This window comes from Megalobrama amblycephala, linkage group LG14, assembly GCF_018812025.1.
Source record: "Megalobrama amblycephala isolate DHTTF-2021 linkage group LG14, ASM1881202v1, whole genome shotgun sequence".
NCBI classification, from domain to species: Eukaryota; Metazoa; Chordata; class Actinopteri; order Cypriniformes; family Xenocyprididae; genus Megalobrama; species Megalobrama amblycephala.
Genome location: NC_063057.1, coordinates 45987726 through 46059814, shown reverse-complemented (window position 1 = coordinate 46059814; position 72089 = coordinate 45987726). Strand labels below are relative to the sequence as shown.

At 36.7% G+C, this 72089-nt stretch overlaps 3 protein-coding genes across 5 annotated transcripts in view; 1 reads left to right on the top strand and 2 right to left on the bottom strand.

Annotated features, from left to right (window-relative positions):
* The first annotated feature begins 15425 nt into the window (after positions 1-15425).
* On the top strand, positions 15426-29786 carry LOC125245794 (gastrula zinc finger protein XlCGF57.1-like). The gene is made up of 3 exons (XM_048156556.1): positions 15426-15521; positions 17170-17324; positions 27380-29786. Exons 2-3 carry the CDS (start codon positions 17240-17242, stop codon positions 29023-29025), a joined length of 1731 nt encoding a protein of 576 aa, XP_048012513.1. The 5' UTR covers positions 15426-15521; positions 17170-17239; the 3' UTR covers positions 29026-29786.
* Positions 29787-35861: 6075 nt separating this feature from the next.
* Positions 35862-55536, bottom strand: LOC125244519 (zinc finger protein 501-like). Its single transcript, XM_048154590.1, has 5 exons — positions 55480-55536; positions 52244-52393; positions 40875-41733; positions 38349-38598; positions 35862-36032 (listed from the first exon to the last, which is right to left on the bottom strand). Exons 2-5 carry the CDS (start codon positions 52323-52325, stop codon positions 35862-35864), a joined length of 1362 nt encoding a protein of 453 aa, XP_048010547.1. The 5' UTR covers positions 52326-52393; positions 55480-55536.
* A 14708-nt stretch (positions 55537-70244) lies between these two features.
* The window catches only part of LOC125245838 (C-type lectin domain family 4 member M-like), a 14062-nt gene continuing 12217 nt past the window's right edge, over positions 70245-72089 (bottom strand). For all 3 annotated transcript variants that reach the window (XM_048156623.1, XM_048156625.1, XM_048156624.1), the window contains exons 5-6: positions 71314-71417; positions 70245-71110 (exon numbers count right to left, since the gene is read on the bottom strand). In XM_048156623.1, coding sequence (XP_048012580.1) covers positions 70972-71110; positions 71314-71417 — 243 coding nt within the window. In that variant the 3' untranslated portion in view covers positions 70245-70971. The remainder of the gene's footprint in view (positions 71111-71313; positions 71418-72089) is intronic.

The window sequence follows — 72089 nt, the reverse complement described above, 5'->3', positions numbered from 1 at the left end:
CCTGACTTACACAACAGTACCACCTTTTTCAACCCAAGGCTGGATAAAGCCAAAATCTGATGTTCTTTCTGGGACTAAGACAAGTTACAGTTCATTTCAGCCAGACAAAAGAATGTCTGCGTATATTGGGTCTTTTGATTATGATCTGAAAAGTCCCCTTAATACAGTCTCCATGTGATGATCTCCTTCTGGTCAATGTGTGAGATTGTCTTGGCATAGCCTATATGTCACTAAAGACATAGGTGTCAGAGTAGCTGGTGTTGCATTGTTTTGCAGGTTGTTTTGTGAATGCTAATCAGACAAACATAATAACAAAAAGTTTTGCTTGGTTGTTTTTAATTTTCTTTACATCTTTTTTATTATTATTTGAAAATGGATTCATCTTTCCATGTGTCAACAAGGACTTCATTCTGCTTATCAGCAAAGCAAGTTTAAAATACTCTAGACATATTTTATTCAATATATACTGTACATATATTTATTGAAATTTGTTTATGTACCAATATATAAATATGATGAATGTAAATTAGAGGTCAACAGATATTTAATTTTCATGATATAACATGTTTTTAAAAAGGCAATAAACAGATTATAGTGCCAATAATAGTCAAATTTATTCACAATAGATTGAACGTTCATGCTCTTTTGTTATTTCCTGTCCTAGTGCTATGTTTGTTGGTCATTGTAGTTTTTTTCATGTTGATTAGTTCTCTGATTGCTCCCCAGGTGTATTTTGTTCCTCGTTACCTTGCAAACTTCGGACTCGCATCCTTGGTAGTTATGACTTGGCAAGTTCGACTCAGGAGAACGAGCTCCCGTGGACGGGAGAACACAAGTCCGGTGATTCTGCAAATGGAACAGCAGCGTTCTTGATAACGTCACTCAGCTCGCTCTGGCTTCTCCGGTTATCTCTTTATGTATATTTTAGCCAACAATAAAACGAAATTTGTTATAAAACACCACTCTGCCTCTTTTCGTTTTATTTAAAAAAACAAACAAAAACATATTAATAGTCTCAGGCAACGAGTGATTGATTATCTGCAATGTGCATATATTTATAACAAAATGAAATATTAAACAACCCTGCCTCTTTTCGTATATATTTCAAAAATATTAAATGTAATACTATTTGTGCTTACTCTGATTAACTTCACTGTAATAAAATGAAATAGGCTATAACATAAAACAAAACCATGTCTCTTTGTTTTATGTCAGTTTTAATGATCAATAATAGCATGGGCGTAGGTTTAGGGGGGGACGCTAGGTACTAGTCCCTATCAGGGTCAATGACGTGACGCTCATTTTTTTGTGTCCTTATAGTTTTAGTTAAATTTAAAAGGGTCAAAATTGCAAAATAAATTAGCAAATTACTTACATACATTCTCTTTTTTGAGGACCAAGTCTAAAATTTCTGGTTTTAATCAATTTTGAGAGAATATTTAGGGATTGATTGCAAAAATGTCAATGTGGTGTAACCATAAAAACTTAGTACCAAATAATTGATCTTGTTTAAAAAAGGTGAAATTCTCAATAAAACACCATATAAGGTAGTTTGGCATAATCTTACATTAGAACAATTTAATAGTAAATAAAAATAAATTTAACACCATTGTTCTGAATATTATAAATAATTTGGGGAATCACTGGAGTCAAGTCAAATTCCTGAAGTGTCAAGGTGGTGTAACCACCATTCAAGGAGCCATTTTGTTAATATTGTGCAAGAAAACCATGTGACAGGAAATTATATCACAACGAGGGACCCCTGGTGACACTAAATGCTGCATGCAAAGGTTAGTAACTGTCTTTAAAATATGAGAGATTTTGACATTTTTAGGGTATGGTTAGGTATTCTTAGGTATACATGTCAAATGGTATGACCCCATGAATACATTGATAATTCATCATTATTATAAAAATGTGTATTAACTTTAAAAATTACATTTGAAATATTTCCACCAAGGCCAAGTGCTTACATAGGTGTCCATGATAATACCCGTCAAATTTGATTTTAAATTGAAATGTCAAGTGGTGTAACCGGTTACACCATTTGACTTCTATTACAAGCCTTTCTGTTAGGGGCAAATTTAGTCAAAATCACTAGTTTATATTGCTGATTAAAGATGTAATATAAACTAAACTACTATTTGGAACTATTTTCAAATGTTCAATGTTTTATTTTTTTGAGAAAGTGGTGCTTTATCCACAACTTTATTATTAAAGATCTGTAATTCAGTAAAATAATATATAATTATGTTGCACAACATTAATGTTTAACATTGAAATGTTTAGCTTCAATATTTCTATTCCATTCACTTAAAAATGTAAGCAATATAAAATCATGGAGTGATTGCTAATGAAAGACAAGTGGGTCAAACGTATCGACAACAGCTTTTATTATGCCGCAGTCGCTGCTTCTGCTTCTTCAGGTCAAGCGTATGTGATGTAAAGCAGCTCTGTTTTAAAATATTACACACATTTGTGTGTTCAAATTTGTTATAATGCTACTCTGTGCATTTGCTCGGCAGCTGCTATGAGACACTTTGTTGCACACTGCAGTCAACTAGATCAATATTAGGCATGGTAAAACATGGTACTCACAGTAAATCAAGAAAACAAGATTTAAACAATAAGACTAAATGTGTTTAGCTATATAATATGATTAGATTTCTGTCGACAAATGTATCCAAACAGTTGCTCATTTGTCTAATAAAACACATAATATATTAAAGCATCTTTGGTGTTTCTGTGGTTTCGACAAAATAAAACCGGAAACCGAGATTAACGCGGGTATCATGTCATTGATAGGCAACGCATGGACACGGCTCATGTCCTGGTTATTATTTCTCTAGGTTTAAACATTCTAGGAAACATCTGGCAATAATATAAGTACACAAGTCAACAAAATATATAAAATTGTCCAAGTGGTTTTTTGATATTTGAATCCAAAAGTCTTACATATTGTGTATTTAACCAAAGACTACAATTTACATCTATAAAATACAATTCATTAAATTTCTAAGATTTTATAATTAAAACGACATAACAGAGCCCCTCTTGCCCCAATAGATAAATTGATATAGTTTCAAGCAAGAAAACAGTGGCTCATCACAGAGCACCAGTGAATTCTGATCCTGCTATCAGATATTGTTTTCTTAAGAAATCATCACTTTGATGATTTCTTGTTATCAGATATTGTTCCTTAAAGGGTTAGTTCACCCAAAAATGAAATTTCTGTCATTTATTACTCAATCTCATGTCGTTCCACACATGTAAGACCTTTGTTCATCTTCAGAACACAAATTAAGGTATTTTTTGATGAAATCTGGGAGCTTTTTTTAAAATCTCCCATAGAAAGCAACAAAATTACCACATTCAAGGTCCAGAAAGGTTGTCGAGCCATTGTTAAAACAGTCAACGTGACTGCAGTGTTTCAACCTTAATGTTATGAAGAGATGAGAATACTTTTTGTGCGCAAAAACAAAATGAAAATTATGACTATAAACAATCTCTTCTCTTCCTGTCATTATCCTCACGCAGGTGACACAGTAACACAGTGAAGCCTTCCTTCTTTATGTCTGAATGCCAGCTCAGTATTGGCCAAAACTGATCACGTGATCAGCACAGCGCATGCGTGTGAGACTGACGCAGGGCCCGGCCAATAATGAGCCGGTGTTCTGACGTAAAACCTGGAGTTTCTGCACTGTGTTTACCATGTCAACAGCATAGGAGAATGACAGGGAAGAGACAAAATAGTTTAATAAAGATGCTATTTTTGTTTTGTTTTTGCACAAAAAATGTATTCTCGTCTCTTCATAACATTAAGGTTGAACCACTGCAGTCATGTCGACTGTTTTAACGATGTCTTTAGTACCTTTCTGGACCTTGAAAGGGGTAATTTCGTTGCTTTCTATGGGAGATAAAATTATCTTAATTTGTGTTCTGAAGATGAACGAAGGTCTTATGGGTGTGAAATGACAAGAGGGTTAGTAATTAATAACAGAAATTTCATTTTTGGGTGAACTAACCCTTTAAATGTAAAATATATGAGACATGATTTCACTGTTCATTACTATGATTATTTCTTGTTGTCAGATGTTGTTTTTCATCACTGAAACCACTTAACTTAACTTGCTGACTGTCATGCTTGATTTTCAGTGTCAATTTGTTCAACAAACAATGGCCTTTGGCTGTAGAAGTAACATGGTCAGGTGGTGTAACTGGTTTGTGTCAATTGGCGTAACCAGTATTTTTCATAAAAAATATAATTATTTACAGAAAAATTAATGTGGAATAAAATGTAATCATCTAGTTTAGTGTAATAACATGATTTTAAACAATTTTAAAATAATTTGTCAAAGATTATTTAGAAAACAAATGTGTTTTCAGCATGTGTCCCACCAAATATTGCAAAAACACGTTAAAATTTACATTTAGAGATAACTCTAATAAAATAATTTTTCATTTGATATTTTAAATTGAAGTATATATTTCTATAAGTGAGCTTACATGCCATCTATGTGGATAACATATTTAATATTTCTCATTCTTTGGCGGTTACACCATTTGACATTTTTAGGTACATTCATTCTTAACTTTAGTAAAAAATTGTGCAAATGTCATTTTTATCAACATAAAATCAACTTAGACACAATATATACATTTTAACGTACCTGATGCATGCTTTTAAAACAGGTTTTTAAAAGATTTTTTAATTTCTCATCTTGCCGCACCATATTTGTCACTGACCCATCAATATTTTGAGATGACAAATTTGTCCCCACCAATATTTAGCAAGCTCCTTTGAACTGCTATTTGGAACTTTGCACTGGTTTTTGGATCGATTCTAACTGCCAGGACGACGACAGTACAAGAAACGCCGTAATTTGATTGGCGGCGGGGTATCTGACAGGCTACACGCGCGGGCCGGGACTACTTTTGTGCTTGCACTAGCAGCGAGCGGTTGGTGTGTGTGTGCGTGCGCGCGCGCATGTTGACGACGCCGACGGTAAGTTACCAGGGCTCTCTCTCTGCCACAAAGGCCAGAGTAAAAACATTTTAATATTCCGGGTTTTTTTGCCCCTTTTTGTACTTTGTAGATGCCACCCAAGAAGAAGAAAGGGGACATAAGAAGCAACCTATTGACTAAAGATGAAAATAAAGCATCCAACTGAAGCCCAAAAATGAAAGCAGAAGATCATAGAAAATAAAGTGCTAAATTACAAAAAGGGGAAAATTTTTCAGTCTTTGCCGAGACATTATTATTATTATTATTATTAGGCTATTATTATTATTATTATTATTATTATTATTATTATTATTATATATTGCCCAAGCGTATTTACCCCATCGCCAGCTCTGCTAATGGTCAGCTACCGGGACTTTTCCATGCCTATAGCCTAAGTCTAGAGTTGTTTCTTTATTTTTTTTTTTTACTATACATGAATTATCATGATGCACCGATCGAAATTACTGAAAATATATTGTTAGACCAGCTAAAATAGCCTATAGTATTGTTAGACCAAAAATATCTTATCGATTAATTAAGTAATAAAGACATGTAATAAAGTAATAAAGAAATTTATAAAAAAATAAATAAATAAAAAAAAAAAAAAGGAAAGAAAGACGTCTATTGCTTCAGCCTTATTCAAAGGCCGCGGAAACATGGGTTCGTTTGTTACGCACCTCAATCCATTCCACACCCGACGTTCTTGGTTTTCTTCCCATTTATTAAATATAGGCAATTGGTTGATGAAACATTGATTGAAATTAAGATACAATTTCTACAAAACGAAATTCACTTTAAAGAAAGACTTACTATAAAACAAAACTTAATGAAGTGGTCAAACTCAAGTCTGACCCGCTGCATGTCTCCCAACATTGCGCATCCGTCATGCTATTCAATTATCATAATCATCGAGATGAAATTAAATAATAATAATAATAATAATAATAATAATAGGCTATAGCCCACTATAAATGTTAAACTAAATTTGCTACATTTTATCCCTCTGGCCGACGAACGCGCCGGCGCTTTCTGATGGATTTTTTCCTCATGACAGCTGAAACAACTGAAAACAGGCCTTCCCTCATTTTTGGCGATAGCCTATAGACTAGTGCAAGACTACAAATGGTCTACTTTTATTTGTGTACGCTCACAATAACAACAAACCATTGTACTTTTGTAAAATAAAATAAATAAATGAAAAAACTGCGTGCGCTTTCAGCTGTCTCTCTGCTACAATTTTTCTGGAACGTCTCAGAAATTTTACTTAAACTCAGAGAATAATTGTACCTAAAAGAAAACAAAAAAAATTCTGGAACGTCTCAGAAATTTTACTTAAACTCAAAGAATAATTGTACCTAAAAGAAAAAAAAAATGTTCGATAAGAAATTCATAGGTCTGGTTTAAATAAGGCGATCAATCCGCTGGAACGTGTTGTTTCTGAAATCATGGCCAGTGCTCGTTGCTGCCGTTATCAGTTCTCTTGGCGCAGTTTTCACACAGACAATCGAGCGTTTCGTTCTGGTAAAAGCACAAAACAAAATGCACACAACGTGTCCTTGCTCTTGATGTACAATCACTGATGAACACCTTTGGTTTTAATGAGTAAATTAGCCTATAGTTATTCCTGCCTGCCGGTATTTAGTCTGCGATATCAAATCACTAAACATTATAGCATATATAGGCCTACTAGCCTAATATTATTCAATAATAACATCAAATGTTATTAACCTTTATTTTTCTAATCAAACCAGTTTCAGAACGTTTATAATACAGAAGGAACGCTGGAACAGAAACGTTAAAATACCGATTCTGCTCGGAGTGGAGTGATTTAATTTTTTTTTTTTTTTTTTTTTCGTTTTTAAGCCCTGGTATAAACTTTAGTAAAATGTTGATAAATTGTGCAGTCTTATACTGGTATCCCAGATTTCAATATTTGGTGGTTTAAATGCCTGCTTGAGGTCTCTGTGAAAGTTTTAAAGCAGTTTTAAAGCAGTCTTATGTGCCGCTTTCAGACCGGTCACATCCGTAACGGAAAACTGTCACATCCGTAATGTTGTTTTTTCCTCATTTATGCGAACACGAAAAATGAAATAAAATTATAATTTTTTGCTCTGTGGAGAGCCAACCCTTCTTCATTAGGTGGGCAGTATTACTTTTGATTTGCGCAATGTAATTCGCAGAATTCTTAAAAAATATGTTGTCACCCAAAACTTAGTGACTTTTTTTGTCACGTCCATAACGCTGTATATTTCCCTCATCTAAATATAAAACAATTGTATAGACTGACATTTTTCTAATGTCTGGGCTCCTTTAGTAAGGGATTATGAATATACAAATAGACGGTTTAATATGTTGCTATTAAATGCATTCTTTGAGCGTTTATATTTCAAGTTTTGACCCCAAATGTCACGTCCATAATGCTGGAATTGCCCACTAGCTCTTTAGGGACAGTATACAGGATGGTATATCGGGGTCAGGAATCCTGACTCAGGATACAATATAATGAGATGAAGTAGATTCACTTTTGTATTGTGATATTCTGTATTGCCAACAGTCTGAAATAAAAAAGGAAATTACCATTAAATCACTGGTATCTTACAACAAAAGAATTCCGGGGGGGGTGTCCCCACCAAAGCTGAGACCAAACCTACGCCCATGAATAATAGCCATTATAAAAGGTAAGAATATACAATAAGAAATAAAGCAAACAATTCAGTCAAGCGTACAAAATCAGCGCTTTAGTAGGATACAAAAGTTAAATAGCCATAAAGTTATGAACAAACGTCACGTTGCCCTCAGCCAAAACGGAGCCAGCGGCAAACGTCAGAAGGACAAGCCGAGATAAGGCTGCTCTCGGCTGGGTACATGAGCGCTGAGCGTCCGGTGATCGCCTGGATCTCACAACTCCGACAACGTCAGATCAAACTGTCAGAAAGGCGCAATCTGCATCAATAAAACACAAATTTGAGCTTTAAACCAACACATTCTCGCCTGAAAAACTCTTAAAACTACATATCATGACATAAAAACAGTAATATGTTTAAATTATGCGGGGTTTCTCCTTTACTATTGACGCTTGCTGGTTAGTGCGAGATGCATTCTGGGATACCTGGCTGTCTCAAGTCTGCACAAGTCACCTCTCGATGCATCCTCGATAAAAGGGGCGGATCAAGAACACATCCGGGAATTTGAACTGAACTTGGCTAGATGTGAACTTTGGATTGGAACAGTACTTGGACAGCGACTGATGACGTTTCACAAGTCCACGAGAGCACAAGTACAGACAAGTACGCATATTGAGAAACGGCCCTTGTTTAGCTTGTGTGTGTGTGTGTGTGTGTATATATATATATATATATATATATATATATATATATATAATATAATATATAGCTCTGTTTCTTTTGTTCTCTGTTCGTTGTTGAAATGTGATGATCCTTGTTTTCTGTTTGCTTTTGTTCTTATTTTTCTATGTTGCTTATTATTTGTTTCAACACTTAAATCCATGCCTCTCTGGACACTACATATATATAACACCATGAACTAAAGCTTGGCATTAACGAGTACTACTCATTGATTGTGAAACGCACTCAAACCGTCAGCTTACATGTGTAATTACTTAAAATCAATCCAATGTGCAAGTAGAGGCAACTTTTACAGCTTCCTTGTAAACCTCCATGCCAAAAGTGTTTCTGTCAGGACCACTATATTGTAATATTGTAATAATTATTTTACATACCCTACTTTTACACTTATTCCTTGGCATCCTCACGCACCAAACTGCATTTTTTAAATTGTTTGCGTGCCGGAGGCACGCTATTACATCGTTTGCAGAGTGATGTTAACATTTAAGCTAGCTGATGAGAGAAAATGGCACTATCAAAGAGCCTAAAGAGGAAAGTTGACAGCGAAAATAGGGCATACAAAGAAGAATGGAAAGACAACTATGCATTTTTACTTAGTTTTGTGCCTGCAAAGTCGGTGTGTCTTATCTGCAACAAAGTTGTCGCTGTTTTCAAAGAATATAACACCGTGTCTACACCGGACGTGCGCAACGTGATGCGTCAAATGATAATAAACTCATTGTAATCAGTGATATAGAGTGCCCCAGGGATGACGCGTTTTTGTAGGCCAACCCGGAAGTTAGCGGCACACAGGTTCCCTCGGTTGAAAGCCTATGCATTTTTCCCATAGACTTTTGGAAAATAGCAGAAAATAAGCTCTGTGTTTAACAAAGGGTTATGACACTTACACGTTTTGTCTATCAAGATAATCTTTACAAGTGAACACGACATTTATAGATTTTGAAGCCTAAATAAAGTTGTCAGATATAAAAGGCTAACAGTAGGCTATAAACGGACTACAGCACACCATGGTCGCGGATCAACGTCGTCACCACCAAGCGTCCTCAAACTGTATTTAAAAAACAACTCTATTTAAAAACATGCTCGCCGATTATGATCTGCGCTGTGTATGAATACTTATCCACTTTTTCATGAGAAATGCTGTCCAAATGTCCTGTTTATCATGATGACGTATAAAAGTCCACGCCAAAGGAAGTAGTCCCTTTTAGCAATTTGTTAGCAACCGCCGTTTTTAAGACACAGTAAAGGTTTAAAAAAATCACAAGCGGGTTATAACTGGTGTGTTTTATGTCATAGATCAAAACGTGAAAATATTTAGAGGCTTTGTTAACCACAGACCTTATTTCAGGCGATTTAGCAAAAACCCATTCAAAAAACCCATAGACTTTACGGCGTTGGAACCGGAAGTCCTAAAATGCTCGCTTCCAGGTTTTGCCTACAAAAGTGCGTCATCCCTGAGGTACTCTATTGTCTACACTGGATGTGGCACGACGTGACAACAAATTCCTAACAGTAAACGGATTCCTCGTTCTATTTCTGACGTAGTCCAATTGCTTTGCAATGGTCGGTTTGTCGAGTTGAGAGCAGACAGCTTTTAGTTGCGGCACGACGCGAAAAAAGGTTGTGTCTGGTGTAGACACGGTGCTAATATTAGATGGCACCACGAGATGAGGATCTATTTCAGAACCAGCCGCTATCAAAATAATCTGGCTGCGGGCGAGGGCCAGATTGTATTGCTGGCGAGCCAATTTTGGCCCGCGGGCCGCCTATTGCCGACCACTGATATAGGTAGACGTGGATCAGCTGAGAGTCAGCTGATGCCAGCTAGACTAACGTGACCTTCCTGAACTAACACTTTATTACTGTGCATGAAAGGGTCAATACTGTCTGGTAATTTGGCCACAACCACCTCCCTAGTAAGGAAGGAGGTTCCGGAACAGAAACTGTTGATTCTTCATCAATCTCGGTCACGACCGGTCCATCCCAATCAATGCTCAACTAATCAGCTTCCAGCTGAAGTAAGAGAAAAAAAAGGACAAGGATTTGGTGCAAAATATTTAATAAAATATCTGAATTAAATACAGAAATACACAGCTATCAAGTCTTGCTCCACCTGATCACACAATGTTTCTGTACTTAAAATTTGTCTTGAACTCCATAGATGCTGAGGAGATTTGTGGCCTTGTGTAGGAAGAGGGTGTCACTCCCATGTGCTTCGGAAAATATTAAGGTGAACATTTATCCTGGGGATCATGACAAACTGTAGACATAAAATGCACAGGTCATTGTTAGGATCTAGAAAGCCAGAGTCTTCAAGATGATGGAAGGCTGTGTAATAGTTGCTGTGAACTGAGCAGCACCATAAGTCACGCCATAATCGCTCAATTCGTTGGTTGTGTATACTTCTGCCTGTGATCATGCTCCTTTTTTCTGCCAAGTAAAAAGGAAGAATTCGAGGTACAATATTGGTTGTGTTAGTAATGTAAACATGTCAAAATCAAACATCATGAAAATCAGTATCTCATTGCATATCTTATAGCATGCATCTGTAATAAAGAAATATTGAAATATGGTGAAATACCATGGGCCTGTTTCAGAAAGGAGGTTAAGTGAGAATTCTGAGTATGTTAACCCTGAAATGAGGGTAACTTTGGGTTTTCCATTTCAGAATGGGAGGTATGTCAAACCCAAGAAAGCAGGGTAAGTCAAGCCCATTTCTGAAAGAGAGGTAATTATACTCAGAGTCAGTTACCATGGAAACTTACTCTGTGAACCTAACCTGGTCAGGAGCAGGTTTTCTTCAGTAAACCCAGAGTTTATTTCGGTCTCCTCCCCCTTTTTAAAGCTGCAGTCCGCAACTTTTTTGGTTAAAAATGATCCAAAATCAACTTTTGAACAAGTACATAACCAGCCAGTGTTCAAAACTATCAAATTATCTTGTCTCGATTCACTTGCTTGTAATAATGTTTTATAATAACAAGCTTGTAATAATGTTTTATAATAAGAGCGACATGACGGATTTCCGCGGGAAATTCAAGCATGCAGCAGTTCCTCTGTGCGTCATTACATCACGTCCGTAAACAAAGAAAGGAGTCCCGTCGAGAGGCTAGTCAGTTATATCATGTGAGGAAGCTGCCGGTAGCAGCACATTTATAGCCTTTCTCACAGCAGCTGAAATAATTAATCTTATCATTTTGATGGCGGATTGTAATCCAGAAAGGTCCAAATGACAATCATCAGTGACAACTGGAGATTCAGCCGTAGACAAAAAGCAAAAGACTTCAGACTGTGTAGTGGCTACAGAAATTGAAATCTACAAGTAACGCTAATACACATTAAATGCACATAGTCAGTAATAATTGCACGGTTTGGTGTGATCAGAGCTAAGCGATCATTAGATTTAATCATCATTGGCAGCACGATTTATTGTAGGCCTAATGCTATTTTCCTCAGTTGGTCAAAACAAAAGTGGCAGACATGTTACTTACTTGTTCAGATGATATTTTCCAGTGAAAATTCTTATATTGGCCATACTTTCAAGACGTAGAATCTGTGATTCTGAAGTTCAGTATCCACACCGGTGCGGTGACTGACAGCAAGCATTAGATTCATCCGCGCTGATGAGCTGTGCCAAGGCACAACGAATTTTTATACATTTTTATTATCTGTTAAAACAGTGAAGATCCACCCCTACAGTTCTTTTCCATGATCTCATTTACAGGTGCTCTCCTCCCTTTCTCTTCCTGGAGTCTCCCAAGTACTCCCCAACATTTTTACCACAGTCTCATCTCCAATTAAACTGCAGGTGTTGCTTAAGCAGGAGATCATTCTCTTTGTAAGGGTGGCCGACTGCCAACTAAGTCCACATCTTTTGACTTTATCTCTCGTGGTGGAATTCTGCTAATTGATGGTCAACACTTTCTCATAGGCAAAATGAAACATTGTATCAAAAACAATCAACACTCCCCAGAGGCAAGAAGCCTTCACTTGACACACTTAATAATGATCTTATTCATTTCACATCCTCCTGTTGTCTGGTGGAAAACTACCAGCAAAATATGCTTAGTGGCCAAGCAAACTTCTCAGACACATCTGACCCTTACAGTTACATAGGCCAAGAGGCCTCAAAACACTTCTAGTAAGCAAACTAATTCTACAATTGTAGATAGATAAAATACTAAATCACCTGTAAAACTGCTTGAATCAAAATCACACACTGTTCGTTGTTGGCCAGAGGAGAACTGGACCCCGACTGAGCCTGATTTCTCCCAAGGTTTTTTTTTTCCTCCATTTTGTCACCTGTATGAGTTTGGGTTCCTTGCTGCTGTCGCGTTATATAAATAAAGGTGAATTGACTTATATCTTCAGCTGTTCCTCTAATGTCAACCCTCCCAGTGAGGTGTTTGTATAGCATATCTGAGAGGAAGTGAGGACCTGGATCACCATGAACAACAGAAACTGCAATCTTCTGCCCAGCAAGGAAGTATTCATCTTCTCTGGCAGCTTTAGTAAATGGTTTGTTCTTCTCCAGTTAGTAAAAAAAAAAAAACAAGACAATTATGAACAGGACATATAAAAGGTAGGGTTAAGTAAATAATTTACTTACATTGTTGAAGGTGAGAAATATCCTATTTTCTAGACCATCAAAGATTATCCATGCTCTTAAACAGTGGGACCACCTGTGTCCACTCCATCTTTAGTTGTGCCTTCGCCATCTGTGAATTTAACAAGCCTGTTGTGAAATGGGTCATATGATGCAGGTTTAAAACCACAGACTGCTTCATCCCAAACATTAGCTTGGTTTATGTTGAATATGCTGCAAGACATCGTTATGATCTTCAATGAGAGATCTGACACAATGCAGCTGTTAATACATATGTGCTGTAAAACATAAAGAGGTTTTGACTGAGTTAAGCAAAATAATGATGAAATGGAAAAAAAAAAAATAATAATGAATACATTTAGGAACATGGTATTGAGAGTAACTTGAACATATTTTCTGCTCTCATCTTACTCTACTGAGCATTTTTGATTACTATTTGTGCATACAGATGTGTAATTGCTGTACAAAGAAAACGGGATTAACAGGAATTTACATCCATTGACATACAAAAGTAATTGTAGGCTAATTCTAAAGCAATTAATTTATTTTTATGAAACTATTTTTAAGGTAATGCAACAAGCTTACATGTAGAAGTTTTGTTGGCCATGTGCGTGTTCTTGGATATTTGTTCTGGTTTATCCTGCTTCCTAGATTTGTCAGATATACAACAATTATTAAAATAACATTATAACTGACCTTAAACAAACCCCATAAAACAGAATATATACCTTGTAACTTTGCAAGGTATGAACATAAAATATGAATTACTAGGTCCAAAAAAAGCAGAGAGAGATCAGGGATCTGATCTGCAGTTGTATAGCTGGTACAAGGGGACGTACATGTAAGCATTTCACTTTTTTAAATCTTCTCACTTGTGGTGATGGTGAGACTTTCCCAGACATGAACACTCATGTCCCATTGATTCAAATGAATAGGTATATAATTTATGCAAAATTTCAAAACCATGTAGTGACAAATATATGTGACTGCTGTACATTCTCACTATAAAAAATGTGCTTGTCAACTAGGAACCTTTTAATGAGACAAGTGAGACAAAACCAGAAAATGCTTTTAATAATTCAGTACAGTCTATACAAAAAAGACTTGTTGGAGCACCGGCGTTGCGCAGACCGATCGGCATATGACATCAAAGTACCACGAGAGCATTTGGAGAATAAAGGAAGTAAAGGGAAGTATCTTTTAAATTAGCCACAGTATGCTTAAAGGATTAGTTCACTTTCAAATTAAAATTTCCTGATAATTTACTCACCCCCATGTCATCCAAGATGTTCATGTCTTTCTTTCTTCAGTCGAAAAGAAATTAAGGTTTTTGATGAAAACATTCCAGGATTTTTCTCCATATAGTGGACTTCAATGGCCTCAAAGGTCAAAATTACAGTTTCAGTGCAGCTTCAAAGGGCTTTAAACGATACCAAAAACGAGGAATAAGGGTCTTATCTAGAGAAACGATCAATCATTTTCTTAAAAAAAAAAACATTTTAACCATAAATGCTCATCTTGAACTAGCTCTCTTCTTCTTCTCTATTAGAATTCTGGCAGTGTAGACACTGCTAAGTGTATTACTGCCCTCCTCAGGTCAAAGTTTGAACTAAATTGTCATATACAATATGCTAGTGCAAGTATATAACAATTAGTTATATACTTACTAATTAGAGAGAAGGACATGGACATCTTGGATGACATGGGGGTGAGCAAATTATCAGGAAATTTTAGTTTGAAAGTGAACTAATCCTTTAAAAATGTTTAAATGAGATATAGACAAGATGCTCTTTTTGAAACAGCACTTAAAATATTTGGGGATGGTCCTTATACACAATTATTCTGGATTGATTATGTTAAATGTATTAACCAAAGTTTGTCGTTTTAAATTGCTGCTTAAGGATGTGTTGGTTGGTTGGTTAAGGATGTGTTTGGTTTTTATAAAATAAATAAAAATATGTAATTAATTATTAATATTTTATTGCTGCTTACCAAAATTCACAGTCACCCTTGTTTTTAAAAAAGAATCCAAGCTATTTCACCTTCATATTTCTCTGAAGCTCTTAAGATGATAAACCTGTGCTTTTTAATTTATTTTGCCAAAGGTAAAGTTGTGGTATTCTAAGGCCCAGTTTCACAGACAGGGCTTAGCCTAAAGCCAGGATTAGACCTTAGTTCAATTAGGATATTTAAATAGCTTTTATAAATGCACACTAGAAAAAAACATTACTGATATGTCAGTACAAGTTGCTTTCAGTTAAAACAGCTCAAATATGCATTTTAGTCCAGGACTAGCTTAAGTCTTGTCTGTGAAACCAGGGGTAAATTTTGTAGTTTGTGTTTCTATTTCCTGTTTAAGTCTGTATGTTGGCAATAAAAAAAGCACAATTTCAATAATTAATATTTTAAAGAAACATTTTTATTATCTCTTTAAGCTGGTTTGCCAAGTACTATAAAACTTTAAAGAAAGACTTTTATTTTGGTCTGGTGATGTGACGTCATATGGATGCGACGCGACCCCACATCTGTTGTGATTCGACTGAAGAAGGTTTGTGTTTTTAAGCATTTAAAGTCTTTAACCCGATACAAAGGGTAATGTTCCTCCATGGATATTTCCAGTTCCTAATGTAGACTTAAAGAAAGAACTAAAGAAAGAATGGACTGAAAGGAATGCTGATAATATTGGATATTTGTTTCAAGAATATGTTAAGCAGAACTACTATCAGTATATACCAATATTCACTGATGGATCTAAAGATTTGAGGAATGATCATGTAGCAGTAGGAGTGTACATACCAGAGTTTGATGTAACCATATGCAAAAGAATTAATGACAATTTACCAGTATTTACAGCTTAAGTAGTAGCCATAATTTTAGGATTTCAATGGGAAGTAAGACCTCAAAGAGTTATTATCTGTTCGGACTCTGTTGCAGCTTTTAATAGTTTGAATTCAACTGAAACCATAAGAGAGGATTTACATAAAGAGATTTTCACGATAATGTTAAATATAGAGAGAATTTTTTGTTGGGTTCCAGCTCATACTGGCGTGGAGGGCAGTAAGATTGCAGATTTGACTGCAAAGAATGCACTGAAATTAAAGGACGAGGAAATAATGAAAGTCCCATTTGGTAAAGGTGAGGCCAAATCATTAATTAAAACAAAAGTGAGAGAAGCATGGCAGAAAAAGTGGGACATAGATAACAAAGAATGACATTATTATAATATTCAGAAGAGAAGTGATTTTATCAAAATTAAGACTTGGACATACTGGTTTAAAATCAACCCTGTTTTTAATGAGGAAATGCATATCAGATAATTGTGATGACTGTAACGTTCCAGAAAATGTGGAGCATATCATTATGAGGTGCAAAAAAATATAATGCAGAAAGGAGGATCTTGCAAGATAAGATATAGGAGTTGGAACAAGAATGGAGTTTGAAGGGGATTTTGGGGGAATGTAGTAAAGCTCTTTTTAATTTTCTTAAAGATACAGAGTTAGAGCAATAATAAATAATAATTATTCTAAGTACATGAGGCCCTGAAGTTGCACACCCCGGTACAGTAGGTGGCAGTATGCACCTGAAAAATTTGGTTGCGACCCGCCAATAAAATCAGAGAAAGAGAGGGAGAAACCGATACAGATATTTCAATCAAATGTATAGCTTTTCATAATGATGTAAAACATGTAATTTATTAATTGTAATATTGTATTGCTTACGTTAATGAACATTATTTTTTTGAGTAAAGCGCATCCACACATGAGTATCAGAAAATGTGCTTCTCATTTTGCTACCTATGAATCAGTTTATTGTAAACACGAATTTGGGAACTGGCAATTAATGATAAAGAAACGGAGTGTTTCGAAACTTAACGTCAAATGAACCAAATAAGATTTTACAAAATGATTCAGTGATTTGAAGTGCTCGAATCAGGGTACGCTGGTATACAGTACAAATGCAACGAGAACACAAACAATGACACCTTTTATTAATATGTAGCAATTTTTTTTTTTTTTTTTTTGTTTCTGGTGATGGCTTTGAATTTTTTGTTTGTTTGTTTGGCTAATCAGAGCATTCATGGCCATTATCACATTACCAGTGCACTGACTACTAAACTAGGGAGCTGACTGAGATGCACCCAGATGTTTAGTTTGGATTTATTTATTTTTTCTGCTTATTATTCTCATCTTAAACAGGACAGAGTGTGCAAACACAGAAAATCTCCTGGTGAAGCAACTGAGATCTACATGACACACTATTATAAAGATGGCGTTTATTAAAGAGGAGAGCGAAGACTTGAAGATTGAAGAAGTATTCAGTCTGAAACAAGAAGATACTGAGGAACAAGCAGGTTGGTTTCATTATCAAAGCTGAACTCAGTCATTTGATCCTTGTTAAAATTCCCACTTGTGCAGAAATTAATATTTTTGGAAGAAAGTCAGATGAGTGTCCTAATTAAAGTGATTTAATTTGACTTTGAGTGGTTCGCTCAAAGTTAAACATCCGTCATAAAGAAATGTTGCATGTTAAATTAGAAAAATATCAATGTAGTGAAAAAAAAAAAAAAAATTATCAAGCTATTATCAATAATTATCAGCTATTTTGGGCATCCAAGACCAACGATGAATCCGAAATTGATTACTTCACTTCCAAATAGCATGCGAAGTACAGTACGAGTATTATGTCAGAAAAATTTTTTTTTTTTATTATATATATATATATATATATATATATATATATTATTTGGAAAAACAATAGACCAAAAGTCCCCAAATGACCTACTACTTCCGGTGAGATTCTGATGTGCGCATATGATGGACACTTTACTATCCCATGAGGCCACGGGAGGGGATTTATGAATAGAAGTGAAGCTTGTAGGTCAGGGGCCGTATTCACAAAACATCTTAAGGCTAAAAGTAGCTCCTAACTTGCCAATTTAGGAGAAACTCTTAAAAATAATGGGCGTGTCAGTCCTAATTTTAGGACTCCTAAATTTTTGCTCTAAGAGTATTTCACAAAGCATTTTAGCGCTAAAACTAGCTCCTAAGTCTGTGAAACGTTAGGAGTAGTCAAGAGGACTCCTAAATCACTACCCCGCTAGAAATTTTACGTTCCCAGAACATTCTCAGGACGTCCCCACTGGTGTTGAGTAACGTTCCCATTATGTTCACAGACGGTCACGATGTGGAGTTCTTTTAAGTTTTGGGGGACATTATTTGGTGGACCTTCAGGGAACATTCAAGACATTCTCTGAACGTTTAGGGAACCATACTTTATTTGGAAATGTTCTCAGAACGTCCCTGCTGCCCTTGTCAAAAACTTGACTAATAAAAGTGGCTGTTCAAACAAAAACTATTTTCACTTAAAGCTCTATACAGGTATTTTCATAGTTAATATTTTGAAACCTTTTCTTTAAAATGCAAATCTCTTGCATTAAGTCATTAGCTGACAAAAACACACACATGAGCTAAATGTAACTGCTGTATCACTGCATCAGTAACTACACAGTTACTGTCTTTAAATAAAACAACATGCAGCAGAACATCAGTGTTTCTGGATCATCACTGACTGAAGCACAGGAGCTACCCTTCAGCACAATGGTGACACATAAAAAACAGATAACACAAACAACATTAAACAATAACAGGGGCTGTATTCACAAAACATTTTATCTTACCACTAAGAGTTCTCCTAAATAGCAGTAAAAGTTCTTAGCTAAGAGTTTTCTCTTAAAAGCTATTCACAAAGCTGCTGAGACAAACTTTTACTAAGGAATAGACTGAAGTCTTAAGCTAAGAGTAAGGGCGGGGTTGACCTCGTTGCTATGGACTATACACACAGTGATTGGCTGATGGGGAGGAGTCAGCGATTTAATCATAGAAATATTGTAGAATGAGGTGTCATGTTTCCATATTAAAATAAAGGTTTAAAAATACAAATGTTGCCCTATTCAAATAAATGTTTTTTTAATAAAAATGTTCCCACAGTTAAAATAAAATGTTGACATATTTTTGCCATAAAGGTTTAAAATGTAGGCTAAGTGTCACTAATTAAACTATCCAGTTAATTGTCCACCTCTTGGATGTCTTCATCTCAAGAGAATGCAGAATTCAACCGACAAATTATGTTTTATAAACAAAGTTTGGGAGAAACACATTCAAACGGTCTTTCTAATCAGCACGAGAAGAGGAATAAATACACAGATGAGATTATATATATATATATATTTTTTTTTTTACTCTATTCAATTATTTGTAAGTGTGAACCCATGTAAACCACTGCCACAGGTAATCAGACAATATTTATTTATTTATTTATTTGTTAAAGATTAATTTTTGGCATCTCATCATTGATTCAAATCTATAAATCATTTTTTTTTATTGCATTGCATTTTATTGCATTTATGAAGAAAATGTTCAGCACCTAAGGCTCTATCCTCTATTCCCTCAATGGTTTTCAGTGTCTTTGTGTGGATTAGGACTGTTTGTGATTTGGTCTTAGTGACTTAGGAGTCCTCTTGACTACTCCTAACGTTTCACAGATTTAGGAGCTAGTTTTACCGCTAAAATGCTTTGTGAAATACTCTTAGAGCAAAAATTTAGGACTCCTAAAATTAGGACTGACACGCCCATTATTTTTAAGAGTTTCTCCTAAATCGGCAATTTAGGAGCTACTTTTAGCCTTAAGATGTTTTGTGAATACGGCCCCAGATCTCTCTAGATCTCTGCATCTTCACTTATTACAAACCAAATTTTACAGAACATTTGGGACATAAAACGTCCTCTTTTGGTAATGAAAGAGCTGCAGTTCAAGGTTCATTATATGATTTTAGGGGGACGTTCCAATTTGGTTTATTTTATGGTCACATAAGAACGTTACAATGAGGATATTTAGGACATTAAACTGAACATTGCTACATGGTCATCTAATAACGTTCTTGATATGAGTTTAGGGGAACGTTCTATTTTGGTTATTTTATGGTCGCGCAAGAACGTTACAAAGAGGACATTTGGGAAGTTAACAGAACGTCCTATAGTGATAGTCCCCTAAACATTCCCAGAACATCCTGAATGTTCCCTGAAGATCCACCAAATAACGTTCCCCAAACCTTAAAAGAACTCCACATCGTGACCATCTCTAAACGTTCTGGGAACGTTACTAGACAATGTTCTTAATACCAGTGGACGTTCTGAGAATGTTCTGGGAACGTAAAATTTTTAGCAGGACAACCTCCCACATAGAAGGCAACGTTCTCAGGACCTTGCGCAACGTTCCCTAAAAGTTCTCAAAAGGTGATGAAAATTCTGAACCTTTACAGAACATTCGGGACGTTCCTTAAACGTCTTCTTTTGGTAATGAAAGTGCTGCAGTTCAAGGTTCCTTATATGACTTTAGGGGGACGTTCTCTTTTGGTTATTCTATGGTCAAAAAAGAACGTTACACTGTAAAATGTAATTAGTTGAGTTTACTTAGAAAGCTTAATTAAACTGTTGGGTTTACATAAAAAACTTAAGGAAACCGATTGCCTTAAATTTAGCAAGTAAGTTAACTCATCATTTTGAATTGATAAAACTAGCTACCACACAGTACAGAGTACTTAGAAATCTTGAGGATTGGTAATTCAATTTTACAAATTGAGTACTTAGTTCAGTCATGTTAAAAATCTTGTTCACATTATGTAGAAACTGCCTTAAATTTCTCAAGCATTTTTTACTCAAAGTTGCAACAATGGACCATACATTTATTTGTATTTATTAAACTGGAGATACTGTTGAAAATAATAAAGTTTGATGTCACCATCATGGTGGAAAGTGTTTGCTTTAGTTGGGCTCTTGACCTTGACTTTTAACATTAGTGTTTCTCTGGCTGTTGTAACTCAGTGTTTGTAAGACACAGCTGTTATGGTGAAAAAAGCCAAAAGAAATACTGGGATTGATCTATTGCATCTTTTCTGATGATATCATTGAATACCCACAGATTTAATCCTGAGGTTTATACTTAATCAAAAGTGTGGTTTGTCTTTAAAAACAAATAAGTATTTTTTTAATAACCAATAAAACTATAGCAAGAGACGGAGCACTGTTGAAATCATATTTTTAATATGTTAGTCAAAAAACATTTTGGACTGTATAGACACACAGAGACATCAAGAATCAGTGGTACAGATCAATCCCAGTATTTCTTTTGACTTTTTTCACCATAACAGCTGTGTCTTACAAACACTGAGTTACGACAGCCAGAGAAACACTAATGTTAAAAGTCAAGGTCAAGAGCCCAACTAAAGCAAACACTTTCCACCATGATGGTGACATCAAACTTTATTATTTTCAACAGTATCTCCAGTTTAATAAATACAAATAAATGTATGGTCCATTGTTGCAACTTTGAGTAAAAAATGCTTGAGAAATTTAAGGCAGTTTCTACATAATGTGAACAAGATTTTTAACATGACTGAACTAAGTACTCAATTTGTAAAATTGAATTACCAATCCTCAAGATTTCTAAGTACTCTGTACTGTGTGGTAGCTAGTTTTATCAATTCAAAATGATGAGTTAACTTACTTGCTAAATTTAAGGCAATCGGTTTCCGTAAGTTTTTTTATGTAAACCCAACAGTTTAATTAAGCTTTCTAAGTAAACTACACTAATTACAAAAAAATTACATTTTACAGTGTACAAATAGGAGATTTGGGACATTAACAGAATGTTCCCACATGGTCCTCTGTTGGTCATTTAATAACGTTCCCGATATGACTTCAGGGGGACGTTCTATTTTGGTTATTTTATGGTCATGCAAGAACGATGTGGAGTTCTTTTAAGGTTTGGGGAACGTTATTTGGTGGACCTTTAGGGAACATTCAGGACGTGTTTAGGGGACTATCACTATAGGACGTTCTGTTAACTTCCCAAATGTCCTCTTTGTAACGTTCTCGTGCGACCATAAAATAACCAAAATAAAACGTTCCCCTAAACTCATATCGGGAGCGTTATTAAATGACCAACAAAAAAACCATGTAGCAACGTTCAGTTAATGTCCTAAATATCCTCATTGTAACGTTCTTGTGTGAGCATAAAATTAACCAAATTGGAACGTCCCCCTAAAATCATATAAGGAACCTTAAACTGCAGCACTTTCATTACCAAAAGAGGACGTTTTATGTCCCAAATGTTCTGTAAAGTTTTAGAATTTTTGTCACTTTTAGACAAAGTTGCACAAGGTCAAGAGAATGTCGCCGGCTGTGTGGGTGTTTTATACAAAATAATAAAGTTTGAAGTCACCGTTATAGAGGAGAGCGTTTGCTTTAGATGGGCTCTTGATTCTTGACATTTTTAACATTTGATTTTCTTTGGCTGCTTTAACTGTGTTCTCAAAACACATTAGTTATAGCAAAAGAAAGAAGGAGAATGTCTGATAAGATGAATTTGGTTGTTTTGTGCTGGTGATGCAATCATCATGGAGTGTCCTGATTCATTGATCATCACCAAAATCTAAACTGAGTGTATTAAATTGGATTTTTGCATTAATTAAAGGTGTTTTTACCCCCTTTTTTATTAGTTTTTTTATACATTATGCAGAGTTTTGAGCAGTGTTTTTTAGACTCACACAGACATCATGAATCAGCGTATGATCCTCAGCAATGGTGACACTAAAATATCTTTTTTGTAGCTTGTTTTGTGATGTTCAGTGTTTATCTGAAAATTTTGTCACCATTGTTGAGGATCATATGCAGAATCTTGATGTCTGTGTGAATCTACATGATACTGTCTGAATAATTTCTGCATAAGGATAAAAACTTTCATAATTTCAAAGTAGGACAGGTTCTCCTGCATTATATCTAGATGAATGATAACACAATATTCAAAGATTTGTGAATAAGACCACTGTATGACTTTATATCATCAATAATCCAAACCAATTTGATCAGACTTTGATTTTCTCACAATTTTTTATTGTACCAAATGCTTTAGAAAAACACAGTTACAACAATTGGAGAAAAACTAAAGTCAAATTGTCAAGGGTCAGGAGCCCAACTAAAACAAGCGCTTACCTCCATAACGGTGACATTTATAAATTTTGATAAAACATCTACACCTCATTAAGAAGATGTGTATGAAAGAAACAAAAACTTTTATTAGTCAATTTAGCTCTAATTTTCAATTCATGTTTTTGAAAAGGGCAGCAGGGACGTTCTGAGAACATTTCTAAATAAAGTGTGGTTCCCTAAACGTTCAGAGAACGTCTTGAATGTTCCCTGAAGGTCCGCCAAATAACGTCCCCCAAACCTTTAAAGAACTCCACATCTTGACCGTCTGTGAACATAATGGGAACGTTACTCAACACCAGTGGGGACATTCTGAGAATGTTCTGGGAACGCAAAATTTCTAGCGGGGTAACCTGTCACCTAGTAACGTTCCCAGAACGTTCAGAGACGGTCACGATGTGGAGTTCTTTTAAGGTTTGGGGAAAGTTATTTGGTGGACCTTCAGGGAACATTCAGGATGTTCTGGGAATGTTTAGGGGACTATCACTATAGGACGTTCTGTTAACTTCCCAAATGTCCTCTTTGTAACATTCATGCATGACCATAAAATAACCAAAATGGAACGTTATTAAATGATCAACAGAGGACCGTGTGGGAACGTTCTGTTAATGTGCCAAATATTCTCTTTGTAACGTTCTTTTTTTGACCATAAAATAACCAAAATGGAACGTCCCCCTAAAGTCATATAAGGAACCTTGAACTGCAGCACTTTCATTACATTCATTATATGTATATACTAGTTTAATTAGTGACACTTAGCCTATATTTTAAAACCTTTATGGCAACAATATGGCAACATTTTATTTTGAATAGGGCAACATTTGTATTTTTAAACCTTTATTTTAATATGGAAACATGACACCTCATTCTACAATATTTCTGTGATTAAATCGCTGACTCCTCCCCCCATCAGCCAATCACTGTGTGTATAGTCCATAGCAACGAGGTCAACCCCGCCCTTACTCTTAGCTTAAGACTTCAGTCTATTCCTTAGTAAAAGTTGGTCTCAGCAGCTTTGTTAATAGGTTTTAAGAGAAAACTCTTAGCTAAGAACTTTTACTGCTATTTAGGAGAACTCTTAGTGGTAAGAAAATGTTTTGTGAATACGGCCCCTGATATGTAAAGGACATTTAACTCCTTTTTCTTTATCTTTTGTGTCTCATATTGAGTTCTTGTAAGAGTTCTTTTTGCCCCTCGTGCATTTTTTTTTTTCTTGGACAAGCAAACTTTGACTGTTACTCTCCTTCCAAAAAACATGTAGACTGGGACATGCTAGAATTAGTCAAATGTCCATGGTGTGGAGGTGACATTTTCATAATTTACTTTTGAAATGTGAAACCTTTTGGATTTACACATTTATATACTGTAGCCAGAGCTGTGTACTTATTAATTGTAATCAGTTACTGATTACAAATTACATGACAAAATGTTATTATATTTATTATAATATATTCTATTCACTAAAAAGAGCCTCAACAGATATTTTTTTTTTTTTTTTTTTAAGTGCAGTGTATGGACAGTTAATACTTCAAAATACTAACACTAATGTACCTGTTGAAAGTAAAACTGAATAAATCAAAATCACAACTTATGATTTTAAAACATTTACTTAAAATTAAGTACATTTAGAAAATGGCAACATTAGACAAAAAAAAAAATATTGAAAAACATGAAATTCACAGCAATATCGCTGCTACATCAAATATTTAATCTAAAAACACGACATGCATATGACAGTATAAATGAAAAACATCAAACAATAGTAACATTGCAAACATGAATTTTGAAAAAGATTAAATTCACAGCAATAACATTTATAGGTCAAATATTCATCTCAAAACGTTTTAAGTGCATAGTAACTGTGAAGAAAAAATAAACAATAGCAACATTACAAAAAATGAATATTAAAGAACATGAAACTCACAGCAATTACATTGCTAGGTCAAATTTTTCATCTCAATACTTGAATTTCATACTTGAATTGCATATGATAAAAACAATGACGAAAAATTAATAATAAAGAACATGAAATTCACAGCAATAACATGATGTCTGTACATTTAGTGGTTAAACGCTGTGTTCCCCTCTATTTTCCACAATTTCTTGTTGTTGCTGATGTCTGTACACAATTCCACACCCTCCCCCTCACTGCCAGAAAAATCTCTTAGAATCGTGGACATATATAAACGGCAGGTTTTTTATTAAAAATAATATAAACGTTAAAAAAAAGGAAAATCAATGAATTGTGAACAACTTACTGCCATTGTGTAAATAATGTAATCAAGTAATCCATAAAAAAGTAACTGTAGTCTGAGTATTTTAAAAAGTAGTTTACTCTAATTACAAGTACTTTTACAAGTAATTTTTGAAATCTGATTACATAATCCAGATTACATGTAATCTGTTACTACCCAGCTCTGACTGTAGCACAGGGCTATTCTAATACAATTTGAGAAGGTCCACTTGCACATATTTCCTTAGTGGGAAAGGTCCGGATAGATATCTTCATTTATGTAGTGCAGCACAGTGACAAACATACTTGTCCACACTAGGATTTGGGATCATGTTCATTGTGTAGAATGCAGCCTCGCAGAAGTATGTGGAACCAAACATGTTCAGGATGTGTAGTGCCTTTGTTTTTTTTAGAACAGGGAAATCAGCTGCAGGCACCATCTTTCTCCAGAAAGTGTCAGGGTCACAATTACCAACCACATTTTCTTGCAGTTCAGTCAACTCCATTTGTAGTGATGTAACATTTGGCCATCTGAAGATCTGTTTGCTTCCTCTAAAATCTAAGTGACATTTGTGACCAAGAATGGGTTCTGTATGGTCAGCAGTAGTTGTCTTCCAAGAACAAAATCATCAAAGCGAAGCTTAAAGTTGTCCATCAGCATGGTAGGTCATATCTTTTTCTCCCTGGGTTTGCTCCAAATGTTTGGGGAGGTGGATAAGTTCACCTTGAAAGGCGTCTTGAAAATCTCAATTCCTCTGGAAACAAATGTTATAATGTTATAAATGTTATAATGTTATATAGCCCACTGAATCATTCTCAGACTTAAGTCAACAATGGAAGCACTTGGGAGAGAACAGTCAGGAGACTTATTTCTTAGCACAAAAGAGGACAGTGGTACAAGAGGATTACCAAATCATTGTTTTAAGTGTGAAAATATAGCAAAAGTAACACAGAAATTCAAAAACAATGGACTTGTGACAAGGCGCCTGAAATAATCAGGCCTTCATTTTAAGCTTTCATTTAGTGATGAGGGATTTTTTTGCAAGACAAACAGCAGGAGAAATACCAAGCGAGTGTCTCAGAGCCAGCAAAAGCTATGAAAAGAGTGACTGTTTATCTCACAGAGTAAGATGCAGCCTGCAGAAATGACATGCATGGTTGTTGTTCTCACTGGAACTACCTACTGTGGCCAAAGCACAATAAAGTCAGTTAGCCATTTCCAAAGTCCATCTTTACAAAATATAGATTCTGGGAATCAATACTCTGGTCCAATGAGACCAAATCAATCATTTTGGATCTAACAGCATCCAAAATGTTATGGTGTTGCTAGAGGAAGAGTACAGTGAGAAGTGCCTGGTTCCCACAGTACAATTCAGTGATAGTAAATCTCTTATATAGGGATGTATGAGTGCTGAAGCTGTGAGAGAGTTGTGCTTTATCAATGCTGTCATGAATTCCCATACCACTGTGTAATACAATACACAAACTTGAAACATAAGATGTTACCCTTTCCTCATGCCCTGCATTGTTGGGCATTTTTTCAACATGACAATGACGATATGCATTCTCCCAAAAACCTTCAGTGGACATGTATTGCACTCAATCTTAACACTCTTGAGCACCTGTAGGGGATTCTGTAGAGACGAGTTGAACAACACTCGCCATTAAAGATCGGGGCATTTAAGGAGCTCATCATCCAGGAGTTAAACAGGACAGATGTGACAATTTGTCAGATAGATAGAACCTTGTCAACAAATTTCAATTCTCAAGTTGTCCAAAAGAATGTTGTGGTCTGTGTTGATGGAAGATGTAACTTTAGTAAGCTAGTTTCTATGCTTCAAAAGGGCTTAAATCTTGGCTGAATTTTTTTTTTTTTTTTTTTACACAGATACCATTACTCTGAGATAAGGGGTTTTGATAACTGCCAGTTTGAAGGTTTTTGGGATGTGTCCTAAATGAAGCAAATAATTGACAATACTGTGAGGAGGTTCTGATATTACAGAAATCACCTCTTAGTAGTTAGCATATGTTATTGGTTTTGATACTTTACATGTCTAAATGTTTTGATCTCTGTTGTTTTGTGCCATCAAACTGGGGTTAACTTAACTACTTTTGTTTTTTTCACCTTAGACCCAACGACACTGAACGAAGATGGTAAAATCCTAAATGAAACAGAAGAGAAGGATCAGTATGAGAATTGTCATGCTTTCATAACTCAAGCAAAATCATGTAGATGCTCACAGACTGAAAAGACTTCCTCACGAAAAACAATCCAGAAGACAGGATCTGGATTTTATTTCACCTGCTTTGATTGTGGAATGAGTTTCGATCAACCTGAAAAGCTAAAAGTCCACATGGAAATTCACAATGGAGATATGCCACTGAAAGAGGAGAGTACAGTCCTCAATGAAATGGAAGAGAAGGATCAGTATGAGAGACAGCATTCTTTCACAACTAAAGAAAAGTCATATAGATGCTCACAGACTGAAAATACTTCTGTCCACATAGGAATTCAAAATGGAGAGAGCCCTCACACCTGTCAACAGTGTGGAAAGAGTTTTACTCAAAAAGGAAACCTTAACAGGCACATGACAATTCACACTAGAGAGAAACCTCACACCTGTCAACAGTGTGGAAAGAGTTTCAGTCGAAAAGGACACCTTGACAAGCACATTAAAATTCACACTGCTGAAAAGCCTCACACCTGCCAACAGTGTGGAAAACGTTTCACTCAAAAAGGAAATCTTAATCTCCACATGAGAATTCACACTAGTGAGAAGCCTTTCGCCTGCCAACAGTGTGGAAAGAGATTCACCCAAAAAGGGCACCTTGACAAGCACATGAAAATTCACACTGGTGAAAAGCCTTTCACGGCAGCACCAAACCTTCGGTGTCATATGAACCATCACAATGGAGAGAAGCCGTTCATCTGTGATCAGTGTGGAAAGAGTTTCACTGAAAAAGGAAACCTTAAAATCCACATGAGAATTCACACTGGAGAGAAGCCTTTCTCCTGCACTCAGTGTGGACAGAGTTTCACATATAAAAAAACCCTAATCGCCCACATGAGAAATCACACTGGAGAGAGTCCTTTCACCTGCAAACTGTGCGGGAAGGGCTACACATCGGAAGAAAATCTCAGTTATCACATGAACCGTCACACTGGAGAGCGGCCATTCAAATGTGATAAGTGTGGAAAGAGTTTCATACGTCAAGCAACCCTGAGCGTTCACTCAAGAGAGAACTGTTTTATATGTCATAAGTGTGGAAGAAGTTGCCGTACCCTTAAAAGCCTTAACAAGCATGTTAAATTTGGACACAATGGAAGGAAGCCTTTCAAATGCCACCAGTGTGGAAAAAGTTACAGATTCAAAAAAACCCTCAAGAATCACATGAGTCTTCACACTGGAGAGAAGCTTTTCACATGTCCTCAGTGTAAGAGGAGTTTCCCTTATCAAAGAGATCTGAAATGTCATTTGCAATCTCATTCTGGAAAGAAAATGCAGTGTTTAGAGTGTGGAAAGAGGTTTAGAAAAAGCAGCAATTTCAAAAATCATCTGCTCATCCACTCCGAAGGAAGATCTTTTAATTGTGGTCAATGTTATAAAAAATTTATTTTGCCATCACACTTAAAGATTCACCTGAAAAGTCATGTGGATGTCAGACGCTATTTGTGTTCTTCATGTGGGAAATGTTTTAAGTGGTTGGGCAATTTAAAATGGCACCAGAAAATAAAGATATGTGTTAAATTACGGCTACGTTCACAGCGCAGCTGAATGTGGCCCAAAATTGATTTTCAGAACCCTAGCATGTGGCAGTCATTAGTGATTAGGTCATGTTTACTTCTATTGATTTTTATTTTTTTATTTATTTTTTTTTTTTTGTCATATACATATGATCACTTGTGGCCATGCCTAACCATCTCATTTGCTTTGTGTAACCCTCTGCTGGTGAGTTCATATTTGTGACCCTGGACCACAAAACCAGTCATAAATCACACAGGTATATTTGTAGCAATAGGTAACAATACATTGTATGGGTCAAAAATCATTAGGATATTAAGTAAAGATCATGTTTCATGAAGATATTGACTTCATTTGGACAACTTCTCTTTTTTTTTTCTCCAATTTTTTTTTTTTTGAACCCTCAGATTCCAGATTTTCAAATATTTGGGTCTCGGCTACATATTATCCTAACCTACCTAACAATACATCAATGGAAAGCTTATTTATTCAATATCTCGATTTAAAAACATTGACCCTTATGACTATGATATATGGTTTTGTGGTCCAGGGTCACATTTAAGGTTTTTGTTAAATCTGTTCAAAAACAAGTCTTTGTTCACATGAGGAAAAAAAAGAAAAAAGAAAACAAACTACACATGGGTTCAAGCATTACTTGCCTTCAGTGGACAATCTGTTACAGAAAGGTCCACAACCACCTTGATGTTTTGGTTTTGTTTGCCTGAATTCTGTCAATTTTCTGACCCTGCTTTTGTCTTAGCCAATAAACACTCTCCATATGGATCTTCACACAAGTCTTCTGAGTCATCTCTTTACTCTCTGTAGCTATTCATAAGATAATTTGTAGATAAATATTACTCAATTCAGTGTGGTGTTTAAAATATTGTGTTAAATCACAAATCAGTTTATGCAAGTAAACACTGCAACCAGGGGCCTGTACCATGAAGCTGGATTAGCTGGCTAGCCAGGTAAGTTTCAGTTTGCGCCAATCCTGGGTTTTAGGTACCATGAAAGTAACTTGACTTTTAGGGTGTTCATCACCATGGTAACTTGCGCTCCATGGCTAACCTGCTCCGGGACAGGTTATGTTCTGGGTTAGAGATCTCAAACTGAAATTGGATGTCAGCTAAGTGACACTGACACACCCAACACAAAGTCACTCCCTCAGTTTCTCTTCCTCCAAATTAAAGGTCATTATATAGTAAAAACAAATATTTAACTATGAAATTGTCTGGATTTAATTATTTTATTATTTATATATGATTTGTATATATGATCTATTTTTTTTTATTAATCCATTACACACACGTGTAACGAATGTAGCGGTTATTAATCAATTTATGGATGAAATATGAATATAATAATTCATAAGGTTATGAATAAATTATGATTCATATATCGACCCAACGGGGAATTAAACATATATTGTGAATCAATTACAACGAATTATATTCAATTACATATATGATTAGTTCTGGTTTAATAATTATTTAGAGAAACTGTTCGTTTGTCCAGCAAACTAAGTCCCTCACAGAATATTATAAACGGAGTTATTCTCTGGCCATGAAAATAACTTGCTATTAGCATAAAGCGATCGAAAAACGTTAAAGTGACTTGGTCTTCAGTTGAAAGAACGAACAGAACAATCGAGCATGAATTAAGTGTTTAATATATGCAAACTACGAATACTGAGGTTATACGTCTAAATATATATACAAGAATATACACACATATGTACAAGAGTGGAAGTAGAGAAGGAAAGAGAGAAGGCAAGTAGTAAACTCACAACCAGTCCTAAGCCAGCACGGAAATCAGTTTCATCATCTAAGATTGAGAAACGGCAGTATACTTGCATTGGTTGTGTGTGTCGAATTTCAGGTTAGCGCTGGTGCAGTTCGTTGGCTTCCTCCGTTCCGCGGGAAGGTTTGAACTGAGGACTTGAGAGAGTTTCGCTGGAAGATGGCGGTCCCGAAGCTGAACGCGATGGCAGCGCGTGGTCACCGGAGATGTCCGGGAAAAACGTGCACGAGATGCTCGTGAGACAATCGGGAGAGAGCACCAAGAAATTGTGCGTCTTTGCTTTTATGACAGATAAGCCGACACACCTCCTTGAGGTGGGGTAGCCAATAACATGGGTGCAAAGTTGGTGGGAAAGCTTTCCCTTTGTTTGGCCTCACGACTTAATCTGCATGATTTATGATTATCAGGTCAGATTTCGAAATGGAGTGCGTTCTTCACAGTATCATCAAACACATAGAAAAATGCATTTGTCAGCTGTGTGACATATCTCAGTGAATAGCTCGTGTCCGGAGCTTTACGGAGAGATCAAACTCGACAGATCAGAAAGGCATAGACAAGAAGTTATGGTTTACAGACAGAATTCCCCTATTAAAATGCACACTAGCACAAATACACTCATTTAAACACTAGGAAACATGCATAGGCTCTAAAATATATCATGTATATATTCCAGCATAGTGGTAGTTCACATATACAGTTAAAAATGTATGATTGTGTATTTCTGTATGTGTCTGTGTGTGTGTTTTTGTGTGTCCCTGTGTGTGTGGGGTGTTGGAATGTGGATCAGGTCAGTCTCTGGGGGGGGTGCTCCTTTTGAAGTCACCGAAGTGAGGAAGTTGCAGTTTTTCTGTTTACCCTCGCAGGTCCACAAACGTGTCAAGTGGGCTCATCTTATGGCAGACTGTTCGGAGCCGGGATGGTTTTACAACCCAGTCCAGCATGCTAAAAGCGTTCTGAACATTCCAAAGTTTATTGATTATCCTGATACGTGTGCATACGCTACAGACGCAAGTTTAGTTTAACAGTTGTTATTAAGCAGTTAGTTTCAATTAATATTAATATATATAGATCATATAAATAAGGTGTAAATATACTCTTTAAATATGACCACATGTGACCTTCTATGTTTAATCTCTATAGCTATATATTATCAACTATATAAACTAACTTCACAACTTTCACTTGCACTGACAGAGAAAGATAATTTCTTTTATTTGTCCTCTTTCACATACAAGTATTTTCCATTAGTGTAAATGCGTTTAAATTCTTCATTTTCAGCAAAAGAGTTTTGAATCGCGCTGGCTCTCTCGCGAGAAGTGAATCACAGTTTATTTCTTTTGCAAGGCATGTGATTGACTGTTTGCCACTAATGTCACAGATTCATGTGCATGCGCTCCAAAACTCAGAGAAAGTTGATGATCAGCATCGTGGTACCAACAAAGCCGGATTGGAGTGGTTTGATTTTGTCAACTCGAAACTAATCCTATAACCCTGAGTTTGTTCAACTACCATCATGGTACAGGCCCCAGGGGTGTAGCCAGATGTAAACATTTTTTCTTAACTAATTGTTTTTCGCCTATAATTCTGAAACAATAACACAACATTTTAATAATGTCAAATTTTCAATCCTGCCACCTAAAAAGAGACAAAAGTTCTCTGACATAATTCTTTTAAAGCTACATGAGATAGGTAGGAGTATGGCATAAAAATATCTAGGGGGTCCGGGGTCATGCTCCCCCAAATGTGTACAGTTTAAAGTTAAATTCATCAATCTGGTGCACTTTGAGAGCTCCAAACCAAATTCAACAAAAAACAGACACTCTGCATACAGAGTGTTCGCTGTTGATTGCCAAGGCAAAAAAGCCGCATAATATTGGAGAGGAGCTAATCAAACCGCCTGCATTAAAATAGTGGAGGGACTATGTGGCCTGCAAGCAGCTGAAAAAGTTAAATCTGTCCCACTTTCAAACAACACTGAAAGACAGAATTGATAAAATGGCAGAAAAATGCAAAAAACAGTTGCGCGAAAAGCTTAGAGAAGTCCAATTTGCTCTAACAGCTGGATGAAACGACCACAATGGCAAGAGAGTCTGTGCTTATCGTATATGTACAGTATGTTAACAGAGATGAGTTGAAACGGGACATACTTATGCATGTCGTTTCATCTTGTTGGTCTGCAGAAAAAGCCTACAACCTGCAACATGAAGACCTAGTGTAAATGAGCAGATAATTCTGTGTAGCGTGAGGAGGCCTGAAAAGGGGGGAAGGGGGCAGATGTTACTTAGCCTCCGGGATCCTAGAGTATTTGCTCTGGAACACTTCCCTCTTCTGCTGTTTCCTTCTCCCTCTTCTTCAATGCGGATGCTTCACCTATTAGCTTGCAAATGTCTGTTCAATTGGCGGCATTGAATCATAACCATATTCCTGCACCCCCTCAACATCAGCATAATTTTGCCTGTGAATGGTGGATGCGAGCAGAATATGGCTTTCCCGAATATCTCCACACCTCAGCGTGTAGATTTGGGAGAAAGGGAAAATTCATATAAGCTGGACAGTTATGTCCCAACAGGAAGCGTTCATCAAGGCAACTATCAGGGAGCTTGCGCCTCTTGCGCTTCCACAACAGATCTAATCTTTCAGTAGTGCGAGACAAGGTCCAACAGCTCGTCACATGCAGGGTTCGCTTTTGCCAGCCGCCAATGACAGAGAAAGATTCATAACACTTTCAAAATCATCGACAAGTTCATGACGAACCTGCAAACCCCACAAGTGGAGTTTCCTACTCGGCTTAGCTGCAGCAGGTCCTGAACCGCAAGGTGCAGATGGCTGTCCCGATTCCCTCGAAAAAAAGGGACAAAGGGAAGCGCTCAAAGGGAAGCGCTCGCAATGCATCCCAACAGCCCCCTCAAGGACTGAGCGTGCATGCTCCTCTCCCAAACACATAATGCACACAACGTGTGTCCTTAGGTGTTAGAAAACATTGACACACTTTAACACACTTTAAAACTCATAGTGCTAGTGCTGGCCATAGCTTGCCTATCTAGACACATGCTGAAACAGCTGGTCTCCTGAAGACAGAAAGAGGATTATGTATTTTACAGGTGCCCATTTATACCCTTGGCCGCACCTACCCGCCAATGTCGAGTTCATTGTCATTTTTAGACTCATGCTTCAGACACTGGTCTGGCATTCCCCATATCCACCCTCTAGGGGACACAGCGCAAGCTCCCATTCGAAAGGGAACTAAAAGTTGTTAAAATCAGTACTGTGGTTGCAGCAGTCAAAAACAGAAGTTCAAAAAACGTATCCGCATAGAGAGATGGTATCTCCTAGATGCAAGTGTGAAATTTCAAAAAAATCCACTACTAGAAAGGCATGGTTTTATCAGCTCTGGGTACAGTGGTTTGCCAGAGTTTCACAGAATAATGCACATTCTTGTGGACTGCAGCAAAGTATGTTTTCATGTGCCAGCAGCTGTCCACTTGGTATATTGAATACAACAGGTGTTATGAGATTGTTGAAACAACAGCTTTAACATCTTTTGAAACACTTGAGCCTCAAGATCTGAATGATCATTACCCTTTGACGCCATATATGGTTGGAGGAAAAATTCTGCTTCCTCTGAAGAGGCTTTTACTTAATTGAAAGCCATGAAAATATTGAAATTGTGTCATCTTTAATGCTCTCTGTTTTGCATCAATTTCCAAGAAATGTTGCTACGAGTTATACTGGCCCCTGATAACATTAGAAGCTCGCAGATTTCAGAAAACCTTGAGACAGTTCATCACCTTGGAATGATACGTTTCTATCTGCATTCTAAGTTAAGAGTCCCCCTGATAAATGTTCTTTGTCCCAATCCAAACAGTTAAATAAAACAAAGCATTTCCAAGGTCCTAAAAACATTATTTCTTTTCCAAACCTTTCTCAGTGTTCTGGTTGGCAATGTCTTGAACTCATAGAGTCCAAGCTTAATTTGAATTGGTTGAGTTATCACATTTCTGTGTCAGTGGGTGCGATTACATTGGCTTTTATTCCAGGTGTGGTTTCCACTTTGTGTGCACAGTTCCCTGGATGAATAAGGAGATGTATAGTACATGTTCCTTATATGGTGCTTTTCCACTGTGTGGTACGACTCGGCTCTGCTCGTTTTACTTTTTCACTGCGTGGTACGATTCGGCTCGGCACGCTTTGGCTCAGTTTACTCTTCCATTGCAGTTAGTTCCGCTTCAAAGTGGGTGGGATTACATTATAGTTGGCACCTCTACTGCCACGACATCATCGTAAATGTGACACAAAACAAACGCGCGAAACAGGAGCAATGGACCCTATCGAAGGAATGGTGTACTTGATTCTCGGCATGTGGATGTTTTTCACTGCAAGACGAAGAAGTTTGTTTCAAAGGAGACTGATGGCAGCAAAACAAAATACTGCTAAAAAAAACAAAGTCTGGGAACTCAAACAACAAAGCGCAGACGACTAGATCACTTGGTTTGCTCGACGGAGCACGAGGGTAAGCTAATTTTGCATTTAGCAATGTGTTTAGGGTCTTAATCACTATATCACTGCCACAAAGAATATAATGAACTGAGCGTATTAATGCATATTTTGTCTATTTCAGATGTATCGTATTTCAAAAAGTCGCTGCAACAGACCATCTGTTTGGACATTTAACCGAGTTTTTGAGTGGTGGGATGTGATTGTTCCCGGTTTTACAAACACTCAGTGGCTGGAGAACTTTAGAATGTCCAAAGAAAAGTTTACATACTTGTGCAATAAACTGCATCCGGTGATGGAGAGACAACACGCACACTTCTGCTTGTGTGTACCTCTAAAGAAGAGAGTAGCCATCGCCCTGAGGAAGCTTGCATCTGTCTCAGAATACAGAAGTGTTGGACATCTTTTTGGAGCATGCATAACTGTGTTGGTGTGTTCAAGAGTTCTGTGCTGTAGCAGAGATCTTGTTGGTACCAGAACAAATTCGTTTTCCAGATCAGAAGAAGTTTCAAGAAATGCCTGCCTATATTGAGAACAGGTGGGGGATCCCATAGTGTATTGGTACTATTGATGGATCACACGTACCCATCATAGCACCACAGGACTATCACTGTGACAATTTCAACCATAAAGGCTGGCACTCCACCATCCTTCAAGGTGTTGTGGATGGAAAGGGACTTTTCTGGAATGTTTTCACAGGACTCTCTGGAAGCCTGCATGATGATCAGGTTTTGAGATGGTCCACACTGTGGTAGTTGGCAAGCCGTGGAAACCACATACCAGCTTACACCAGACACATTGGTGGGGTGAATGTTGGCTACTACATCCTAGGAGGACTGCCTATCCCTTGCAGAACTGGCTCTTAAAACCATTTGTTAACACTGGACGGCTGACAACAGAACAGCAAGTGTACAACATGAAAATCTGCAGAGCACATGTAGTGATTAAAAATGCTTTTGGTAGACTGAAAGGACGATGGGGTTACCTTAGGAAAAGAAATGACTGTGCGATCAACATTGTGAAATCTATGGTGCTGACATGCTGTGCTCTACATAACCTTTGTAAAAGAGTCATGGAGAAGCCTATGAGAATGCATTAGATTTACCTTCACCCGCAGAGCCTGTGGTGTCACTGGCACAGGCTGTTGAGGAGGAGGGCAGGGATGTACGTGAGGATCTGATGCATTACTTGAATAGTTGACAATACACTTGACAGGGCAGACAACATGAATAATCAAGCTTTTTTTTTTTTTTTTTTTTTAAATCAATATTTTTTATTATTTTCACATCAACAATTTACAGAACCAGTATGAATTTACAAGTAAACATTCTTTTCTAACCACTCTTCCACCCCATCCCATCCTCACTAGACAGAGCACTTAATGAACCTCATTGCGAGGCATTGAGTTGGTGTGTAAAAAAAGAAAAAAAAAAAAAGAAAAATGAAACAAGAAACAAGAATAATAAAAAATAAATAAAATATAAAAATACATATATAACAATTCTGATAATAAAGAGATTAAAGTCAAGACGGGTTAAATTGTCACATCAGCATTTTCAATCAAAGTAACATCCAAATTCTTCACATATGCAATAAATTTGCCCCAAATCTTTCCAAACATTGATGACTTTTTTTTTTCAGATTAAACATTATTTTTTCAACAGGCACATAGGACGAAAGTTCTCTAAGCCATTCACTAGGCCTAGGAGGTTCTGATTTCCACTGTATAGCTATACATTTCTTTGCTGCTATCAGAGCCATCTTAACTAAACGTAAATTCTTCCTTTGATCAGTTTGAAGAATTGATTCATCCCCCAATAATATAAATCTCGGATCATATGAATAATCAAACTTTTGTACTATCTTTCAAAGTATAATATGTCTCCCTTGCATTTTTTTATTAAACAGGCTTTTATCATTAGGGTATTTTATCATTTACATGTATCAGTTGGTACATTACATGCTCATGAAATATTAAATCATTAAGAAAGTAAGAAAGTACCCGTTTGACCAGTGATTTTTTTTTACTGAAGAAAAACACAAATACAAATTTGTAAAGGTTAAAATGTAAACTGAGCAAACTTTAAACAATGTGCAAATTGTATGTAGTGCAAAAAAGATACATAAGAAATAAAATGTAAGAGTTAACCCTTAAATGCATAAAGACCTCGGGTCTTTATTGACCCAGGACATCATTCGCTACCTTCCCCCTCATTCATTTTTCAAAGTTAGACATCAACCTTCTTAGTATTCCTCAATCAATTCATTATAAAGAATATAACAAGAAAAAAAAAAAATCAAAATTATAAAAGAATGCATATTTTCCCATTAATTTTTTGTAAAAATTGTATAGGGTCGCTAACGACCCAAGGTGTGTATCAGTGTACGTATATTTTTTTGTTGCACAACAATAATTGAATCTTTGATGATGGATATAAGCACATTTCACCTTTATTCCACAAGGTAGCCATGTCTGATACACAATGATGAAGTGACTTTTCAATCAGACAGAAATGAAAGAACAGGCAAAACGTGAAATGGCTCAGCAATTTACTGCTGAGCAAGTACTGAATGTAATCAAATGAGTGTCACTATCACTTTGATGGAGGATCTGGTGAAGCTATCAGCGATCAAAATATTGATTTTGAAGATGTTGAAAATGATAATTTTGAGAATATTTTTTGAGATTGCGAATGGGCTCATGCTGAACTTGCGCTCAGAAAAGGAAATGAGACTTATGAAAAAGATGGGTGTTATTGTACTTCTTCATTTAAGTTATGGGTTTATTGCTCAAGTGTGAAGGGGTATTATGCATTTAAGTTTTTCAGTCTGTTTCTTTTGGATTTTATTAGTCTGTATCTTCTCCCAGAGGGTAGGAGGGAGAACTGATGTGGATCAAATCAGATCCACACTACACAGAATCAGTGAGAGAAAAGCAGCTGGTACAGATGGAGTAATGGGAAGAATCCTTAAGAACTGCGCAGACCAGTTAGCGGGGATATTCACTACCATCTTTCATCTCTCGCTATTACAATCTCTTACTTTTATTACAAGCTCTGTACCCTCTCTACCTCATTGTTGTGTATGCAGAGGACAGAGTACTCAGTGCACTTGGATTTTCTGAAGTCCACAATCAATTCCTTGGTTTTAGTCATATATAAGTCCTGATTATTTTGAGAGCACCATTCTGTGAAATGATGAATCTCCTCCCTGTAGCTTGTCTCGCTGTTGTCTGTTATCAGTCCTACTATGGTGGTATCATCAGCAAACTTGACAATGGTATTGCTAGGATGAATGGGGGAACAGTCATTGCTGAAGAGGGAGTAGAGGATGGGACTAAGGACACATCCCTGTGGCATGCCAGTGTTCAGGGTTAAAGTGGATGATGTTTGATCTCCCATCCTTACGTTCTGTGGTCTATTGCTCAGAAAATCCAGTATCCATGTACACAGTGATCTGCCTAATCCCAGGTTGTTTTTTGAACCAGTTTATGGGGAATGACTGTATTAAAAGCTGAACTGAAATCCACAAACATCATTCTTACATAGGTTTTTCTTTGGTCCAGGTCTGTGATGACTGCATTTTATGTCGATCTGTTCGCACGATAAGCAAACTGATATTGGTCAAGGTCGGCAGGGATAGAAGATTTAATATGAGAGAGGATGAGTCTTTCCAAACATTTGGTGTTGATGGGGGTTAAGGCAACTGGTCAATAGTCATTAAGCAGTTCACTGTGCTTTTCTTTGGTACTGGGATGATTGTTGCTGACTTGAGGTAGGTGGGAACTGTGGATTGTAATAGCAAGAGATTAAAGATGGTAGTGAATATCCCCCCTAACTGGTCTGTGCAGTTCTTAAGGATTCTTCCCATTACTCCACTGGACCAGCTGCTTTTCTCTCACTGATTCTGTGATTTCTCATGTGGGAGTGTAGCAAATTTTAATTCATAACTGTGTTGATTTGTTTTGTTTCCGGGTGCAAGAATTCAAAGAGTAAACATTTAGGGTGAGTAAGTTACTTTTGGTTTCCAGTGAAGCATCCAGACCATTGTAGGCAGTGGCTGATGCAAAGAACTGTAAATATGGAGGGAAAAAACAGTTTGTAGTTGACAGTTCAAACTGGATGACCAGGACCACAGCGTTTTGGGAAAAAGAGACAAGAAAACCTGAAAGAAACTACCGTTCTGTCAGTTCCCCCTGAAGCAAAACACGGTCACGTACAGGTAAGAAAGCTGTTGCCATAGTGTTCCATTTTTACCATAATGCTGTTTAAAGGGTAGACAGTAGGATACAATTTTCAGTGATAAACCTACCCTTACAATAACTTAAGTTAATAACCCTCTGTCTATCTGACTGTTTGTGGGTGAGGACAGAAATATGTAGAAGTATAATCTATAGTTTTCACCCAGAATTTTGCTGACAAATAAACATGTATAATCGTATTCAGGTATAATCGGTTCAGGTCAGAGTCCTGCAAGCGTGTATGTACCCGCCGCTAATATTTAATGTAACAAGTGGGATAATAAAAAATGTCTGCAGTTCGGACTCACGGTAGGCACAGGCGGACTGCGGGTGAAATAGCCAAGACTATTTCATCTGAATTCAGTGCATTTGACAGCTGTTTTCAAATGGTCCCATGCTTGTGTTCATGCTCTTGTCTGAAGATGTAAGGCTTCTCGCATTGTAGCCAATCACGCTTCATCTGATTGAAAGCTATAGTGATATTAAAGGTAGCATGGTCGCTTTATGCATTTAATATATTCTCAATTAGAATAAAAGTTTTAGCTTATTTTCCGTGCTGCTACAAAGAGGACCAGCAGCCAGGTAAACACTGCTGAGTTTCAGAAGAGACAACCGCATTTAAATGCCAAGTGAATCTGCTAAAATATTAACTAGCTTTAACCTTAAAGTTAAATAGGCCTACCAAAACATTCTTTGCTCTATTATTTTACTTGTGTTGTTTAATACAATGTTTGTAATTGCATCGACTCAGAATGTCTAATGTTGGTTTTATTGCTTGTGTTAGGCTTTATGTGAAAATGATTTTTGTCTACCTCATGTAGGAGATTTAATGCGGGTGCCGTTCAGGTTGCAGTTTTTACGGGTCAGTTCGGGACTTAAATGAGTGTTTCTGTTGGATAACGGGTCGGGTGTTCTGTTTATTACTGCGTGTGCAGGGCGGGTTCAGGTTTATCAAAAAGGACCCGTGCAGGACTCTGGTTCAAGTAACGGAGAACGGGTAAACCTTTTTGATTTACATATACTACAGACATTGTTACAATACAAAGCGAGTTGAAAATTGGCAAAGGTACACTTTAAGGTTTTCTTATATGTGAATCTCTTTTCACACTTATCAACTAAGCGTTTTTCTCCAGTGACAGTTCATGTGATAACCTAAGGTTTAGCTGTACCGTGAAACTCTTTCCACACAGCCTGCAGGTATATGGCTTCTCTCTGGTGTGAATTCTCATGTTTTTTAAGGTTTCCTTTTTGACTGAAACTCTTTCCACACTGTTGGCAGGTGAAAGGGTTCTCTCCAGTGTGAATTCTCATGTGCCTGTTAAGGGTTCCTTTTTGAGTGAAGCTCTTTCCACACTGTTGGCAGGAGTAAGAGCTCTCTCCAGTGTGAATTCCCATGTGGATTTTAAGGTTTCCTTTTTGAGTGAAGCTCTTTCCACACAGATGGCAGGTGAAAGGATTCTCTCCAGTATGATTTCTCATGTGGGCATCAAGGGATTTTTTATATGTGAAACTCTTTCTGCACTGAGGGCATGTGTAAGGCTTCTCTCCAGTATGAAGTCTCATGTGGATTTTAAGGTTTCCTTTTTCAGGGAAACTTTTTCCACATTGATGACATATAAAACAGTTCTCTTTTGAGTGAATCTTCATGTGGTTATTAAAGTGTACCTTACGGGTGAATCTCTTTTCACACTGATCACATCTGAATGGCTTTTCTCCACTGTGACGGTTCATGTGATACTTAAGGTTTAGTGCTGCTGTGAAACTCTTTGCACATAGTCTGCAGGAATAAGGCTTCTCTCCAGTGTGAATTCTCATGTGTTTTTTAAGGTTTCCTTTTTGAGTGAAACTCTTTCCACACTGTTGGCAGGTGAAAGTGCTCTCTCCAGTGTGAATTCTCATGTGCCTGTTAAGGGTTCCCTTTTGAGTAAAACATTTTCCACACTGTTGGCAGGTATAAGGGCTCTCTCCAGTGTGAATTCCCATATGGACTGTAAGGTTTTCATGTTGACTGAAACATTTTCCACATTTAAAGCAGGTGAAATAACTTCCATCTCCTGTCTTCTGAGCTGTTCTTCGTGACGAAGTCTTTTCATTATCTGAGCAACTAAATGATTTTTCTCGAGTAATGAAAGCATGACATTTCTCATACTGATCTTTCTCTTCCGTATCATTCAGGACTTCACTCTCCACTTTCAGTAGCATCAAGTCTAAGGTAAAAAAGAAATAAAAGTTAACCCGTTTGCTGGCACAAAGCAACAGGCATCAAAACCAAAAACATGTATGCTAGATCCCATAACTACTAAGGTACTAAAAAAGGTGTTACTTTTAATCTCAGAACCTCTTCTCAACATTGTCAAATTTTTGCTTTGTTTAGGACACATCCCAAAAACCTTAAAACTGGCAGTTATCAAACCCCTTATCCTAAAAACAACAAAAACCCACCCACCCACTCATACTGTATATACATAGTCTCACAAGGGAACTAGTTAATTACAGACGAATCTCAAATCTGAATATATTAGAAAAATATTGTCCTCTCAGAGTAATGTATCTATAAAAAAAATCATCCAGGATTTAAGCCCAATTGTAGCACAGAAAGTTACATGTTTCATCAACACAGACCACAACATTCTCTTGGACAGCTTGAGAATTATGTTGACATTTGTGGACAAGCATTAGCATGGTTCAGGTCCCATCTATCTGTCCGCTACAACTGCAGGACTCCGTATTAGATCCTCTGATTTTCTCCTTATGTTTCCTATGAGGGACATTATCATTAGACTTCACTATGTTATGCAGATGATACTCAGTTTTATATTTCCTCATAAACTAACAAAACTTCATAATTCTATAGCAGTGTGTATTATTTGTATAAAGGATGGGATGGCAAGTTATTTTTTTTCTTCTATCTGCTAAACTACGGAATAATGAATTAGTGGATCAAAACCCTCTGCACAAAAGATTTTAGGTCTCGAAGGATTTACTGTTATGTGGTTTTCTAAAGTAAAAAACCCAAGTGTTGTGTTGACAGTAAATTGTTGTTTGTTTTCTAATGTTTGTAGAACAGGGGGCGTATTACAGAAACTTTCTATCTTAGGTCTTAAGATACGAGTAGGATTTTTCACAAATTCGCATTACAGAAGCAAATCTTAAATTGATTTAGGATTCTTATCTTATCTTACAAAATCTCATCTTATCTGTAGTTAGGAAATATTAAACCGCCCCATCGAGTTCGGTAATCAACTGTCAGGTCTGCATACTGCTTCTGAGGTAAAAATAAAACCAAAATGGACAAACAACGGCGTGCTTTCAATTTCAGTGCAGCAGAAATTGAAATTTTGATAAGCTCCGTTGAAAAGGTGAAGCCTGTTTTATTAGGCAAGTTTTCACCTTCGCTCACTCACGAAGATAAGGAAAGAGAGTGGGCAAAAGTTGCTGAAAATGTGTCTGCGGTGTCTGGCGTTTCTCGTAGCGCAGTCTGTGAAGAAAAAAAATTCACCACTCTTGCAAGCAAAATGAAGAAGAAAGCTACTATACAGGCAAAAGAGGTAAAGAAAATGGGAGGGGGAACAAGCGATGCTTCATTGCTAACCTCTACGGAAAAAAGAATGCTAGCTGTCATCAACAAGGTGCACTATGAAGGTAACACAACACAGAGCCGGTTGTTTTGTAACGTTTGGTTTGAAGGTAGCAAAAAAACGTCAGTGCTAATATGAAATTTATACAGCTATGCTTTCATTATGGACCCAGGCATCCCTGCTGGTTACGAGGTAGGACTGGAGATGGAGCTGGACCAAAGTGAACTGTCAACAATACAGCTGTCAGATCTGGTGGAGAGAACATCAGTACCCCTTCAGCTACCCCCATGTACATTATGCAATAATTCTCACCATGTCTATATGTTGAATTCTGTGCATGTAATTTAGCTAAACACATAAATGAACGGCAAGAATACATTAAATGTCTTGTTTTCAGTTAAAAAGGTGTCATTTAAGCTGCCCCTAAGTTAACAATTTTTACAACAGAAGTGATTAAATCTATTTTAGCTCAATAACAACTTTTTCCTAGAACTGCTGTAAAGCCAAAACAATCTCTGTCTATTAATTTTCCTATTATCACTGTGAAGCTTCTTTGAAACAATCTGTATTGTGAAAAGCGCTATATCAATGAATGAAGATGACTTAGGCTTATGTTGTTTTACAGCAAAAATACAGAAAGTCTCCACTTCGAGCCATGCAACACAGTTGCTAGAGAGGGAGAAACTAGAGTTGTACAGAGGGAAGAGGTTGGAGTTAAAGAAAGACTGCAGATGGAAAGATCACAGAATTGTAGATTCTTAATGTGTTAGGCTTCTTTGATGTCATTTCTTTTTCTATGCATTGCAATGTTAATTTAAATAAATAAAATACATTATTCAAAAAGTGATTTCATTGCATTTATTACTTTCATTCTTCTCTGCAATGTTCATTTAACAAAAAATTTATATAAATTAAACTAGAATATTTTCATGCAATTATTTCATCCCATTTTGGGGCATTCTACACCGACGTCTATTTTGCAAAAAATCTTTGAATGAGCCGATTCCTCATGTAGAGCCTTTTGTCCTTCCGGCTGAGGTCTTGCTTCATTCTCCTCTGCTGCATCTACTTCTGGGTCTGGCAGTTTTGCTAGTCTGCATTTGTTGTGCAAGACAGCCGTTGCTTTGATGAGTAATGCAACATTCTTTGGGGAATACTAGAGGTAGCCTCCACTAGTGTCATGACATCTCCATCTAAAAGTTACAAGTAAGTCTTATTCACTGTAGCCATTGTGAGTTGTCTGTTTAGTTTAACCCTTAAGGCCTTTGCACACTGAGTCCACAATTTTTGTATGCGTTTTTTCGTATTCGTAATCCTAAAAATTCATCACGCACAGAGACCTTGCACACTGAATCCGATGTGTATTAATGAATGCGTTGCGGGGAAAAAAACGAACAAAAAAACTAGGGATGCATCGATACCGATACCGGTATCTGGTAACGGCCTCGATACCACATTTTCTAAAGCACTCGTACTCGTTAAAAGTCCCCCGATACCGGGGACCGATACCACGGTCTGAGAAATGTCTATGTTTGAGCGGCGTGTAAGGGGTTAATCAAAGGCGCCGAGTGCCCGCCCCCAGGCCCCGCCCCGGCTGCAGCTCAGAGCGGGGAGAAGGCGAGGCGAGACAACATGTCAGCTGTGTGGAACTATTTCAAAGTGAATGAAGACGACAAAACAAAGGCGGACTGCAAATTGTGCTCAGCGAAATTGTCCAGAGGAGGCTCAAAAGGTAGCGCATTTAACACAAGTAATTTAATCAAGCACCTAAAATCCCAACATGACAATGAGTACAAAGAGTTTACCCACGCTTCTAAACCAACACAACCCACGCTGCAGCAAACTCTTGCAAGACGAGAGAAAATGTCCAGAGACAATCCACGTGCTGTGAAAATAACACAGGCAATTATCGAGTACATTGCATTGAGTGACCAGCCACTCTCGGAGGTAGAAAATGTGGGATTCCTGCGTCTCCTCCATGTTTTGGAGCCCAGATATGATGTCCCAAGCCGCCGCTACATGACTGACACAGAGCTGCCTAAACTACACGACTCCGTGAAAAAACATATCCACAGCCTACTGCAAGCCTCCTCTGCGTTTAGTTTCACCACGGATATTTGGACAAGCAGTGTTAGCACTGTGTCGCTAATTAGCCTAACCTCCCAGTGGATAGACGAAAGTTTCACGCCGCAACGAGCCATATTACATGCGAAACAATTCCGCGGCTCGCACACCAGCCAGGCTATAGCACATGTGTTTGAGGAAATGCTCCAGACATGGGGTATACCTAAAACATCAGTACATGTTGTGCTTCGTGACAATGCCAAAAACATGATTAAAGCCATGAATGACGCAGGGCTCCCAAGTCTGCCGTGTGTCGCGCACATGCTCCAACTGGCTGTTCACGAGGGCTTATTAGCACAGAGGAGCATAGCTGATGCTATAGCAGTGGGGCGGAAAATAGTTGGGCATTTTAAACATTCCGCCTTAGCCTACTCCCGCCTCGAGGACATTCAGGGACAGCTCAACCAGCCAATAAAGAGACTGCAGCAGGACGTACAGACACGCTGGAACAGCACGTATTACATGCTCCAGTCCCTCATTGAGCAAAAGCGAGTGCTGGGGGTGTATGTGCCCGAGCATAAACTCCCTGGCTATCTCACCGCTCACCAATGGGCTCTTATGGAGAAGACTGTTGCCATCCTCGCCCCCTTTGAGAAACTAACTAAAAAAGTGAGCAGCTACGACGCACTAGCCTCTGATGTCATCCCAGCTGTGACTGTGCTAGTGAGACTTCTAAACAGAGAAACAGACGAGGACCACGGCGTCAAGACAATGAAAGCAACCTTACTGGAAGCTGTCAAGAAGCGCTTCAGTGACGTCGAGACCAATCCACTGTACTTCATCTCCACCATACTTGACCCAAGGTAAAGTCTGTGTGCTATTATGATAAACTACAGTACTAAATGTAAGATTAATTTCCATCTGAAATATTATATTATATTTTTGTACTAAATACACAATACAAAAAAAAAAATACAACTAAAATACACAAATACAAATGTATGCAATATATATAATATGAAATATATTTCCCTTATTACTACCAGAAAGCCAAATGGCTGGCATTTATGACAGTGGTTTAGGGGAAACTAAAATCTGTCCTATTTTTCCACATATTAATACATTCATGAATTTTGTTCAGGTATAAAGATCGCTTCTTCTCCAACAACACTGCTCCGGAGGCCAAGCTGCACCTGAAGCAGGAGCTGCAGATGATGTCCAGAGCTGAGGCAGAGGAGAGTCGGGCAGAAGCTGCAGAACCTCCTGCTAAACTGTTCCTCAAGGCCCAGGCCAGCACTAGCAGCAGTCTGGACACTGTATTTGAAGAAATCGCTAAGGAGCAGCCCCAGGCAGCACAGCCGCTGGCAGCAGGTGCTGCCATTGAGCTCGACACATACCTCGGAGAGGCCCCAAGCCCTCGTGAAGACAGTCCTCTGAAGTACTGGGGTGTCAACAAAATTAGGTTCCCCACTTTGGCTAAAATGGCCCAGAAATACCTCTCAGCCCCATGTAGAAGTGTGGAAAGTGAAAGGCTTTTTAGCTCAGTGTCACACATTATAGATGAAAACAGAAACAGGCTGACTGCTGATAATGCAGAAAAGCTACTTTTCTTAAAAAAAAACCTGCCACTCACTTTTTCTAAATAGGCTCCATTAAGTGAGTCGTCTTAGACTTGATGTTAATACCTACCTCAGTTGCACTATCTGCCGCAGTTCTATGTTGGTGGATGTTGTTAGTTTATTCAAATATTGTGCACTAAATAGCAAAGATGTTTATTAATGCCCCTTGTGTTGTCCAAAGCGGCAGAGTTTACAACAAACTGAAAAAAATACTTGAGTTGCACTGTCACTTTTTAATTTTTTTTTTTTTATAATTATTTATTCTGTAATATTTTGCATACAACATGCTTTTCATTTTAAATAAATGTTCTTAATTCCAAACTAGTCCCTTGTTTTTTTTGTTAAATTTATATGACTAAAGCTGTTACCTGTAAATTGAAATCATGTTTTTTTTTATTAAGTACTCGGTATCGGTAAGTACTGAAATGCAAGTACTCGTACTCGTACTCGTACTCCAAAAAAAGTGGTATCGGTGCATCCCTAAAAAAAACAATACAATATGAAGTCTTCAAGCAGTGAGCATGATTTAGTTGTCCTCTCTCTTCTTAAAAAGAGAAAAAGAAAGAGGAAATATTGGGTCCATCCAATCCCGAGATTGCATAGAGAGAAAGGAGAGTTCACTTCAGCTGCGTGATTATCCCGAGCATTTCAAAGTTTACTTCAGGATGTCAGTGGCTCAGTTTGATACTTTGCTACTGGCACAATCTGACTTTATACTCTGTCTCTTTGTATTCTGCACGTTGTTTGTCATACAGTGCTTTTGCTTTCTGCTGTAGACAACGTGGATCAACTTGTCAGATGGCATTCTGGATTTTTGCGTTCACATACAGTGGCTCTGAATTGTCAAAACGTCTCTCAAAATGCGTGCCACAGATGCGAAAAACGCAGAAAATCGAACCTCATCCGAATATTTTTATGACGGACGAAAGTTTCAGAGGCAGTGCGCAAACATGATTGACATAACATGAGGTCGAATTTATTTTTGATTTTTACCGTTGGAGCTTTTAGGATTTTTTTGTCAAGTTCGGCATTACAGAAGCATCCTGTTTCCTATCTTTAGATAAGATTATGCACTTAAGAAATGTCATTCTGTAATAGCTTTTGTCCTGAATGAGGTCCTAACTGAAATTGCCATGGTTATCAAACAGATAAGACAGGATTCTAAAGTTAAGATCTTCCTGTAATACGCCCCCAGCCTTCTTTTACCTTAAAGTTGTAGGGTCAATAAATAAGCTCAAATTGGTTAAAAATGCAGCATTTTGATCACATCAGCCCAATTGTATCACCGTTATACAGACTAATGTTATAATTCATCACTTTCATTACAGTCACGAATCACGAACGCGATCACGAATGGACCTTGTTTTCAGCAGTGACAGAAAAGACGGAACAGCAAGCCTGCGGGTACAGCGGACCGGGACCTCAATGCTTTCACATATCACGAAGAACAAAGAAAACAGACCCTCAAACGAACCGTATTCAGACCACCTACAGTAAATTTTATTAGTTTTGTATCCGCCTGAGATTCAACTTCACCAAATGAAAAGAATTTTTGGAGAGGAGTTTCAAGCTGGTATACAGAAGCCCACTAGTACTGTAGATTTGATTATGCTCATTGTGCCATGTAAAGATGTATTCAATGAGCTCTTTAGATTGCAAAATTGCTGTTGCCATAATCATGAGAACAGCTACATGTGAACACAGCTTCTTTACTCTCAAGCTGGTAAAAAGTTACCTGCAATCAACCATTAATGATGATAGACTGAGCTATCTCAGTGTCTTAAGTGTAGAGTCCAGGCGAGCCAAGTCTCTAAACCTTGATGAATGTGTGAATTTCTTTGCTTTAAACCACAATAACCACAGAATCCAACTAATTTAAGTTGTTTGTACAAGAAGTACTAGTGTCATTGGGGAGCCTGGCCTACCCTGTGAGTCACTAGTGCCCGCCCTGGACAGGCCATCGTGATGGTATTCGGCACTTTTGGTCGTGTAAAGTTGCTTAACTGTATCATATGTTATAAATATACAAACATTTTGAATTTTTACCGCAGTATGTAGCCACAGCTCGTCTGTATGGGCAGGTGGGGCAGAGCCCCACCAAAATATTCATCCAAACAAAGGCCTCTATATACACTGAATTAGGCTAATAATACATTTTATATATGTCTTCAGCATTCTGCAACAAATATTTTTTTCAGATTTTATGATGTAAAGTGAGCAGGTTATATAAAAATGTAGGGACTCGTTCGACAGACGTTACCAAATGGCTTTATCAGCCAGAGGCATGATTGAACAAAGCTTCATTTGGTCAAAAGATTCATTTCCTGACAGGAAAAACCTAGCCTTAACAGAAGTGATGACACGACTTCTTTTAACAAAGGACTCTGTCTAAAGGACTTCTTAGCTCATCAGCAATAAACTAATCAGAACTTATCACGAGGGTCTGATCACATTAAATCTATTGACTCTCTCACAAAACCCTCTTGTATTATCAGACGGAACAGGAAAACACCCATCAATGGATTTAAAGACGAATATGTCCTATCTATACCTCCTTTGTGTGGAGCAATCCCTTTTGACCCGGTCACTTGTGACTCCGGTCGCTGTTCAATGACTTTATGCTTACAGACTCAATCTTGAATTTCAAATGGACCATCATTAAGAGATCATTTTAAACTATATACAGAATAATACATGCCATGATGTTTGAGTTCTAAATGCAGAATTTATAATTCTCTGTAATTCTGTGTGAATGAAATATTGAAATTTGGTACCAGAGAAATATTAGGAAACTTTATGAAGTTACTGATAAACATGATTATGTTCCACGGACATCACAATCAATGGACAATAGACGGGGCGTGTCTAAGCTCCGTAGCAACGTCTCATTGGAGAAACACATCGGGGGACGGAGCTAACTTCCTCCTTTAAAACTATGCTTTCCCAATAGCTAGTAGTCAGAAATTGGTCAGAAATCAGTCAAAAGGTCGGTCAGAAGTCGGACTGAAGCACAGTCGTTGAAGCCCAGTAGCCGAAGCTGGAAACTGGTGAAACTCCTTTAAACCTAAAGAATCAAGCCAAAGCTCTGCTTTTGTGATTTTCCTCAGGTTGCGATGTTTAGTTAGTATTTGGGACTTTCTTCATAACTCATATCAACTCCGCGAATGTGTGTGCGTGTGTGCGTATGTATGTATGCGTGTGTTTAGCCTTAGTTTCTTGTAATCATTAGAAGTAGTCAATAAAACTTGTTTTGATTTTCACATATACGAATTTCTTGTGCTGTGTGTCAAATTACTTAAACTTAAAAGATCAAGTTACCTCTTGCTTATAATAATATAATAATTATAATCATAATAATCATAATAAAATATTGTTACTGTTGGCCTCAGAATAATATTTTATCCAGAATTGGTCAAATACTTTAACCTCAGTTTTTCGCCGGACGAATAATTGATGAAGTGTTAAATATTAATTCTGAATCATTTACAGTGAATTACTTACAGTTGATTCAATTCTTATTCCCTGTAACAATTAAATTGAGCTAATAAATGACCTAAGGTCCTTACAAAAATGTAGCGCATGAATTCGGCATGGGTATCAGAGCTCTACGCAGCTCTACAGCGCCCCACAAATTTCCAGTGTAAATCTGTGGTGAAAAATGGAACTGCAGCACCCTCTCATAGAGAGCCATTGGGGCAGATTTCTGGCTGCCCTGCTTATTTCCATGTGACGTTACCTCACATAAACTTCGCTCCAGACCAAGACGACATCAGTCCACTTCAGATATGTCTGCATCAGGTCAGTAACTAGTTGGCATGTCTGTTTTTCCTATGTGGAGTAGCTCATGTGAATAGCTTTTATATACAGTAGTTCTAATGTGTTTTTGTTATGTTTTTCTGAGAATAGACATGACTGTTTTCTTCACTGGAATTGTAACATTCTAAAACAACATTCGGATGCAATGCTACATTAAGGCAATTCTAAGATGGCATTCTATGTGTTTGTCGTGTGTACTGAAGTCTGTCAATCACCATTAGAGCGCCACCCTGGGGCTGAAAAACGCAAGGATATTACAATTCTGCCAAAGTGTGTCTGATATGTTCAGCGATTAGGATATTAAGTTTACAAAATGTTTTTCATAAACTAGCGCTAAGACCCAGTATCTGTCCTACCTAAATGTATGGCCAGGAGCCGCAACTGGCAGTGTGTTAACGGAGTTTCTTTCTTTCTTTTTCTTTTTTTGCTGCGCTCATGTGTTTCGATTTCTCATCGAGAGGCAGCACAACATTGTTGGCCTCAGTGCATTATACATTATGTATTATTATGCACTATCGATTGCCTAGACTTAATGAATGCAGAATCATTATCGCGTTTTGGTGGTTACCTAGTTATTTTTTGTTATTGCCGTTTTAATCAGGCTTGACTAATTCTCTTTCTCTTGCTCTTTCTCTTGCTCCCAGACAAGCGAACAAGCATTAATGTCGAGCCCTGCAATGCGTGTTTAGACTGCTTCCCAGACAGAACACGTACGTCTGCAAGATGTCTGTTAAAGATCACTTAATCTGGAAAGCATCTGCTGTTTACAAACATCTGAGACATTTTTAAGATTTACATACATTCTAAATGATAAACATTTTAAAGACATCTTCTAAACGTCTATTTGACATATTGACAGGAAACATCCTATAGACGTACTGCAGACTAAAAATTACGTCTTCCAGACGTAAACACACACATCAAATAGACATCTCCGAGATGTACGTGTGCTATCAGGGTTCATGTCCAAAGCTTTACTGTTGTATTGCGTCAATGGAGTGGTACGTTCTTCCTCGTCTTTTTTTCCGTCCATTTAATTCATAATTAATTTTATTATGCAATGAATATGCCCTCCTGAAAAAATGTAATGCCCGTCTATGAATTTCTGTCTGGCGCCGGGTCTGTTTCATACTACTAAAAGAAACAATGTGAAGAAGATTGTTTAGTTACTGGCTTGATTTAACTGACGCATAAACAGCTTTAAACGATTTTTAGACAAAGAATATCTGACTGAACTTGAATCATTACACATCAAAAATCACTGACCACAGATCAAACATTAGAATGAACACTGTAACTTACATGTCGTGGCTGGTCTAGCCTGAAAAATATGTTTTTTTAAAGCTGTTTGAGCCCAGAGGTGTTGGAAATATGGCCACTGAGTGAACAGACTTTGCTTGAAAGGTACTTTGGTATAGTGCTAATAAACATTAATTTAGGAAAAATAACAACATGAATGCAGCCTAACAAATATTTATCACGTCATAATAACGGATGACTAACTAATGACCCGTTCCATGTCAAATAAAACCACTTAAGAGACTCATATGACATTCTTCCAAAAATAAAATTCATTTCTGTAGAGGTGGACATTTGACTGAAGACAAATGACTGAGTTCAGCTTTAAGAATTAAACCAACCTGTTTGTTCCTCAGTATCTTGGTTCACTCTGAATGTTTCTTCAATCTTCATGTCTTCACTCTCCTCTTTAATAAACGCCATCTTTATAATAGTGTGTCATGTGGATCTCAGTTGCTTCACCAGAAGTTTTTTCAGTGTGTTTGGACACTCTGTCATGATTAAGATGAGAATAATTAACAGAAAGAAAAATAAATCCAAACTAAAATCACTGGGCGCGTCTCTATAGTTCAGTAGTTAGTGCAAAATTAAAAATAATCAAATTCAATACAATAAACACATCAAAATATTGTCTAATTATCATTTTCAAGAAAATGTAGAGATATCAGTTTTTGTCAATATCGCATACCCCTAGTCCTGAGACTCGGATTTATGCATTTCAATGTCAACACTATCAACGGTGAAATGAATCTACAGCAGTCAGGTGGTACAAGATAATAAAATAAGAGCTCTGTAAGTTATCTACGTTCACTATTATTGTAATGTTATATGCTTTGAGACATTAAGTAATTTAACGCCGTCTCTTATGACGCTTTGCTGAATCTGCTATGGCTGTGCGTGACCTACACGTTCATGTGATATGGAGAAGGTGTGGTTTTGGAGAGCTCTCTGAAGGGAAGCTGAGATTTAATACTTTCAAAGCTAGCTTGCTATCGCTAGCCGCTCCGAAATTGCTACCCTATCTTTAAGACCCATTGCATATAAAAGCTCAATGTTATTACATATAATAAATATCTAAACTGTGTTTACAATCATTTTGCACTAAAATCTCAACTGGAACAATGGCAATAATGCAATACGGAAGGTGGTCTGGCGAAAGCTAGATATTTTACTTCATAACTTGTTTAATATGGATTTATTTTATTTTATTTATTTATTTATTTTTTACACAAACGCATCGCTTCGCTTCAGAAGGCCTTTAATCGTGTGCCGTGTGGAGTATGCCTGGTGGATGGATGTGGAAGTTGACACTTTCTTCAGCTCATACTTGTAGATCCCACTCTCTGCCATTAGGAGCCATTCACATATCGCGTCTTTAATGCGCGAAAGTTCGTTATTTCAAATGTAGGCGAGTGACAAGCGCGCTCATACTAGAAGCGATGCGCATGCGGTGCAGCGCGCTAGTTTTTTCCAGGCGCGCCTATGCTGCATCTCAACGCAAGCGCACTGCAGGTCATGTGACAAGAACCAACATATCAGCTGCGGCCTTTCCATAACCACATCGAAAGCTCAGCTGAACAGCTGATCATAGCTGTACAGGGTGGGTTCTTCTTACTAATTTCCATAAATATATCAAGTAGTAAAGTTAATGTAAGGGTTTAAAATCAATTAATCCTTTATTGATAATTCTGTGAAACCACAAAACCAATACGTTACTCGCATATCGAGCAAATCAATGCAACATCGGTGTCCATATTCAGGTCTTCCTGCTTAGAGCTGGAAAGCTTTTTTTAATACTAATGTGGGTCCTAAAGCTCTTGCCTGATAATAACCCTTCTTTTTCCAGTGATATTCCACATTATTGTGTTTCATCTCTCTTTCTAAAATCTTTCTTCAAATCTCCCTCTTGCTCACTCTCTCTCCTCCACCATTATATGCCCACTAATGCTGATTGGCTACATGTTTGTTGTGTTCCAGACGTACATGTCTTTTCAACAGCGTTTTTGATGGTAGTGTATCATGATAAAAAAAAAAAAAAAAAAAGCAGCTAAAACTATTTTCAACATTGTTAATAATAAGAAAAATTGATCTTAAGCCAGGTGCGATTTATAATAGTCCTTTACTATTGTTGCTCTTCAGACTGTACGAATATGATCCTCATGTCACACTGTGGGATCTCAGCTTTCATTTATGTCAGACTGTACAACAGTCAAGACGCGTTAAAAATGGATGCGCACGTGAAAACTTTTCTGGAGTTTTACATAAACCCATAAATATTCGATGACTGTGAGCTGCATTACACGTGGGACTGAAATGGTGGCTAACATAGACATCTCTAGCGTTCATTTTGATCACGGCTTGTCTTTGAAAAACAAAGTCAATTTGACGTTCGTTGTAATCTCGCAAATCTTCTGACGCTGCCAGAATTTCGTCTGAGGTAAAATTTGATTGATTAATCGGCTGTTGGTGAACATGTCAAACTAACAACCAAAGACTACAGATTTTAGCCTAGGATCTTTTAGGATTTGCAAAAATTTGTCTCAGATGTGGCCAAAATCACACCGTCTGCACACACCTTTAGAATGATTTGTGAAGAATCATGTGACACTGAAGTAATGGCTGCTGAATATTGAGCTTTGCCATCACAGGAATAAATTATACTTAAAATATACTGCTACAGAAGCCAATTTAAATTGTAATAATAATAATAATAATAATAATAATAATAATAATTCACAGTATTACGGTATTTTTGATCAAATAAATGCAGCATTGGTGAGATTAAGAGTCTACTTTCAAAAACATTAAAAAAACATTGTTTCCAAACTTTCGACCAGTACTGAATATGTACAAATCATCCAAGTGCCCCATTCCAAGCCATTTCTAGGATACATTTGATTAATATTGTTAAATATTACTACATTGTAAAGAAATTAAAGATCCGTCTTTGATTGTAGAAAGAATTCCAGTTGCAGTTCACTCTCAGCTAATAACATTTCATGTAGCATTTTCATCGGTCAGTCGTCAGAATGATTGGTTGATAACTTTTGACAATGTTTATCCAGAAGCGAAGAGAATTAAATTCTGGCTTAAGAGCACAGAGAGATTTTCCAGTGGATACCGTTTGAGCATGCCTACATGAAAAAATACTATAGTGTTTTTGAACTATACTATAGTAAAATGTAGTATACTGTATTATAGTATTTACAACACTTTAATGAATGCTATAGCATACTGTAGTATTAACTAGTGAACTGATAAACTGTAATACTGTAGTATTTTAATTTTACTACAGTAGACTGTAGTGTATTGTAGTATAATATACCATATAGTTGTAGAAAACTTAGTACAGTACTGGGTAAAGTAATTTGATTATATTACTATAGTTTTTATATTACCACAGCAAAGTACTTTACTATAGTATGGTTCATGTGTGGATGCCTTTACTCACCAAAAATAACGTTCATTAATGTTAAATAAAGCAAGACAATATTACATTAAGTAATAATTTACTCAATTTGCATTGTTAGTAAGCGCTAAACGATTTGTATCAATTTAAATGCTTAAAAACACAAACCTTTCTTCAGCCATAACATAACTGACGCGGAGTCGCAGCGCCACCTTATGACATCACACCATAAGACCAAAATAAAAGTCCTTCTTATTTATAGTTTTATGGAAAGTTGGCAAGCCAGTTTATGGTACATATTCTGCCACGTACTTAGATTGAGTGTGGATCATCACGTTATATGTTAAGTAGCCTATATAAAACTGTATTCATATGATGTCTTAAATCTTTGTATCTTTTAATTATTTAAACAGTATGTTAAACACTCTTGAAATCTTATTGCACTTAGTACCTCTCTAAGTTGAAATATTTAATTCTAGCAACCTTCACACTTTATATTCAAATTTCATGTAGATCAAATCTGGCAAGAACAACCTTATTCATGTTTTCCAATGATATAAAGTGTTATGTTCTCTTTTATTGCCAACACTTATTTTGTGTACACATTCTTCCTTTCTGTGTTAAATTACAAAATGAATGAATAAATAAATAAATAAATGTTCCACTGTTTTACATCAGCGTTGCAAAAAAAAAAAAAAAAAATTGCTAATTACTATTTGCTTATTAAAAATAAAGAGTAACATTTACATTATTGCAACTGTGCACTTTTTTATTGCCCAGGCATAGAAAGCATAAATGAATAACTAATCAAAATGTACAGACTTAAACAGGATATAAAAACACCAACTACAAAATATAGAATATTACAACTTAACCTTTAGCAAAATACATTAAAAAGCACAGTGAATATTCAGTGAATAGTTGGGAGCGAAAGGAGAAGTGTTGGGAATAGAAGGGTAGACAGCATAATATCATGTCTCAGAATTGGGCATTCTGCTCTTAAACAGTCACTACATATGATTGGAAAACATGAATCCAGATGTTGTATCTTGAAACAGTCAAGCATGTTTTAATAAAGTAAAGTTTATGACAATGAAAGACTGTAATTTATGGAAGTACTTAGAGAGATAGGAGTTAATCAGCTTTAACTGCAGAATTTGGTTTATAAAAATGATTGGACTCTACTTTGCTTTTAATGGACTCTAGCAAGATTAAACTGAATGGACTGACACATTTTTAGATTATGGAGCTTATTTTAAAAAGAAGAGGGTTTCAAGAGTCTTCTTTGTAATGGTTACTAGAAGAACCAACTGTGTTTGGAACCAGATTTGATATACCAAGTGGAGTTTTGAAAACGTAAGGTGTACATCGAGAAAAGTTAAAATGTATCACCTAATAGCTGCTGGGAGTCCTTATTTAAATAACTCGCAAAGGGTAGCCTCTTGTTTAAGGTTAAATCCAGCAAAAAAAATATGATAAAACTTTTAAACTTCACCTATAATGGCAATACATATAAGCAGGAGGAATAAAATTGAAGGGTCGAAAGGATGTGAAGTTATGTCTATTTAAAAAAACAGGATAATAACGTGTGTGGATTGATTTTAAATGTAAGATGATGAAAGACTTTTGTATTATTGGGGTTGTTATTATATTGTAAGTGTTTTGAGTGCAAATTTGTGAAATAAATGGCTGATTAAAAATTAAAACAAAAAAAATTCGATCTCTCAAAGTAAAAATGTGCTAATCATCATCCCATCTTCTGTTTTTATTTGACATGAAGGTATTTGAGTTTCTCAATAAAGAGGATTTTTTGGAACTTGGAGGTGATCATGATTGTTGTTACTGCTCTTCTTCAGTTACAACGTCTGGAAATAATTTTTCCATAAAGCAACTGAGAGTTGCTGTACACTTTAAGGATGGCACAAGTAAGTAATATCTTGAGAATTAAAGGTGCCCTAGATTCAAAATTTGAATTTACCTTGGCATAGTTGAATAACAAGAGTTCAGTACATGGAAAAGACATACATTGAGTTTCAAACTCCATTGCTTTCTCTTTCTTATGTAAATCTCATTTGTTTAAAAGACTTCCGGAAAACACGCGGATCTCAACATAACACAGACTGTTACTTAACAGTCGGGGTGTACGCCCCAATATTTGCATATGCCAGCCCATATTCCCAACATTATGAAAGGCATTAGACAAGGGCAGCCAGTATTAACGTCTGGAGCAGCACAGCCGAATCAACAGACTAGGTAAGCAAGAACAACAGCGAAAATGGCAGCTGGAGCAATAATAACTGACATGATCCATGATAGCATGATATTTTTTGTGATATTTGTAAATTGTCTATCTAAATGTTTCGTTAGCATGTTGCTAATGTACTGTTAAATGAGGTTAAAGTTACCATCGTTTCTTACTGAATTCACAGAGACAAGAGCCGTCGCTATTTTCATTTTTAAACACTTGCAGTCTGTATAATTCATAAACACATCTTCATTCTTTATAAATCTCTCTGTAGCATTAGCCGTTAGCCACGGAGAACAGCCTCAAACTCATAGAGAATCAAATATAAACAAAATAAATACTTTACTCACATAATTCGAAGCATGCATACGGCATGCATGAAGAACATCTTGTAAAGATCCATTTGAGGGTTATATTAGCTGTGTGAACTTTGTAAATGTGCTGTAATATAATCGAGAGCTTGTGTGGCAGGGAGCACACGAATTAAAGGGGCGGCGCGCTGAAAAAAATCAATGCATAGTTAATGATGCCCCAAAATAGGCAGTTAAAAAAATTAATTTAAAAAAATCTATGGGGTATTTTGAGCTGAAACTTAACAGACACATTCAGGAGACACCTTAGACTTATATTACATCTTGTGAAAAAGCATTCTTGGGCACCTTTAAATCTAGTAATAATCTATTAAATGTGTACATATAGAATTTACGTATTATTGACACATTTTTGACAAAACATCCTATTGTCTTCATAGGCAAGTTCACCATAACAAGCCACTGTCCAGATCAGAAAAGTGGTGGAAGGAGCCATTGGCATTGTCCAAAGTGTGCCAAAATAATAAATAAATTTCAAATCCCACTTACAAAATCAAGGTAGGTCAGTGTAAACAATTAAAATAATACTGTCTCATGAGTTCACATATCCATATAATTAAATAGAGTAAAGTTAAGTGTATTTGGCGTGCTGTCCGGGGAGAGGGTTCCGAGCTTGGAATTTTGGCCCGAACCCAGAGTACTCCCCCTGGTGTGGTAAAAGTAGATAGAACTAGAAGTAAGGAGATGGGGTGGAGAAGAGATGCCGATAAACTCTCAGATGAACAGAGGTACGTCTGCTGAATTTATACCTCTTGACATTGGTTGAGTTGATTAACTGAATGCTCTCCACCTGTGCTAATTAGGTTAATTATCTGAACTTGCTCCTCCCGAACTTTGTTAATAAAACATCATTTCTATTAATGCTGGGTTCTATGTATCTTTGACAAGTTTATAAGTTACACTGCATCTGTCAAATGCAGTGTAACCTATAAATGTATTATTCCTTTTCTTTGCCACAACAGGTCTGATGGTAACAGCAACACCTTCTGGTGAGTACAATGACAAATTAAAACCAAACAGAAGTAGAGATACAACAGTGGTTTATAACCGAAATGATCATAATCTACATGGAATGCATCTTATTTTTTTTTTTAAGTCCAACAAGGAACCAGGGTGTGCCATCTATGTGGGATTCATTTCAGCACCACCTCAAACTTGAGAGGACATGAAAAAAAGAGCAGCACGGTGGACAAGAACCCATGATATGCATTGACCCCAAAAAAATTGACTCTGTGTGACAAAATATTCCCATGGTGTTAGACTTCCTGTACATGTACAGAAATGTTTATCAAAGTGGAAAGTGTAAATTCTGGTAAAGAATGCTACCACCTTGAGAGGACCAGAAAAGCCCATACATATATTCCACCACCAGCACTGAAGTCTATGAATGAGAAGGTGGGAAAAGGACTCATCACAACATCTAGGCAAGAAGAATGTATGGCACTCTACCAACAGGCTAACACAGAGGAAGTTGACCGTGAGTTTCCAATTTTCTGTGGGGAATCTTCTCAGTGTACACTGGTGAGAAGGACAACTGGTGTAAGTTTGGGAGGACACTTTCAACATTCGATACCAAATCAGGTAAATGGCACTGCCAGTGTATAGGCACAAAAAAAAAAAAACTCTGAATCAGCTGTGTACATAGATACTTGTCTATGTGGTGGCTGTTCCACAAAATGCAGTGGATACCAAAAACAAGGACATTGAAGATTTCTAGGAAATGGTCAGTGAAAATCTGGGTATGCATTATCAGCCAGAATACACACATAGTAGTGTGATCACTATGACCCAACTACTTGTGGAATTCCAAGAGAATCCCAGAGGAACTTCCGCTGGATTTAATGAAGACAGAGAAGCCATTTCCAGAGAACTTTGAGCCTGCAGAGGCAAATTGTCCTCCTGAACTTAACAATGCTTTTGTCATAACAACACAAGCAACAGTTTATGGGATATTTTCGCAGGACAAAGGTAGGGCATTCTGTAAAATTTTTACACTTAAGCCACTTATATAAATTGTGAATATTTGAATGTTTGCTCTAAATTAAGCACATACAAAAATATTAACAACATATGTTTAAAAACATTTCTTTTTTATTCTCTGCAGAATCACATTGCTGTTGGACAGATATTGCACACAATTGAGTCCCGTTCTGGGACTACAGTGCCACACAACTCCCTCAGGAAAGCTTTCTGTGACTTCTGTGCTCTCAGACAGGTATTTCTGTTACTGCTGTGGACACCACCCATCTGTTGTCATGGCTGACACAAACTGGAAAGTTGCCTTTGAATTGCCAGGTGAGAGTTGCCAAGAATTGCCAAGGCCATTTCTTGATATGTCCAGAGAAACATAATAACACTCACCAGGAAAAGGAGGTTAATGTGGCAATAAGGTGGAAGAACCTGAGAGCTAACACCTGACTTGAACTAACACCTGACTTGAAAGTACCTAACAAATAAGTTGGGGCTAAAGCATTTTCTTAAAAAGGAATGAAGTTCACGCAATCCCACTATTTTGATTAAGGTTTACCTAGTCAAGATAATTGCGCATGACAGACCGGCGATGTTCACTGCTACTGAACATCTGTGAAGATGTTCCTCAATCAGCCACACCAGTGAAGATTCTTCAATCGGCCACTGGAGGTCTCACTCACCTGAGCTTTAGCATTCAGTTTGAACTTAGATTTAAGCATGTATTGCTTGTCTGGCCTTTGGTTTGGGCCAAAACCACCTGTGATGGAAAACTTTCTAAAGTAATTTGTGAATCAGGCCAAGACCCCAGCCAACTCTGGTGTCACATGGCATAAAGAAGGGTCAGTTATTAACAGCAAAATAGTTGGCCTCTGTTGTATTGTTGATTCCAAAGCAAGAACACCGATGCAAAACACTACCCAGTTTAATGGAGATTATGGTTGTGGATTCTGTCTGCATCCTGGAAAGCTAGTTGATAAGGTAGTGAAGTATCCAGTTTCAACAGAAGAAAATAGTGACAGAACAAATGAGGAAATGGTTAGGGATATGGAGTTGGCTCTAGAAGGTGGGACTTTGTTGTCTGGGGATTTGTCCCTGACTACGTGCATGCAGTCTTACTTGTGGTTTCAAGACAGATGACTAGAATCCTTGATGATACTTCATCCACCCAGCTATATTATGTTGGCAGCCCTGCCACATTGAGAGAGATAGTACCAGAATTGTTGGTATCCAACCTCCACACCTGATTGCTCGACTGCCTAGAGGGTTGTCAAATAGGATGCACTGGAAAACCAAAGAGTGGAAATCCTGGCTCCTATTCTACAGCCTACCATGTCTTGAAGGATTTCTTCCCAAAAAGTACTTGCAACATCTTGGCCTACTTGTATCATCCATTTATCTGCTATTAAAAGATTAACAAAAAATCTTGTGATCTTGAGATCTTGTGGCTTGATTTTATATTCAGGTTTCAGATGTTATATGCCGAGATTTAACATTCACCTTTTTAGTCATCTTGCCAAGTCAATCAAGTTGTGAGGCCCATCATGGGCATATTCTGCATTTCCTTTCAAGAGCATAAATGGCAAACCACTGACTCTGGTAAAAGGAATAAAAAGAGTGGCTAATCTGATAGTTACTAAGTTTCTTCTGTTTAGATCAATTCCTTACCTCTCATCCAAGTACATGGTGAAAGAAAAGGTGTTACGAACCCAAGGGTTCAAAATGCTGTCAAATGTGACAATACTATGCTCCATGACAATGGAAGTGTGCATAATGTTACACAGAAAGAACGGGCTGCCTTGTGTGTGGATACCTGATGAAGTTGTAGTGCATAAACGTATGATCAAAGGAGGCCTGGTGTATAGTAGCAAAAAATACTTGCAATCTGACAAGATGAAAGCTATTTGAAACTAACAGATGGAAGGTGGGGTAAACAAAATTATTTCTTTCTCTGCCAGGGAGAATGAAAACATAGCATTATTATTAACAGTATTTGAGTTATCTTCAGCATTTCCACTACCATAATGTAACGGAGACAAATCAGACACAATTACTTGTCATATGCATTTCAATAATAATAATAATAATAATAATAATAATAATAATAATAATAATAATAATAATAGTAATAATTAAAAAAAAAAAAAAAAAAAAAAAATTAAAAATTTAAATCTGGATGCCGTGCGCGCGCTCAAGGCAGTTGGACATAGTGGTGTATTAGAGGTAAAAAAAATGATATAAATACTGTTCGGTTTCTCGCACAAACCAATCGTTTCGTGTCTTAGGACATCAATGTGTCGTCATGAGCCGCAGGGTTTAATTTGGATTTGTCTGTACATGTTGTTTTTACTCCCATAGATTTTGTTACCATTGCCACGCATTATACGACTGACAGACTGCAACGGTTGGAGTTAAAAATCATCATTTGTGTTCTACTGAAGAAACAAAGTCACCTACATCTTGGATGGCCTGGGGGTAAGCAGATAAAGATCACATTTTAATTTTTGGGTAAACTATTCCTTTAAATGTGCAAACCAAATTCATACTTTATAATATTAACCAGCTTTTCATATGTTCAAAAGAACATCATTAACTTCAGTTTTTCAAGCATCAATTGATTATCATCTCAATGTATAAAGTTTTGATCATGCATTATTTCAGTGTGTGTGAATTTTCACTACAATTGCACATTTTATGGCAACATAATACCTATTTGTTTAAAACATTTATTCAACCACATTAACAGTTCTTTTTAGTTTGCTGAATGCATCACTGAATGGTGAGGCACTTCTGTTTTCTACCTCTCCACAAAGCGTGGCTGACCTTAGAATGAAAACAGCCACTTGCCTCTTACAGAACAGTGGTAAGTTGCCTATTAAAAAGTAGCACTTGCAAGACCAAACACAGGCAGATTGGTCTTGCAAGTAAGCTGTAGTTGTTGGAATTGATTCCAAGTAAGGGTAACATGACTTTTGAATATTCAATATTCTTATTTGAATATTTTGAATATTGCCTGTAAAAACTTCAGAACATGATTTATGATAACATTGTTCCTACCATCTTTGACTAGATGACCTGAAGGACATGTGCTTTCTGTGTAGGGGAAAAAGACTCTTCTTGAAATGTGACTGACTGGGTAAGCATTTCAAATTTTTTTTTTTTTTAGCAAACTCTGATGACATGTATAGCTTGCATATGATGTTTTATAAATATTATTTTGATAATGAAATGGGCAGCTTACTTCAAACTTTGATATTCTTATGTATTTTAGATTGGCTGTGATGTGTGTCCGTGGTGGTTTCACTGCCTATGCATGCACAAAACTTGGCTAGAAAAGAACTACATTTGTCCTGTTTGTGTAACTGGTCTCTTATCCTCTTTGCATTGTGTCAATAAAGCTCATGCTTTAAGAAATTGTCTCCCATTAATTTATTCACTGAGAAAACACTGTAACACAGAGTGAGTTGATATATTCCAGGATATTCGCCACTCCTCATGCTGGCACTATAATAAAACATTTTTCTCAATATTGAGTGTGCTGTTGCTCTTAATATATCACACATTTCATTGACAGACATTTATAGAATTACAGAGCTATCAATCACACGACTCACCGCTGGCCTTACACGCATGAACTGATAGGTGCAATAGAGGGCGCACTCAGCACAGAAATCCAGCCAGCCAATAGGTTAACCCTTTTTCTATCCGATCATCTTCCAGTGTGATTATTTAACGTCATTCTTGGCAAGTGGAGACACAAAATATGTACAACTCTGAGATTATTTAATTGGAATCTAAGTGTTTGTGTTCAGGCTTATTATTCACAATCTTAAGTTTTACTAAATACTCAGCTTGTTGAACACTACATGTAATGTATTTCTTTCCTAACAAAAGTTATAGTTTTTGGCCTCATTTGAAGACCTGATATGTTATGGCAAGGGGTAAATCTACAGGCAGCAGACATGAGAATAATTACAGAAATAAGCACAACTGATTGGCTATATTGTATGAACAAAAATTGCACAGTGTTTTGTATAGTAAATTTCTTAAATCAGCATTGTGATCAAGGTTTCCTTTTTTGATACGAGTATGCTATCCTCGGACATTACTGACTGCACTCATTTATTTTTACTCCCACATTCCTTCACATTTTCAGATTTGCCTGCATTCCATAGTCAATTGTTGAAAATAAGCATTTCAGGCATTTCTTGAAAGTAATGGACAACAAATACACTCCCATTGCAAGGAAAACAATCACTGAAAAACACATTCCTTTGTTGTTTGATCAGGTTAATGTACTGGTTTAGACATTACAAGAGAGGTATGAACAGAAAATCACAACATATGTTGGACCCGATCCTTACGTTATAAAGAGGAGAGATTTTTCTACTGAACTGGAATATCTGCATGTCATCGAGATAGTGAGCAACTTCTCCAGTGCCCGTTGCGTGAAGCACCTCAAGTTTTTCCCTTAAGAATGAGACACTTAAGACGTGATTTTCCCTTACCTATGGGAATGTTGCATATAAAGTCTTTGATATAATCCCTTAAACAGTTCTCTAAGGGAAACCGATAAGTGTTTCATGACAGTGGCTCAGGTTTTGCCACGTAGCCTATGTAATTTGATCAATGTTTATGTGAATAAATGCTTAAAATTAAAATATTTATCATATAAAATGGTTGATTGTGTCTCGTTAGAAGACTTGAACCTTCTCGCTCCGTGTAACATTTAAAGTGAAGCTTTCCAAAACGTATGTTATAGCCTCCTAATAAAAATTAAACTTAAGGTGTTTTATGCAACCAGGCACGGACATCCTTCTACTCCAGAAAACAAATGCAAGCATACAAAACTATGGAGGCATACTACTTTTTTGTTAGTGGTTGCACATGCAAGTTGTATTAGATTTTGACAAAGTGGTCACTACACATACAAGGATTATCCGATTTTGCTCCTCCCGACCGCAGATACAGGATTACAAGGCACTTTTTCCTGTGTTTTTCAGTCAATTTCTTACATTTTTTTTCCCTGATGAACAAAAACTTTTGGTACATGATAAAAGCTCCTTGTGGTTTCTCGGTTGGATCGATTAGAGCAACCATAAATGACTCAAAAGGCATTTCATAGTGACATCATGAGCAAACAACTTTTTCTGAATAAAATGTATCATGGTTTCCACAAAAATATAAAGCAGCAAACTGTTTCAACACTGATAAAAATCAGAAATGTTTCCTGAGCAGCGAATCAGCATATTTGACTGATTTCTGAAGGATCATATGACACTTAAGTCTGGAGTAATGATGCTGAAAATTCAGCTTTAAATTACATTTTTAGATATATTAAAATAGAAATATTTTAAATTGTAATAATATTTTACAATATTAAAAATCAACAGGCTAAAGAACACTTACACAAGGAACTTTTGCCTAGGATTTAAAAATACCATAGCAAAAACAATTATCCTAACTAATGTAAATTTCAAGCACTTTTAAAGACAAGTAAACACTCAGTAAATAAAAAAGAACTAATAAATTAGTAATAGCACAAATAAAAACTGAACAAAGATATGATTGAAATAAACAAAAGTTATTCAGTCAAGAACAGCAGGTGAATTTGCTGTCTTTTGTGGCTTGATTAACATTATTATAGAGATGGCAGGAGGAATATTAGGCTGCTGTCACTTTAAGACCTGCACTGATCCAATATAGCCTCCTGTTACACGCGTTTTCTTTGAAAAATGTTAACGTTCACTTATGACATAACCGATTTTGTTTACGAATATATTTTGACATTTGTGTGTATTTGTCTGTGCAAAAAGATGCGGAAGAGAACTCAGATCAGTATCGTGCATTATACAGTATGAGGGGTGGCTTTCTGTGTTCGCAGCACAGAAAACAGAATCCGAGTCTTCTTGCACTTGAATAGTTTAAAGTCATATTAATATTCACACAAAAGGAATTGATAAGAGGAATCAAATTTTCAATTTTATAATAAGTATACGATTCCTGACCATAGGTTGTTTGATTCCCAACCCTGTTTACATCAGTTGTGATTCTACCCATATAAAAACCAGGAGTGTTAAGTTAACACTTCTGATTTTCTTGTGTATTTTTCTTATTTTCAGCATCCAAAGAAATTGATGACATGCTGTCCACCAAAGAGTCTGAGTCATCTGAACACCCTCAGAGGCCATATGTTAGCTTTGTAATGAAGTGAATTCCCTTAGCCATTTCTACTGCAAATATGTTGTAGCATTTGGGACATTGGGACAAGAGCCTAATGCACCATTGGCAGTATTTCGAGCAACATGATTATTTTTGGGGATTTTTCACATGCACAAAAAAAAGACATGTTAAGACTCACAAGACTCATTTCAATGACCGTCTTGGCCAAAGATGTCCGAGGGGGACAGAATTTTACCTCCTTCAACTTTGCATGGTTCATTTTTTTCTGTGTTGGTCTGTGATAATGTCTTACAAAGACACATCTGTCACTGCAAAAAACCAAGGCTCTGCTTCATTACATAATTTTCCAAGCCACAATTTGCTCTCTGAAATTTAAATAAGAAGTACGACTGTATGTAATACAGTAAGCCCATTGCATCCACTGGAAGTTCTTATTTAGGGATTTTATCATTTTGTTGATGCTTTCACTTCTATTGTTTGTTGGCCTTGCACAGAACTACAGCCATGTTTTCATTAATATCTGCTTTCAGATGGTGGTCAAAGCACAAGAATCCTTCTGATCCTTTTGAAAAGACATCAAACTCATCTGGAGAGGAGAAATCAATGAGATGCTCAACATGGTCTTTGCATAATCCCTTTCACCCTGCCTCTTTACCCAATTCTCAACATCTTGTAAGATAGGGTTGCAGCAAAATGCTACACTTATATTGGTAACGTTTTTTTCCCACAGCACCTACAATTCCTTTGTGCATGCCTACTGTCATTAGTATCTTTTGGTATTTGGTAATGTCCAATCCCAGCTTTCGCAAAATTTTTTTTTTTTTCATTTTTCATTCATGTAAAATCAAGCCAACTGGACACACTGGTTCACAGACCAGTTCAACCTTTCTCATAGCCAGCCCAATGTGCCACAACTAATCATTTGTTGGTATATATATTTTTTTCTAATATTCACCTGTGTGAATGTGAGTATACAACAACAACAAAAAATAAAATAAAACTGTGTGAGGTGGGTATATGTGCAGTCCTTGATTGCACGTTGATTAGAGTCAGGTGCAGGTGATAATTCTGGTGAGTGGAGTGAGCCTGGTGAAGATTGTAACGGTGAGGGAGAACAGAGTGAGACTATGACAATAATATAATATATAAATACAAGTGTGTATATTAAGAGTACCCTGGTGATCTGTATGTCACCAGTGGTAAAGCAACTTTTTTAAATAAGGAAATGTCGATCCCAATACTCTAACACAATTGAATGATAGCAAGGACCCACACAGCTAATCTATTTAGACGAGTATTAATAAACAATTAAAATGTCTCCTTGCTGTTTTGGTCACATTCATAAGACCAATATCGATTCGTACATCCCAGGCTATATGCCTTTTTCAGTTGACGAATAAACAGAAGCTACATAGTGCGCCTCCCATCCAATAAATCGCAATAGGCTTAAATCTTCGACTGTTGCGTCACAGTCAGTGTTATGTTGAGATTCGTCTATTCTTCAGAGGTCTTTTTCAGAGGTCACTTATAATGTTAATATGATTTTTACATCAAATAATTATAATTTTGAAATAAATTTTCTACCCTGATTTTAGGCCTCTGATTTGAACACTCCGCTGTGATTGGCTGACATCTTTACAATTGAAATGTTGAATCCTCCCACAATTTTTACTGTTACAGCTGTCGAAATTAACAAATTGTGAAAAATACTGATTATTGCATTATATTTAGATCTATTCCTATCACATGGAAGGTTGCAGTGCTTAACATTGAACAGATGACAGACAGTCTGTTGATCGCTTGAATGCAGTGATCTTGTCATTGCAATGCAATTTCACACTCACAATTTTCACAATACCGGTTTAAAAATGAAATACATTACTTACAGTATCACATTTACATTTATTTACATTTATGCATTTGGCAGATGCATTTTATCCAAAGCAACTTAAGCCCGGAACAAGAAAATTCAACAAGAAAAAGAGGAAAACAAAAAGGAGATTTAAGCCACTTTTGGTTGTGAATGAAAATTTTTGCATATAAAATTAAGAAATTAACAGCATATTCAAGAGATCACGACTTTGGGTTTTCGTAATAAAAAATATTTTTTAGGATATAATTGTGGGTCAGATTAATAGGGTTAAAAATATAAGAACTTAAATTAACCCAAAATGTATTAATTATACTACAATCACAAAAATGGGCAGCTGTTTCTTCAACAAGACCACAAAATGAGCAAGTTTAATTAATATCAAGATATTTACATATTTCCATTTAAACCTGTCACTCATATCTTTGCTTGTGATAACATCGTAGGTCACATGATAACATCAAAATGGCGGATGATGTCCGGATCACATTCATACTTAACTACCCAGGTGAAAAAAAGTACATTTCTATAATGTACTTAAAGTGCTCTATTTTCACACACTAATTTTGTACTTAATATACTAAAAATTCTTCTTTAGTACTTCTTAAGATAATCTTAAGAACATCTAAGTGTACTCAACTGTGCTATTTTGAGACACCATGAAATATGAACATAAATGTGCTTTTAAAGGTGCCATCGAACGTTTTTTTACAAGATGTAATATAAGTCCAAGGTGTCCCCTGAATGTGTCTGTGAAGTTGCAGCTCAAAATACCCCCCAGATTTTTTTTTTATATATTTTTTTTAACTGCCTATTTTGAGGCATAATTAGAAATGCGCCAATTCAGGCTGCGGCCCCTTTAATTGCTCGCGCTCTCCGTCCCCTCCCGAGCTCTCGACTCTATCACTGCATAAACAAAGTTCACACAGCTAATATAACCCTCAAAATGGATCTTTACAAAGTGTTCGTCATGCAGCATGTCTAATCGCATAAGTATGGTATTTATTTGGATGTTTACATTTGATTCTGAATAAGTTTGATAGTGCTCTGTAGCTAACGGCTAATGCTACACTGTTGGAGAGATTTATAAAGAATGAAGTTGTGTTTATGAATTATACAGACTGCAAGTGTTTAAAAATGAAAATAGCGACGGCTCCTGTCTCCGCGAATTCAGTAAGAAACGATGGTAACTTTAACCACATTTAACAGTACATTAGCAACATGCTATCGAAACTTGCTTGCTTACCTAGTCTGATGATTCAGCTGTGCACAGATCCAGACGTTAATACTGGCTGCCCTTGTGTAATTCCTCGATCATGGGCTGGCATATGCAAATATTGGGGGCGTACATATTAATGATCCAGTCGGTGTTATGTTGAGATTTGCCTGTTCTTCGGAGGTCTTTTAAACAAATGAGATTTATATAAGAAGGAGGAAACAATGGAGTTTGAGACTCACTGTATGTCATTTCCATGTACTGAACTCTTGTTATTCAACTATGCCGAGATAAATTCAATTTTCAATTCGATGGCACCTTTAATATACTATCCCTGTATTTAAAAAATGTATATAGATATCACTTATAGTACATTTGAACTCATAGTGTACCACAAGTGGTAGCTAAATACATTTTTAAAATATAGAGATAGTATATTAAAAGCACATTTAAGTTCAAATTTCATGGTGTCTCAAAATAGCACAGTTGAGTACACTTAGATGTTCTTAAGATTATCTTAATATACTAAAAATTCTTATTTAGTACTTCTTAAGTACAAAATTAGTGTGTGAAAGTAGAGCATTTTAAGTACATTATAGAAGTGTACTTTTTTTTCACCTGGGTCGACCAGGCTTTAAAGTACCTACTCTTTTAGCGCTCTTTAAGTAAGTACTTATTGAAATTAAGTACCTAATCAGTGAGTATGTGGTTTCGAACGCAGCCTATAAATATAACGCATCCATTATCAACAACAATTAGTTGTAGCTGTTTTGCTTACATCATACCAACATATGGCTGGCATGTTTTTACCCTTCTATATTTTTTAATTGTAACAGTAGCAAATCCAGTGTAATCAGGTGTTAAATTGCAAATATTATGCAAATCTGCGAAAAAATTATTATTAAAAATACTATTAAATTGTTATATATTCCAAGTCTTACAGTACTCAGAGGCATACTTAATGTGGTGTACTGAAAAGTTGCTAAATAAACCAGCAGACAATGCATTTACTGTAAAAAAGGTAACCACTTTAATTGCTTTTGTTTAAAAAAATAGCAATGTGCAAAAGAGCAGAACAAATCAACTACAAATATTTTTGTTTTATTTTACAGAAAAATAGTAAAATTACATTACTAACATTTATGAATGTCTTAATTTCTTGCTTTCAAACGTTAAAATATTGAGCTTTTATTTTGGCTGAACACCAGTCAATCTTAACGCTACTCTGTTTGTTGACAACAAAAGATTTATAAACTATTCTCATTATGAATTTCAGAAGATGTTTGCCATACGTTTGCATTCCCAAATGCAAATTATAAGCGACTCAAACACAAAGCACTTGCAGAGAAGCATTTACTGTGAATGGAATGTTCCAGCTTTGTTGTATTCCAAAAACATGCACAGCGTCAGACTATATTTCTATAATTACATCACAACCACTGTTTGAAAAATCTGGCGGTGCGCGTACTCTTCTGATGATGAAATTTGCATTTGTCACACACGCACTGTACGCTGACCCTCACATACGTGTAAAAAGTGAACAATCCATGCGTCAAATAAATGTATTAGAAAACGTAACATTTTGCAGTTTATTTAGTAATCTGAATATCCACTCATCATTTTCTACATTATAGGAAATTACAAACCAAAATTGACATCATATTGTGGCAGTTGTGGCCTAATGGCTAAAGAGTCGGGCTTGAAACTGTTTTAAAAGGCAAGAACCTTGATCAGAAATTATGTGATCACAATATGATTTATTCCATAAAATAATATAAGTAAAATCACAAAAAAGATGGCATGAACCCTATTTCTCACAAATTGCCTTTCTCATCTCGGAGCATGGGAGATCATTCCAGGTCTGGATGGGATATTGGGGATATGGGATATGTTCAATACAATCCTCATTTCCACCCGCATCATTCGGCTCACCTGCGAACCAAAACCTGAATAAAATTGTAAGATTTTCAATTATTCAGAACCCCAAAATTCATGAAGCAGCAATAATCACAGTAACAAAATAAGTTAGATTAGAAGTTCCGTTGCTTGTGGTTGTGGAAGAGGTGTGTTTTCAGATATTTCCTGTTGGTTGTGATGGATTTTTAAAATGATAGTAACAAATAAATACACATTATTTTTTAACACGTACCCTTGATTCAGTGGTGAATTATCCACCCATTTCATGGTGCCCTCCTGCTGTATGTCATTCAAACCAATCCATGCTCTCTCCGGGACAATTGAATTTATAAACCTCTGTGTGTGAGTGTATAAAAACAAGAATAAGTGAGAGTTCTCTCATTAAATTCCCTGGTGTTCTATATGGTGGTAAAAGTAACACAGAAGCAGTGTTAAAGGCACAATACTGTATGTAAGAATTTTGCAGTAAAATATCCAAAATCCACTAGGCCAGAGTTATATATTTTGTTCACTTGAGTTCTTACAATATCCCAAATGTTTGCAACTATTTGTAAATCATGAGAAAATTGCAATTTTAACAAAGGCTCTGGGATGTGTAAGGAGTCGCCTGTCAATTGCATCATACCCGCGTTACCCTCGGTTTCCGGTTTTATTTTGTAGAAACCATGGAAACACCAAAGACGCTTTATTATGTTACATGTTTTAATAGGCAAGGGAACAACTGTTTGACAGACAGAAAAACTAATTGTTGTTATATAGCTCAACATATTCTTATTGTTTAAATCTAGTTCTTGATTTTTTTGCGCGTACCACGCTTCACCATGCCTCAGAGAAAAACACTATTTTGTCAAGTAGCTAACATAGCATAATCAGATGCAGCTTTATTTTTAGTAACATTAGCCTAATACAGAATTTTCTCCATCATACAATACGTTTTAAAATGAATTGTATGCCATTTATCAACACAAGCCATCCAGTATTTAATATGATATTCTAAAATCGATCTAT

Coding starts and splice junctions, on each gene's coding strand:
- LOC125245794 (XM_048156556.1), top strand. CDS start 17,240: ATGGCGTTTATTAAAGAGGAGAGCGAAGACTTGAAGATTGAAGAAGTA. Junction 17,325..27,379: donor AGATACTGAGGAACAAGCAG/GTTGGTTTCATT, acceptor TTTTCACCTTAG/ACCCAACGACACTGAACGAA.
- LOC125244519 (XM_048154590.1), bottom strand. CDS start 52,325: ATGGCGTTTATTAAAGAGGAGAGTGAAGACATGAAGATTGAAGAAACA. Junction 38,599..40,874: donor TACTCCTGCCAACAGTGTGG/AAAGAGCTTCAC, acceptor CTCCCTCTTCAG/CAATGACTGTTCCCCCATTC. Junction 36,033..38,348: donor ACAACAATGAGGTAGAGAGG/GTACAGAGCTTG, acceptor CAACTACCACAG/TGTGGACCATCTCAAAACCT.